The sequence below is a fragment of the Podarcis pityusensis genome, assembly GCF_964106645.2.
Source record: "Podarcis pityusensis genome assembly, chromosome: 1".
In the NCBI taxonomy this organism is placed as follows: domain Eukaryota; kingdom Metazoa; phylum Chordata; class Lepidosauria; order Squamata; family Lacertidae; genus Podarcis; species Podarcis pityusensis.
The window spans coordinates 74,727,371-74,798,956 of record NC_138028.1 but is presented as its reverse complement, the minus strand read 5'-3'; the positions used below and the strand labels follow the sequence as shown (position 1 = coordinate 74,798,956).

At 44.8% G+C, this 71,586-nt stretch overlaps 2 protein-coding genes across 4 annotated transcripts; one reads left to right on the top strand and one right to left on the bottom strand.

Moving 5' to 3' along the window:
* Window positions 1–21,092: 21,092 nt before the first annotated feature.
* Window positions 21,093–26,468, bottom strand: ASCL2 (achaete-scute family bHLH transcription factor 2). Its single transcript, XM_080999305.1, has 2 exons — window positions 23,598–26,468; window positions 21,093–22,014 (listed from the first exon to the last, which is right to left on the bottom strand). Exon 1 carries the CDS (start codon window positions 25,041–25,043, stop codon window positions 23,643–23,645), a length of 1,401 nt encoding a protein of 466 aa, XP_080855431.1. The 5' UTR covers window positions 25,044–26,468; the 3' UTR covers window positions 21,093–22,014; window positions 23,598–23,642.
* Window positions 26,469–27,457: 989 nt separating this feature from the next.
* Window positions 27,458–66,304, top strand: TSPAN32 (tetraspanin 32). Of its 3 annotated transcripts, none has more exons than XM_080999808.1 (9): window positions 27,458–27,714; window positions 34,675–34,774; window positions 36,927–37,047; window positions 38,383–38,480; window positions 42,460–42,534; window positions 55,264–55,365; window positions 58,979–59,068; window positions 59,928–60,011; window positions 65,102–66,304. In XM_080999808.1, exons 2-9 carry the CDS (start codon window positions 34,709–34,711, stop codon window positions 65,195–65,197), a joined length of 732 nt encoding a protein of 243 aa, XP_080855934.1. In that variant the 5' UTR covers window positions 27,458–27,714; window positions 34,675–34,708; the 3' UTR covers window positions 65,198–66,304. The 3 variants fall into 3 exon arrangements, with proteins under 3 accessions (XP_080855934.1, XP_080855933.1, XP_080855932.1); XM_080999807.1 differs by lacking the exon at window positions 27,458–27,714 and adding an exon at window positions 31,668–31,840 and having other exon boundaries at window positions 34,672–34,774; XM_080999806.1 differs by lacking the exon at window positions 27,458–27,714 and adding an exon at window positions 31,678–31,840.
* Window positions 66,305–71,586: the final 5,282 nt, after the last annotated feature.

The following is a 71,586-nucleotide window of genomic DNA, read 5'->3' as shown; positions in this document are numbered from 1 at the left end:
CATCACAGTAGCATGCTGCTTCAAATGGCAAACACTCAAAAGCATCAGTCCTAGCTGTCTAAAGGCCCATAATACAAAACAGAGCTCTGAATACCAGACACTGGGTAACAGCAGCAGGAGAAGGCTGATGCCCTCATTGTAGGTGGGGTTCCTAGAGACAGGAGGCTGGATTTGAAGAACCATTGGTTCACAGGTCTGGAGTTGCTCAAGACTGCCAGGAAAGGGTGTGCTTGAGTGCAAAAAATGCACATCGGTGTGCTTAGTAGCAGAGCAATACTTCTAACCTCTGAACTCGTATCCCATTTCACGAACGCTTTGTCACTTTCTGTATCCCTATGGGGGATTTACTCTCACGCTTTGGTTTCTGCTGGCCCCTGAAAAGGTTGGTGCGTATATTTCGCGAGCAAAGAAAGAATGATAACTGAGGTGCAAAAGTCCCATCTGATGATTAATTCTGTTCCTGTACAAAGAAGCTCTATGGTAGAAGCTGGAGCCAGGATTAATGGCATACCTTGAAGTGGAGTGGTTTATGTAAGGAAATAGAGCTGGCAGCCTGCCCAACCCAAGGCTCTATTTAGCACCTGATGGAGTCCCCCACCTGTTGCACTGCAGTAGCAGCTTATCCTTTAATATTATATAAAGGGTAATTTCAAAACTTGGATTCTCCACTTGCTTTCCACTCTAGCCAAGCACACGGGGTTTGGGTCACTCCCCCCACCCTAGTTTATATGGAGATTCCTGTACAAGTGTCTGTGTGATGAGTCAGCCTTATGGCCAAATTGCACATTTACCCATGGGCATGTTTATCTTTTCCCCAATAATTTAACCTGAAAGCAGACTCAGAGACTGCATGTTTCCAGTGCAAAGGGAGGAGGAGGTGCAGGTGCTTAACCCTTTCCCTCCTATTCATTTCCCCACTCTTCATTCCTCCTCCAAGCTCCTATTCACCCCCTTAGGAGACAGTGGGAAATATATAGATCCTCATATATTTTCTGCTAATATGTTTCTGTGTCAGGTGGGGGGGGGGGTTGGAAAGGAAAGGGTTAAGCAGCGATCCTTCTGCTGATTATCCATGAAACCTGTCACCTCAGAAGCTGCTTTTGAGGTGTGTGTTTTTAAATGATGCATCTGGAGTAGTGGGCTGTGTCCTACAATAAATCTGTAAATCTTTTAGGCTCTGAGCAACAGATACCCATATCAAGATTTGTAAATAGGACTAACTCATTTCCCTTGAACAATCCAAATTTACACCACGGGTGGGAGGGTGGGAAGGTCTGAAAAAGACTGCAGTGCCTGAAAGCACTACTTGCCCCCTTATATTTTTCCCCAGAGTGGACCTGGATGGGCAAAGTCTTCAACCAGGTCCTCCCTAAAGCCCCATTCCAGCGTGAGGTCTCATTTGGTTCCTGAATTCTCATGGGATTTCCTGACCCCAGGATGGCCACAGGAAGTGGGAAACTGTACTGCCCAGAGCATTGGAGCCAGAAACTGCTGGGAGCCACCCATCACCAATGGACCTGGCCTCAAACACTGCTCCTGGTAAGTGGGGGAACAGGGATTTCCATGCAGAAGCTCCCAGGTCCAACTCCCAGCATCTTCAGGTAAGGCTGGGAATGTTGGAGACCCACTGCCAGTCAGTGAAGACAATACTGAACTAGTTGGAGCAATGGCCTGCCTCAGCTTAAGGCAGCTTCTTCTGTTCTGAGGAGAAGCCATATAATGTGGGAATTCCTATACATCCGTGTTCTCCTCAGTAGTGTTTCGGTTGTGCCTCTGCCTGTTGTTCCCTGACAGGACTTCCATGCACAATGGATGAATGCAAAACCACACCTTTGAAAACCACAGGTAAAATTTCCTTGTTTAACTGCACGACTAAGTTCCTGGCCCTTTATCTTTATTGCGCCAGACAGTCCGGGGTGACTTGCGGCAGACTCATTGACCTGACTCCTGAAAGTATTGCGCTCGAAGGGGTGTTGTAGTTGAGAGTAAATATATAATTATAGTCCGCAGGCAGTCTGAGAAAGCAAAATAAGAACTGCTGAGTTTATTAAGAGCCAAAGATGAAAGCTTTCAGAGCTAAATTGAAGCTGCGTGAGCAATACAAAAGCTATCTCGGGTTCCGTGTGGTTCCCCAAGACATCAAACCTCTCAAAGGGGTGATGACAATACCTCACGATCAAACAATGGCAAAGGATAACCTGAGGCATCTGTCTTAGGACAGAAGCAGTTCTTATTTTCTACAAGGACTAGTTCCTCCCCCTCCTCCACCCCCACCCGGCTGCCGTGCAGAGCCCTACCACCTCTTCCCTTTGAAATTACGCACGGAAGGAAAATACATTTCTGTCACTTACACACAATAGAAAACTTGCAGCTATGACTTCCATATGACATCAGCCAGCCAAACCAATTGCAAGGCACCAGTTTGAGGAAGGCTGTTCTACTACGGGAATGGCATCACTGCCTGTTTAAGTGCCTAAAATGTATCCCTGATTGTGTGTGAATCTGTACTACTTGACAGTTCACACAGATTGACTTCTTGAGACATTTCTGCCTTACAGCAAGAAGGCATACCAGATTCTTTTTCTGGACACCAGGTGAATGCTCAGTTTGCTATTCCAGAGTCAGATTTTTCCTTGATAGATTTTTCCTCCCCCCACCCAGTGCACTCTTAAAAATTAGTTTCTTTTATTTGTGACTCATATTTAAAAGACTCTAATATTATTGTTCTTAGCACTAAAGCAGGGATGGGGAATCTGTAGCCCTCCAGATGTTGTTGGGCACCATGTCCCATCAGCCCCAGTAAACATGGCCAATGCTAAGGGATGGTGGGAATTGTAGTCTTGAGGACTACAAGGGCTCCATTCCTACATTAAAGGATAAAGGTAAAGGGACCCCTGACCATTAGGTCCAGTCATGTCTGACTCTGGGGTTGCGGCGCTCATCTCGCTTTATTGGCCGAGGGAGCCGGCTTACAGCTTCTGGGTCATGTGGCCAGCATGACTAAGCCGCTTCTGGCGAACCAGAGCAGCGCACAGAAGCGCCGTTTACCTTCCCCTGGAGCGGTACCTATTTATCTACTTGCACTTTGACATGCTTTCGAACTACTAGGTTGGCAGGAGCTGGGACCGAGCAACGGGAGCTCCCCCCATCGCAGGGATTCGAACCACCAACCTTCTGATCAGCAAGTCCTAGGCTCTGTGGTTTAAACCACAGCGCCACCCGCGTCCCTTATTCCTACATTAAGCTGTTTCTATCCCCCCCCCCCCCCAGAGTTTAGGTATGCAGAGTGCCATCACCTAATCTTGTCATATTGACAGTCAAATGATATTGGGCAAAGCAACTGGATTTGTTGGGCCAAAACACACCCTTCTCTTTCTAGGCTGGTGGGGGAACCATCTGAGCATATGGAGTCATGCATTGATTCTTCAGAGCACTTTTTTGCACATGGGTTAACAGTTTCAAGTCTACCCAACACCCTATGGCCCCTCCTTGGGCACTGGGTGCTATTCCTGGATCTACTGCTGGCCTGGTGTGTGACTGTTATATCATCCCCCTTGCACTTCTGTTTCCCCTTCCACCTATCCTGTCTGGTCTGATTAAAATAGAATTCTGTGCTTAGCGAGAATTATCCATCTAGTGAGATAAAATGCATCATCCAGTTAAGATCAACTTGCTTCAGAGTAATTCCTTGAGGTACAATAGCAAACACATATTTATCAAGCTTATTGGAACAGTGTCACCAAACTGTCTTCATGCATTTTCTGGGAACCTGTGATATGAGGAGCCGATATTAGGAAAGCAGGAAGCTGCCTTAAACTGAGTCAGACCAATAGTCCACGTTGCTCACTATTGTCTCTGCAGAGTTTTCACATAGGAAGTCTTTCCCAGCCTTGCCTGGGTTTGAACTTGTGACATTCTACTTGCAGAGCAAATTCTCTACCACTGAGCTATGGCCCTTGCCATAATATGTGCCCTTCACAATTCATATAGTAGTGGTGTACATCATATGGCCAAACGCATCTGTTCCCTATGTTATCCAAGTGTGACACAACTTCCCTCACCACACACATACAAATATACACACCTTTCAGTAGAACTTATCAACATTCATGTTAATTTTCTTCTTTTTCTTCCTTCTTAATTTAAATATTTTGTCCCATTGCTATGGACCATCCTGTGGGTGGGCCATCCATTGCTGGTGGAAGGACTTTCACTGGGCTCTCACAAGCCAACACCAGGTTTTTGTTGTTGTTTTTAGATTTGGGATATCTCATGGGAAATGTTATTCAGTGTTACCCAAAGCAGGGGTGAGGGGGATAAGGAAAAATAGCATTAAAAAGTAGGGGGGAAATAGACTGACAGTTCCAAAATGGAGAAGATGGGCCAAATCATTCCCTCACAGGTGTTATATCAATATTCTGGAGTAAAGAAGCAGTGGTTGCTCTCCATTTCTGACAGTGTGAGTTGTAACCAGGGATGGGCAATTGTATCCATTTTAGTTTATCTCATTTTTCCAGTCCTTTGTTCAGTTCTCCACATCCATTTGCTTTCTATTTATCTTTTAAAATAGTCCTCAGGAAACTTCGTCAACATTTTAGTGTGAATTTCTCCTAGTATGCACATTTTTTGCAAAGCAATTTCCACAAATATATTGCATTTACCTAGTGGTTGGAAGATCTGCGACACTCAGCATGCAAAGTCCATTTAAAAGCTTGATCATCTTGTCTGTTGAATAGTTCTATAGTGGGGATGCAGGTGGCACTGTGGTCTAAACCACTGAGCCTCTTGGGCTTGCCAATCGGAAGGTCACTGGTTCGGATCTTCACGATGGGGTGAGCTCCCATTGCTCTGTCCCAGCTTCTGCCAACCTAGCAGTTTGAAAGCACACCAGTGCAAATAGATAAATAGGTTCCACTGTGGTGAGAAAATGAATGGCATTTCCATGCTCTCTGGCTTCCATCACAGTGTTCTGTTGCACCAAAAGTGGTTTAGTCATGCTGGCCACATGACCCGGAAAGCTGTCTGTGGACAAATGCCGGCTCCCTCAGCCTGAAAGCCAGATAAGTGCCACACCCCATAGTCACCTTTGACTGAAGTTAACCGTCCAGAGGTCATTTACCTTTACCTTATAAAACTTTACCGCAGTGTTTTGACATTTTCAATGAAGGAATTGACCAACTGTGGATTTGGGAGTACAGTGGTACCTCAGGATAAGAACTTAATTCGTTCTGGAGGTCTGTTCTTAACCTGAGGTACTTTAGCTAATGGGGCCTCCCACTGCCGCCACGCCGCCACCACACGATTTCTGTTCTCATCCTGAAGCAAAGTTCTTAACCTGAGGTACTATTTCTGGGTTAGCAGAGTTTGTAACCTGAAGTGTCTGTAACCCGGTACCACTGTAGGTTTCTTTTCTCCTTATAGACCATGTTCGATATAACAAGTTATGCAATTATTATTATCAGATGCTATGGTACTGTAAAATTAACCTGAGAGGATGTGTCCCCACCAAAACAGACCTTTATACGATAAAGAGCACGCATGGTGCAGTTAACCCTCCTCTTAAAATCAACGGTGCACAAAAGACATTCAAATGAGATACAAATATTTGAGAGTGATAAAAAGACCACTCACAAAATGAAAGTCTGTTTGCAGGCATCGGGGTGGTGCATTGAGGTGATTTGAATATTAATTGGATTTTGTTTGATCATTTGCATGCTTATCAGTGGAGGTAAAAGACTCTGAAGCACTCAAGCAGCTCAGAGGCACGCAACTCAAACCCGTAAAACTTTGTTCTCACTGTGAAATAAAACATTCTAGGACTAGGTGATTACAGGCAAATGAAAGGCAGAGCAGAGGAGTAGGTCTAATGGTTGCTTGAGATACAGTATAAAATGGCCTTTTGCACTCTAAATTATTATATATAATACCCATCCCCACCATTACCTAGTATTGATTTTATTTCTGAAACAATCCTGACATCAGTGAATACTGGAAACTCTTGCAAACCTTCACAAGCTACTCTTCTATTCTGATTGGACAGAATGAGCATTCAAGTTATTCTGTCCTCACTGCATCATGTGTCATGTCAACGTCATTTTCCCCTTCAAATGGGGGGGGGGCACAAAATACGCATATAATCTTTTTTTAAAAAATGAAACCTATATTTGAAATCACAAAAGTATGTTACCACTTTTAAGTATAAAATGCGGAGACTTTTTAATTGGATTCACTTGCAATGCATACAGGGCTAGCCAGAAAAAATCCAGATGTTTCCTCTTGGTAGGTTCTAAGAAATACTGCTGGGGCCCACTGTGATCTGTGTGCATAGTGTGAACCACCACAATACCCCTTTCCTCCAAGACAACTGTCCGTACATTTGTACATAGTTGCTTTGTTGCTTATACTACATTCCATGACATTTAGAAGCTGGCACAGAGTGCCAAGAAGTCCCCAGAACTGAGAATTGGAGGGTACAAAGCAGTTATATGGGATGCAGGTGGCGCTATGGGTTAAACCACAGAGCCTAGGGCTTGCCGATCAGAAGGTCGGCGGTTCGAATTCCCACGACAGGGTGAGCTCCTGTTGCCCGGTCTCAGCTCCTGCCAACCTATTAGTTTGAAAGCACGTCAAAGTGCAAGTAGATAAATAGGTACCGCTCCGGCGGGAAGGTAAACGGCATTTCCATGCGCTGCTCTGGCTCGCCAGAAGCAGCTTAGTCATGCTGGCCACATGACCCGGAAGCTGTATGCTGGCTCCCTCAGCCAGTAAAGTGAGATGAGCGCCGCAACCCCAGAGTCATCCGTGACTGGACCCCATCCACAGTAGGCCAGCCCCACAATTTTTTGACCTGCCCTACTGTCACTTTTATGTGTGTGTGTGTTTGTGTGTTTTATAGTGCTTCATACTATTCTGGGCAGTACAGACACACTGCTAGGGAATAGTGTAGTTTTATGCATAGGCAGAAATGCTTTATACACACTCTGAGCACTAGAGCAGAGGCAAAATGGTATTACTCTTTAGCAGGGTGACTGCGTTGTAGTGAGTTGGCTGAGTCAATCTAATTAAACCCAAGTTGGCTCAGACAAAATGAGTCTGCAATGAGAGTACGGCAGGCAGACCCAAATATCACAAAGAGGATCTTGTTGTCTGGGGCCTTCAGCAATATTGCACAGATAATAATTATTGAAATAAAACTCTGAGCCCTTTAATAGTCGTCTGCAGTGATTCAAGAATAAGCAGCCTATTGCAGGCAGAGGGCCTTCCAACAGGTTAACAAGTTCTTCACCAACAGAACAATCCACTTTTGCCCCATTGGCTTAGTGGTTCTCTCTTCCAACAGTGTCTCAGGGAGAATATCTCTCTCCCGTGGAACACACTTCAAAGAAGCTTTTGATACAGCTCCATTTCAATATGAAAAGAACAGGAGACCTGTTCTCTGGAGACCCTGAATGGGCCCTGGTTTATTTCATGTGATAATCTCAGCATGGGGCTTAAAAGGGGAAAGAGGGAGGGTTTTTTAAAGGTTAATCGCAAACTGACTGTTGCATTCACTGCAGGAATGGCAGATTGATGGTCACCATTAATCACTGACCACAGGGGTAGAGGTAACGTGGAAACGCAGGAGGGGGGCCTGGGTGAGGTTGAAGAATGCAGGGCAAGGGTGCCTAGGCGCGAGCCAGGGTCCAATCAGCAAAGAACCTGAGCTGTAGCTGAGGGTGAGACACGTGGCCTCCACACCTGCTCTCTGCTGGAAGCTCTGGGACTTTGGAGCAACATATTTTTCATCGCTGGGGAGGGGGATCTGCGTACGTCAGCAAGATGAAGTCGTATCTACACAGCCATGAAAAGAAAGGCAGAAAGAAAGTTTACACAAAGTTCTTTCTGCGTGCACCCACATTTATTTGCATTATGACTATACGGGGACAAATCTTAGAGCCGTAGGCTTCAGTTTGGGAGGCAGGCTTTACTCGGCAAATGCAGGGCTTTGCTAGAAGAAAAGGCAGAGGGGTGATAAAAGAAAGAACTTCATTTATGGAAATCTTAATACATGGAGAATGAAAGCACTTGATTGGGAATGGCAGTTTTATTGTATTTGTCGGCCTTTGGGCCATTTCTCATCATTGAATTAAACCCTGCTGGAATTGTGTTTGTGTGAAAACAGTAAAAGCAATAAAAGCCCACCCAAGTTAGGTCTGTGTAGGCCGCTGATTCAACATTTTCCAATCAGCTAATAACAGGTTTTCTATGCTTCTGACCCAGATTATTTTGGTGTAATGGGGAGTGAAATATCCTGCCAGCATGACAGATAGAAACACACACAAACACACACACATATATATCCTACTACAACACTAGGTGGTCAGATCCAGACAGGCTTGCCACATTTAGTATGTATGAGGTTGCCAGACTCACTGAAGAACTAGCATATGGTCTATCATCAGTTGCAGACCAAATCATTTCATCTTTTATTTCGTCCCCATGTTAAAGCACATCACTTCATTTACAGCTTTTATTTCCTGAATTCTGACTATTAGATATCCAAGAACAGAATGATATATTTAGAGAAAAACTCTTGGTTGCTTTATGAGGCTTTATGTGCATTAAATGCACATACAGTGGTACCTCTGGATGCGAACGGGATCTGTTCAGGAGCCCCATTCACATCCTGAGTAGAGCGTAACCCGTGTCTGCGCATGCACAAGTCGCAATTCGCCGCTTCTGTGCATGCATGTGACGTCATTTTGAGCGTCTGCGCATGCGCGAGCGGCAAAACCCAGAAGTAATGCACTCCGTTACTTCTGGGTCACTGCGGAGCGCAACCCGAAAATACTTAACCTGAAGCTACTTCAACCCGAGGTATGACTATGTATATATATGCAAATGAGACATGTTACAGTTTTTCCCTTAGAAAGAAACCCAGCTTCCACCCTCTTTTCACAAAACGTTTGACAGATATACTTATCACGATTCAAATACTGATTGCAGTCATCTAGCTTGCTGTATTGTTAAAGAGCTACATATAGGTTTGTGATGTTCCAGCCAATCAACTTCAGCTTATTTCTTCTGATCTTGAGCAGGGAATTGTACATCTATAGAAAATATGGCTAATAGTATTCCTGCACAGCATCCTGACTGTTCGAGCTATTTACTCTTGTGTGCACCTTTACATTCCGAAGGTTGTCCTTTACATTATAAAATGAGATGAAAGCCCTGTTCAGGCAGTCACGAATATGGTACCCATGGAGGGGTCACAGGTCTGCAAGCACTGTCCCCCACCCCTTTCTTCCCCAATCCTTCCATACTGAGCAGGAAAGTCCCAAGAGGGTCTGTAGGCACATTTGGCTGGAAACAGTTAAATACCTCCCCATGATTACAAAGCCTGCATGATCAGAGCTCCTAATCATGGGGAGGACCATAACAAATTTAGGTGGATGTGCTACAACCACCTTCTCACCTTCCCACTCAATGCAGGTAGGTTGCAATGGAGGAGATGCTGAACATGGCCCCACAGATCCAGGCTTATGGTGTTTCCTTAGCAGCAACAATGATAGGTTCTGAGCCAAAGGTGAAACTCTGGAGGTGGGAGATTGCATCTATTTCCTCTTGCTGAAGTAAATGCAGTGCTTGTTAAAGCTGCGGATATTCCATAAAGCTGTCAGTTTATATGCAGACAAAGCACAATTCCCCCAAGTGATAACAGCACAAGACGGTTCCTTTTTCCTGTTCCTTAACTCATTTGTATGATTCGTTATAGGCTCAAATAATTGCAAGTTGCCTTCAAAATCCTTGTGACTTGCGAAGACCAGCTATAGAGCAGGAGTTTGGATCACTCTCTGTGCCTGACTATAACTCCCCTCTGAAGAACTGTATGTTCACTATAAAAATTCCAGCATGGTGGATACAGCAAAAGAAATAAATTAAAATTATAAACACAACCAACCACAATAGAAAACACATTAATGAACAGCATATTACTTAAAGCTAGGTATTAGAAATCAGTAAGTGCTTGATTGAGTAAATAACTCTTCAATAAGCACTGAAACATACCTAGGGTTGGCACCCAAGACACTTTAAGGAGTTCCAAAGACTGGGTGCTATAATGGAAAGGACCCTTCCCAGGAAAGCCTTCTCTGTAAATTTCAGTGGCTGAGGAGGTCTCTGTGGAGAAGGCGTTCGCGTTCTTTTTGGTAACTGGTCCCCAAGTCATTTAGGGCCTTATATGTCAGGATCCTCACCTTGAACCTGTTCTCAGATTGATTTAACCTGTCCCTTTTCCCAGAGAACTCTGGGCAATGTTGCTCTTTAAGAAGTTGTCTCCTAACAACTCTCAGCACCCTTATCAAAACTTCAGTTCACGGGATTCTTTGGGGGAAGCCATGCTCGTTTAAAGTTGTGGGATCCTGCTTTAAAAGTGTAGTGCAGATGGGCAAGCATGCAGTGAAACCAATGCAACAATATTCCTTCTATTGAGGGAACTGCTTCATATTTCTGGTTTCCTGCTAAAGGTCTGAACTGGGAGCTCTGGCACAGAGATGCCCCCATCCTTGTTTGCTTTGTTTTGCAGGGTGATAGCCCCATTGATATTTACACAGAGGTTCCAAAGGAGAACTAGTATTGTATCTATTTACAGCATAACATTAAATGTTATGATCGTGGGTATTGCTGGTATTGTTTAGAAAACTTTACTACTCTATATGCATACCTTGATTGTAACATTAATATTTTTTTTTTGGCATTGGTTGTATACAGAATACATAAAAATCCACATTCACATGCAAATGGGAGAAATTCAAAAGCCAGCTAAGAATAAAAGCCAGGGTTATTGTGTAACCAGAAGTGTCTGGAGACTGGGAATTTTGTGTGCCTAAATTCAACAGATTATAAAACTCCTAATTTGTAGGTTCTCATTGTGTATCCCTTCAGAACCCCAAACCTAAATTGCTTGACTCATGCTTTGTTTTTGTGCAATTCTCATCATGACTCATCCTGTATGATCAATGAAGAAATCAGGGTGCTTTGATATAATTCTTCGGGTGTGCCATACTTTCAAGTCCTTATGTCATTCATTATGACAATAAGGTTATCAGATAGGCAAGGGTCGGATCCATTTTAGTGAGATAAAACACAATCTAGGTAGAATGTGGAACGCTGCAGCTTTCCCCCAGTCCTACCTGTGGGTCTCTCACTTCTAGGCAGGGGTTGCTGCATCACCTGCTAACTGTTCCTTTTATCTGAAGGTACCAGGGATTGAATACAGGACCTTCTGTGTGCAATTGAGTAGTGGTCCTTCCCCTCCCTAATAGTTACATATGAGTCCATGGCTGACTCCAGGAAACAACAGCCACTTGATCTACAGTTGCTTATCATAATGCAGTCATGAGTGAAACTTGCAGTGTCTAATGCAAGGATAGGCAATGTGATGCTGTCCAGATGTTGTTAGACTACAGTGTTCAGGAATGATGGGAACTGAAGTCCAGTAACCTCTGGAGTAACCACCACTTTTGTTACCCCTGTTCAAATGGCTACATGAGTATAGAAAATGTAACTATACTCTTGCTACCAGTTGGAAATGCAAGAACATCAGAGATTCTAATTTTCTTCTTTTAATATGGCTTTTCAATAAACAGCTGGCAGACCCACCATAAATCTGATCAGATACTTGAACATTTAAGGGGCTCTTTACTTGCTTGCTCTGTGTCACTCAGGATGTCCCCTCCCAATGCTAGCTTCCTTTTCCCCTTCAAATCAAATAGCTGGGAGGTCAAATGATGACCCAGAGCAAACTGCATGAACTGCCATGCTCCCTGCTGATACTAGAGTTGCCAACAGCACCACACTTGTTTTCCCAATAATGATCTTGATAATGTGTCCCCCAATTATTTCTGCCTATATGCCCTTTCATCCTATGCCATGTGCAACTTTCTCTCGCTATTGCAGCTCAGATTTGCCAAATGACAGGTGAACCTCAACACCCTCTGCTCTTCATACACACACAATCTCTCCACCCATTGCCATTCTCCCAGTCTTCTCACTATGGAGTTTATTTACAAGGAGTGGGACAGGATAATGGGGGCACACAATGAAGATAATGAGGTGCAAAAGGCCTCCGCAGTGGCCTCCACAAAAGGCCACATTGTGCCATGCTCTGGAGAAGAGGGAGCCGAGAAAGGGGTGGAGGTGGGGGGAGAGTGAGGGTACCACTTTGATCCATTTGGAGAAGGAGAGACCGGGGGAGGGGGGAGGAGCAAACAGGGAGGAGGGGCCCGACAACAAAACAACAAAACAACACAAAAACTCTCCCAGCTGGGACACAAGTCAGAACCTTCCCTTTATTTAGATGGATAGAGTCAGCCACAATGCGCACACTGACCTGCTCTCATTGTCCCAGAAGCTGCTCTGAACTCTTTCAAACCTTCCTCCCCTCGGAGCGATCTCCCTCCCACTCGCTTCGCTTCTGCTCCTGTCTTCTTTCTGCGTTCCCAGTTTGTGAAAAGGGAAAGAAAGAAAGAAAGAAAGAAAGAAAGAAAGAAAGAAAGAAAGAAAGAAAGAAGTGATATATGATGTATTTCTGCGTATGAAGGGGAGATGGGAAGATCAGGTGATGTCAGGGGAAGTTGAGAACCAATCAAGACAAGGAAAGCCTTCATGAACTAGCCAGAAGCCTTTCTGGAAAAGGAGAGGATTTGACTGTAAGGGTGAAGGCATGACTTTTAAGGCATATACCTGATGCCAATTGTGCTAATTTGTTGGTGGGGTAGCTAAATCTATCAATCTAAGTTTCTTCCGATTTTTCATTTTGCAATTATTAATTTCAGTTCTCCACATTTCTGCATCAGTTTGCAATTATTATTTTTAAGGAAGGAATCATGAAAATTTGTCAGTATTTTAACTGATAGCATTTTAACCTTGGGGTCCCTTCCAACTCTACAATTCTATGATTCTGTAATGTACATTTGACTCTAACATATATTTGTTCAAGTAATTTCCCCTAATATAATGTATTTTTAACATTTTCACTAATATATGCATGTTTATGTACACTTCCCCCTAATATACACATATTTGGACCCGCTTCCTGATTTGTGAACTGCCTTGCAAAATTCAAAGAAATGCGAATCTTGAAGGCTAGCTATGTTTTGACCTCAGATACACGCATCCTATAACAACACGGCGAGATATGTAGCCGTCTTTTAAAAGTTTATTTGAAAGTATCAAAGGGATATTCATCACAGTACTTGGTTCAACTTTTCCCCCTGAAGGATGGGGCGGCTCAAGAAACTGGCACCATATAAAACATTGCCCAGCCTATAATCCTCTTGCTGTTGGCTAAAGGCAGAAGGGAGGCAACAGAGGCATTTTCTCAGCCGATCTCTCTCCTGGCAGTTATAATGAAGAAAGTAACAACAGTGTTTATGAGTTGTGTCTGTTTGCTCTCAGCGAAGGCTGTGATTGCAAGACAACTTCCGGCAAGAAGGCATTAGTAACTTTAAAGGCACCTCTTGGAGGTTCCTTCCTTATTGTCCATGCTTCTGCGTATCACTTGTTGCCTGTTCCCTTCCTTGTGTTGTGTAGAGCTGCAGCAAGGCAGTTAACAGTGGAAGGGAACAGTGGTAGCAAACTGGGGGCTGGCAGGTTCTCACTTCCACAGCCAACTAAAATTACCAACAAAAGCAATGTGTTGGTCCTTGCCCATACATCTTTTTCTAACCAAACAACTGTTTTTAGATAGATTGTGGCTGTGTACACACAATGCACTCAAAACACATTTTCCTCCAAAGAATCCTAATTCACCTCTCACAGAACCACAATTCCCAGCATTCTTAAACTACAATTCCCAGGATTGTATGGGGGGAGCGCTTTAAATTTATCGTGTGTATGTAGCCTGTGTCTACTGTGTTCCAACCCCTAAAAAAAAATAAAAAATCACAGATGCTGATGATAAAATCTGAGTTTTCACAGAAATCAGGACATTTTGATTACACAAGTGGAACCAAAAAGGAGAAGAAGCATGGAGTGAAGAAGGACAAGGGAGGACAAGGAAATGGGCTCTTAGGTCACCTCCAAATTCCGTATTTTGTGGGAGGGATTCAGTTGGATCCTGAAATTTAAGTTTGTGCAATTTAAGTTGATGAAAGCACTCTGGTACAACCATGCCACCTTTAAAAAAACAGACTTTTTGCAGTTAGGAAAGTGATGAGGAAATAAAAAGTGTGAGAAAAATGACTGATTAACTCGTTGTTGTTGTTTAGTCGTTTAGTCGTGTCCGACTCTTCGTGACCCCATGGACCAGAGCACGCCAGGCACTTCTGTCCTCCACTGCCTCACGCAGTTTGATCAAACTCATGTTGGTAGCTTCAAGAACACCATCCAACCATCTCATCCTCTGTCGTCCCCAACATTTTCCCAACATCAGGGTTTTTTCCAGGGAGTCTTCTCTTCTCATGAGGTGGCCAAAGTATTGCAGCCTCAGCTTCACGATCTGTCCTTCCAGTGAGCCCTCAGGGCTGATTTCCTTCAGAATGGATAGGTTTGATCTTCTTGCAGTCCATGGGACTCTCAAGAGTCTCCTCCAGCACCATAATTCAAAAGCATCAATTCTTCGGTGATCAGCCTTCTTTATGGTCCAGCTCTCACTTCCATACATGTCTTCCCATACACTACTGGGAAAACCATGGCTTCTACTATACAGACCTTTGTTGGCAAGGTGACGTCTCTGCTTTTTAAGATGCTGTCTAGGTTTGCCATCGCCTTTCTCCCAAGGAGCAGGCGTCTTTTAATTTTGTGACTGCTGTCACCATCTGCAGTGATCATGGAGCCCAAGAAGGTAAAATCTCTCACTGCCTCCATTTCTTCCCCTTCTATTTGCCAGGAGGTGATGGGCCCAGTGGCCATGATCTTCTTTTTTTGATGTTGAGCTTCAGACCGTATTTTGCGCTCTCCTCTTTCACCCTCATTAAAAGGTTCTTTAATTCCTCCTCACTTTCTGCCATCAAGGTTATGTCATCTGCATATCTGAGGTTGTTGATATTTCTTCCGGCAATCTTAATTCCGGCTTGGGATTCATCCAGCCCAGCCTTTCGCATGATGAATTCTGCATATAAGTTAAATAAGCAGGGAGACAATATACAGCCTTGCCGTACTCCTTTCCCAATTTTGAACCAATCAGTTGTTCCATATCCAGTTCTAACTGTAGCTTCTTGTCCCACATAGAGATTTCTCAGGAGACAGATGAGGTGATCAGGCACTCCCGTTTCTTTAAGAACTTGCCATAGTTTGCTGTGGTCGACACAGTCAAAAGCTTTTGCATAGTCAATGAAGCAGAAGTAGATGTCTTTCTGGAACTCTCTAGCTTTCTCCATAATCCAGCGCATGTTTGCAATTTGGTCTCTGGTTCCTCTGCCTCTTCTAAATCCAGCTTGCACTTCTGGGAGTTCTTGGTTCACATACTGCTTGAGCCTTCCTTGTAGAATTTTAAGCATAACCTTGCTAGCGTGTGAAATGAGTGCAATTGTGCGGTAGTTGGAGCATTCTTTAGCACTGCCCTTCTTTGGGATTGGGATGTAGATTGATCTTCTCCAATCCTCTGGCCACTGCTGAGTTTTCCAAATTTGCTGGCATATTGAGTGTAGCACCTTAACAGCATCATCTTTTAAATTTTTAAATAGTTCAGCTGGAATACCATCACTTCCACTGGCCTTGTTATTTGCAGTGCTTTCTAAGGCCCATTTGACTTCACTCTCCAGGATGTCTGGCTCAAGGTCAGCAACCCCACTACCTGGGGTGTACAAGACATCCATATCTTTCTGGTATAGTTCCTCTGTGTATTCTTGCCACCTCTTCTTGATGTCTTCTGCTTCTGTTAGGTCCTTACCACTTTTGTCCTTTATTATGGTAATCTTTGTGCGAAATGTTCCTTTCATATTTCCGATTTTCTTGAACAGATCTCTGGTTCTTCCCATTCTGTTGTTTTTCTCTATTTCTTTGCATTGCTCGTTTAAGAAGGCCTTCTTGTCTCTCCTTGCTATTCTTTGGAAATCTGCATTCAATTTCCTGTATCTTTCACTATCTCCCTCGCATTTTGCTTGCCTTCTCTCCCCCGCTATTTGTAAGGTCTCGTTGGACAGCCACTTTGCTTTCTTGCATTTCTTTTTCATTGGGATGGTTTTAGTTGCTGCCTCCTGTATAATGTTGCGAGCCTCCACCCATAGTTCTTCAGGCACTCTGTCCAGCAAATCTAAATCCTTAAACCTGTTCCTCACTTCCACTGTGTATTCATAAGAGATTTGGTTTAGATTGTATCTTAACGGCCCAGTGGTTTTTCCTACTTTCTTCAGTTTAAGCTTGAATTTTGCTATAAGAAGCTGATGATCTGAGCCACAGTCAGCTCCAGGTCTTGTTTTTGCTGACTGTATAGAGCTTCTCCATCTTTGGCTGCAGAGAATATAATCAATCTGATTTCGATGTTGCCCATCTGGTGATGTCCATGTGTAGAGTCGTCTCTTGTGTTGTTGGAAAAGCGTGTTTGTGATGACCAGCTTGTTCTCTTGACAGAACTCTATTAGCCTTTGCCCTGCTTCGTTTTGATCTCCAAGGCCAAACTTGCCAGTTGTTCCTTTTATCTCTTGATTCCCTACTTTAGCATTCCAATCCCCTATAATAAGAAGAACATCCTTCTTTGGTGTCACTTCTATAAGGTCTTGTAAGTCTTCATAGAATTGGTCAATTTCAGTTTCTTCAGCACCAGTAGTTGGTGCATAACTTGGATTACTGTGATGTTAAAAGGTCTGCCTTGGAGTCTTATCGAGATCATTCTATCATTTTTGAGATTGCATCCCAGTACAGCTTTCGCCACTCTTTTGTTGACTATGAGGGCCACTCCATTTCTTTTACGGGTTTCTTGCCCACAGTAGTAGATATGATAGTCATCCGAACTGAATTCGCCCATTCCCGTCCATTTTAGTTCACTGATGCCCAGGATGTCAATATTTATTCTTGCCATCTCATTTTTGACCACATCCAACTTACCCAGGTTCATGGTTCTTACATTCCAGGTTCCTATGCAATATTTTTCTTTACAGCATTGGACTTTCCTTTCACTTCCATGCATATCCGCAACTGAGCGTCCTTTTGGCTTTGGCCCAGCCGCTTCATCAGCTCTGGATCTACTTGTACTTGTCCTCTGCTCTTCCCCAGTAGCATGTTGGACACCTTCCGACCTGAGGGGCTCATCTTCCAGCTTCATAACTTTTATATGCCTGTTGTCTTTGTCCATGGAGTTTTCTTGGCAGGGATACTGGAGTGGCTTGCCGGTTCCTCCTCCAGGTGGATCACATTTGGTCAAAACTCTCCACTATGACCTGTTCATCTTGGGTGCCCTGCTCGGCATAGTTCATAGCTTCTCTGAGTTAGTCAAGCCCCTTCGCCATGGCAAGGCAGAACTCGTAGGAACAAGCAAATCCAGATGAAATCTGGATGGCTGTTCATTGTCATATAATCTCCTTGCAGACAAATGAGAATGAATGATTAATTCAGACTGGGCATTGCTTGATCCCCTCATGAGCTTTGTGCAATGTAGTCAGGATGAATGCTCAATAAATAGGTCATCTGAAAGAGTCTCAAACCTTGAAAACCCCAAACCTTGACCATTACACCCCTGTTCCAGGGCCTGATAAGCAACGTAGTTTCAAATTTTTTCTCTGCAAACCATGAGGGCTAGGAATTTGTCTTTAAAATTCCCAGTTTAAAATTGGGACTTTAAAAGTCCCAACAGCCACACGTAGATGATGGAGCAGGCCCCATGGCTTCTTTCCTATTGGAGCCAGCTTGCAGCACTGGGTCATCTGCGAGTGACTGCTCCAGTTCTGGCTTTGGGAATGAGACATGGCAGTAGGAGGTGGGATGGCGGTGCTCACCTGGCCTCTGGCCGGTTGCGTTGCTGCTGCTTATCAGGATGGGGAGGAGGAAAGGCAAGGCAGCAGAGAGGTTGGTACGCTGCAAACGCATCAGCAGATTGGCTCTGCCAGTGTGTTTGCCCTGCACCCACCTCACTGCTGCCCCTCCCCTCCACCTGCCAGGGAGCAGCAGAATGACTGATCAGAGGTCAGGTGAGAGCCACAGACCCACCATGTTTGCTACTGGGGCCTGGTTAGTAGCAAAACAGAGCAGATCCATAGCTTCCTTTTCACAATCTGCAGGCAAGGATACCAGATGAAGGATTTGAAGAAATGGTTTTCCAGGGGAAAGGACTAAGGAGCCTTGTCTAAGAGTCAAGATATAATGGCTGGGTTCTCTAACAAACCTTGGCTACAGCTGGTAGTTGGTGAGGAGAGAACTAAAGCACAGATCCTGGTTCAGACGTCACACTAAGCCAACTTTGTGGTTCATTCACCATGGCATAGGAGTAGAAAGAACCAGGGAGAACCCATGCAGTTGTGAGCTTTTCTGCAGAAGCATGTGTTCACACTGTCCCAGTCAGTAAACCATAGTTTGACTTACCATGCTATTGCCAACCAGGCCATAGCGTCCGTGAACCAGGCAAACAAAAAATGTGTATTTGTCCAATTATTTACAGTGGTAACTCAGGTTAAGTACTTAATTCGTTCCGGAGGTCCGTTCTTAACCTGAAACTGTTCTTAACCTGAAGCACCACTTTAGCTAATGGGGCCTCCCACTGCTGCCGCACCACCGGAGCACGATTTCTGTTCTCATCCTGAAGCAAAGTTCTTAACCTGAAGCACTATTTCTGGGTTAGCGGAGTCTGTAACCTGAAGCGTATGTAACCCGAGGTACCACTGTATTTTAGTTAATATCCTCATCCTTGTTAAAAGTATTAGATTATTAGTTTAACCCCTATTTTCCCCAAGATTGTCCCCAGTTGGGACCACTGTTCTTTCCACTGTCCTAGATCCACCGAGTTCAACTTTGCAACTAACTGGTTAGCTCCAGCAAACCAACAAACCTGCAGACTTCCAAGAGGGGACTGACCTGAAGCCTACAGGCCATTTCCAGGATCCCTTTGAAGTCTTCACTTTGCAGATTGCAGCCTGGATTATCAAAATACTGTTGACTTGGAGAGAAAAGGGGAAGCCTGGACTGCAGCTAGCCTCTTACTGAGCTTCTGACAAGTACTCACTTCCTCCTCTTACTTTAACTGGAACAGTATAGCTAAGGAAGAAGAAAGGAAAAAGCAGAATTTACCAATGGCCAGCCTGAGAATGGTGTTATAGTTTAATGTTGTGAAGTCTGTATTGGTGTCGGCTTGGCTTGCGGTTTTGAGTTTCTGCAGAACCATTAACTCAACAACATTTCAAGAATTGTTTTTTATTGCCAGTGTATGCCTCACACTTGCTCTCTCCCCTTTCCTCTCAGGATTTTTTGGTTACGGCAATTGTACACACCGAAACATGCCCTCTGATGAAGCCAGAGGCAAGACAAGTCTTACACAAGGTATCCTGACAAAGCTTTGATGCTTATTCACTTGAAAGGCTCCTAAATAACCTCTGGGTGTAAATGAAATTGTCTACTCATCAGCCCTATATGCTTATTTCCAGTTAACTAAGAGCCAGGTTCAGGAACTGAACAGGAGTAAAAGCACAACATAGGAAAATAAGATATCACGACACAAAGACCTTGTCCCAGGCTCCACTTCACTAACAACTATTATCTTGGTTTTATTTTATATTTCTCTGCCTTATAATCAAGTGCAATGAAATATCTCCAATCGTGATCTAGATTCTGAAGGCTGAAAGTTTGCGACAGAAATTAGACCCAAAGCTACTCTTCAATGGCCCAGTATCCCTATAAAATAGTTCTTGGACTTGCCATTTCTGGCTCAATAGTGTAATTAGTAATTAAGGTGACATACAGTGGCGATTTTTATCGTGTTGTCTCACAAAAATGTTTCCCTTTTCCATTGAATAAAGCAAATAGAGTACTGGTAAAAGCCATCCATAATAATTGAGGTCTTTGTTGTAAATTTTTCATCACAAGTGGTATGAGGTGTATATATCTAAGCACTTGAACACAAAAATGCTGTCTCGCTCAACAAAGCTTAAATATATGCTATAATGCTTTGCCATGCAAATATTAAAAGCACTAGTTAAGAAAGTAATTGTGCTATGTATTTGGTCTTTATCTCTGATGGGGACCCAAGTGAGAGACTGATGCCAGCAGCTGAAAGTAGGAGCAGCAGGTACGTTCTACACACATTTTCTCAGTGTAAAGGGTGCAGTTTTCTATCACACAAGTATTTTACCTATACTAATACTGTAAACTCCTTTTTTTTTTTTTTTACTCCAAGAAAAGTTGGGTAAAAATGAACATTGAATTACTTACTTTGGTAAACTTGGTGTCTCTGAATAGGATAGACGTTAGGAGCCTAAAATCCCTTCTAATGCTGTGTATGTGCAACAGGGAGAACTTACAAACCACTTACTAGCATTAAGGCAACATATAGCAATGTTAAGTAATCCATGACCACATTTGAGCAAACTAAGAGTGGAGAACCTGAGACCCTCTATATGCTAATGAACTTAAACTCCCATCCTCCCTGACCATTGGCCATGCTCACTAGGGCCGGTGGGAGTTGGAATCCAACAGTATCTGGTGGGCCACAGATTCTCCACCCTCGGTTTAGCATGACATGATTGAGCATAGCCTCTCCCAGGTCTCCAGGTTCAGAATCTTCCACTTCCACATTTAGTAAATCACAGCTTCCTGGGTTGCCTGAACCAGAAACTCTGGCTAACGCTAACTATGGGTGATTTCAAGAAGCCAGCACCTAAAACCACAATTTTAAGTTTCCCTCTGGCAATTAACTATATAGTTAAGTGTTGATGAGTTTTGACACACTGGACAACACAACAAACTGTGGTTAAGGGAAAGCTTTCCACACCCTGGCTGCATAGGAGAGGGAAGTATACAAGCAGAGGCTAGGCTCATTAAGTGACACTGAACCATGGTTCAATGTGACATCTGAACCCAGATTATGAATATGAATCTAAACAAAGGTAAAAACAGTATTAATCTGCCTCTGTAGCTTTCCCTTTCCCACATCCAAGAGATCAGAATAAGACAGCTATGATAACAAAGGCTATTTATAAATAGATTTTATTTATAAAGTTGATTTACATAAAATAGGATACTCTTTAAAAACTGCATATATACATCTCAACAAATCCTAACAAGTGCATACAAAAATACCTTCAATACATTAAAAATAAAACTTCAGGGTTGTTGTTTTTCTCCAGAGAATTGAACCTTCACACCAGACCAAAAACAAAATACAAACAAAGTCTTGGGACATCATATTCAACACAAACAGTTTTACACTCCTTTAGTATAAAATGTTAGGAAACTTTATCTAAGTTGTGTAAGGTCTCAAAACGTCCTAGCTGGCAGTGTTAAGAAGTCAAGGGTGCAACAGACTTCTACAAATATTTCCTCTCCAATTGCAATTTCTAGAGATTTTTGTACAAAAATAAGTCTTCATATCAACAGTGTTCACACAGGCAGTTCAAGTTACACATATAAAGTTAATTTCTGACATGGCAATAGTCCCCTTCCCATTCAGAAAAAAGGAAGCATCAAGTTTTAATTATTTCACCCCTTCCCATATAAAAAGTATGCACGTATTAAGTGTGGAAGCCCAGCAATCTCCATCTGCCACTGGAATCAGAAATAAGCTTTTTCATTGGTAATTCAAGAACTCAAGGAGGGGGCACCATATACTACTGTACAACAGCAGGTATAATCTTTGGCCCCTATTACCTATTTACATAATTGCACTTTTTTAAAAAGAAAGAAGGAAAGATCACAAGCCACTAGTCTTTTGTTTCATGAAAGAACAATGTCAGATGTCACAAGGATCTGAGCGTTCGATATCCTTTGCAATGAGGCTCACGGGAAGTAGGAAGCATGTTAAATTAAGGGTCCTTGTTGCTCTTCTGCTGCATCTTAACGGGTGCCTGGGACAATGAGGTACTGAAGTTCTACACAGCGCTCCTTTCAGTGTTGCTACAAAAGAAAACAGAAAGGCCATTAGGAGCACATAACTGACAGATCCAGCGGGGCTGAGGGGAGCCATCCAGGGCTTTCTCCCCTGGTCACATAGCTAGACTAATCCATGCAGTGTAGACCTCTTCTACAAGTTCCGTTAAAGCAATTCAGGGCGCAGTAAGTCCCACTGAGCTTAGTGTGGCTTGCTTTTGAATACACATATATAGGATTGCACTGTTGCTGTCTATTCTCCAAGCAAAATGTGGTACACATATATAGCATTTCTCAACACACTCACCTCTATTTTGTCAGGAAAACTGGTGTCTTCTAAATCTAGCCTTTTCCTGCTTTCCTTAAGAAAATATAACTGGGCTTGTAAACGGCAGGATTCTGACCAACAATTTCTTGCATGTCAGCACCAGTATGTGAACGTACCTGTACGCAAATTTCACTGAAATTGATAGGACCTACAAAACTATTTGGAACTGGAGGGATTTGACTGCAATCCTATATCCACACCCAAGAGATTGGAGTAAGCCACACTGAACTCTGTGGGCCTTACTTCAGAGTTGTACAGGGCTGCACTCTTAGATATCCTGCAAGGCAAACTCACCCAAAAACATTTTTAACCTATACCTTTCTTCTTTCCAAATGAGAAACACAGGTAAGCAGCAGATACAAAACCCTTGCCAACTCAAACAAAACTCAGGATGAGAAACAATTCGACTGCAAGCGGTATCCATCCTGAGATCTGAATGTTTATGTTAAGTAAAACTATTGGCACAAACCTTTGAAGTGAAGTTGATTTGGGTGGCCCTCCCCATGAAGAGAGCCATATTCAATAGTGCATTAAGACCACCGACACACCAACACTAAGCCCATTTTCATGGTAGCCCCATTCATTTCAGTGGAACTTTAGCACCACTGAATTGCTTCTGCATTGCCAGCTTCAGTCAATTTATTTCAGCTTTCACTGGAAAGTTTTGCATGCAAGCAATATTAAAACATCTGAGTCATTCACATGAATGTCTTGACTTGCAGCGGCCGGTTTCAGTGATTTGGTGCTAACTTCCAGCTACACCGGTCAGTGATGGGCCAGTTGTGTGCACGCTGCCCCTGCCACCCTGGCCAGATCAGCTTCAGATCACCTGTCTGATCATGTGCCAAAATCCCAATGCAGGTTGACAGGAGCGTGCTGCTGCAGCATGGGCATAACTGTCTAACCCTGGCTGACACAGCAATGGAGCAGGGGATTGTGAAGAGAGTTTTACCCTGAAATGACTAAATGAAAAGACTACCACGAAGCACCATAGAACTGTAGAGTTGGAAGGTACCCTGGGGATCATCTAGTCCAACCCCCAGCAAGCCAGGAATATGGGGACCAAACCTGCAACCTTGACATTAAGAACTTTCTGACAGTTAAGAGCTGTTCAAACTCAGAAGGTGGTGGGCTCCTTCCTTGGAGGTTTTAAAGCAGAAGTTGGATAGCCTTGGGGATACCTTCCAACCCTACAAGTCTACGAAGAAAGACTGGCGCGCTTACGACCTCCTCCCATGCAGCTATACTGCGAAGCATGTCCCGCTGTGTCTCTGCCGCTTACCGGAGAGCGAGCTCCCTCGACGGCGTCGGCGGTGGCGGCTGGGGGTCAGTAGCTGCCGAACCAGCTGGTGAAGTCGAGCAGCTCCTGCTCCTCGGGGCTGAGCGCCCCCTCGTAGCCGCTCTCGTCCGAGGAGTACGCCGAGCGCGGCGAGCCGGGCACCGAGCTGCCGTCGCGGCCGTCGAAGGAGGGCGAGGCGGAAGAATACGAGCTGCCGCTGCAGCCTCCTCCGCCCGCGCAGGCGGCGGTGGCGGCGAGGCGGCCGGGCTGCAGGAGCCTGTCCTGGAAGGCGGCGCTGACGGCGTTGTGCTCGTCGAGGAGCTGCTGCAGAGCCCGGATGTACTCGACGGCCGAGCGCAGCGTCTCCACCTTGCTCATCTTCTTGGCGGCGGCGCCGTTGGGCACGTGCTGGCGCAGCGTCTGGAAGCCCAGGTTGACCAGCTTGACGCGGTTCCTCTCGCGCTCGTTGCGCCGCGCCACCGCCGCGGCCCCGCCGACGCCCGCCTGGCCGGCCAGGCCCGGGAACGCCAAGCGCCGCTTGCAGCGCAGCAGCTCCGGCGAGCTGGAGCGCCGCTTGGCGCTCTTGCAGCGCGACGAGGACTGCGCGGCCGGGCCGGGGCCGCCTTTAGCAGCGCCCCACTGCGGAGGCTGCCCCGACGGAGAGGGTCCCGCCTGCAGCCGGAGCGCCAACGAGGAGCCCGGGTGGGCGCCGCTGCAGCCGCCCAAAGGGAAACTCTCGCCAGGCGCCTGGTGCGTGGCCGTCGCGATCGCCCCGCCGTTCATCTTGGGGCATCGATGTTCCCGGCTCTCGGCCTCGGCGCCTTCGCTAAGATCCGGAGTTTGGCGCGCAAAATCGAAGCTGGAGTCGGCGTTCCCTTGGGATGAAAAGGTGAAGGCTGGCTGCGCTGGGAAGGCGCTGGACCCGGGCGCGCCCCGTCCCCGCTTGCTTTCCTTCCTTCCTTCGTGCTTTCCTCCCTCCCTCTTGCTCCTCGCGCGCTGCCCAGGCACCTCTGCAGCCAGCGCCTCGCCGCTCTGCCCCTTATCAACACGCGCTGCTGCCGCCGCTCGCGGGCCCCCGGCAGCAGCAGCACGCGACGCGGCGCGCGCCGCACACCCCGCGCGCAACCCCCCGCCGCCCGCTTGGCTCCCGAGCCTCCTCCCACCCAATGGGAAGCTCGCTTGGCAACTTCGCGCGCCCGGCGCGTGGCTCCCGGCCCAGGTTCCATAAACAAGCCCTCCTCCTCGCCAGGCGCACGCGCTGCGCCTCATTTGCATCCCAAAGCGGCCCGGCCGGGGGCTGCGCGAGCGCTTCGCCCAGCACCTCAGCGAGCAGCGCCTGGTCAGCAAGCTCTGTCCCCACACACGACTTAAGGAACTTGGGAGTTCAGCTGCTAACATAAGTAGCGTCTGTATTGGGAGTCTTAATATTGAGCCAGACCCAAGGTGCATGCTCTGCACTGTGTCCACGTGGTCGGACAGCTAGGTCCTAGGATTTCAGGGCCTGCTGCGCAGGTGCTACAATGCACTTGGGGCGAGGTGTGCCCCAGTCTTCAGGGTTTCAGTTGCATAGCTGCATAAAAGCATAAGATGCTGCCTTATGCTGAATTAGAACTTTGATCCATGTTGGCTCAGTATTGTTTGCACTGACTGGCAGCAGCTCTGCAGGGTTTCAGACAGGTTGCTCTCCTGGCCCTACCTGGAGATGCTATCTGGAGATTGAGTTAGAGACCCTCTGCATGCAAAGTGGATTTTCTGCTACTGACCCCTTCTCCATAGACTGGGCACATACAACTTCAAATGTTTGAGGTTGTTTTCATTACTTTGGGCACCCCAGAAACCCAGATGGTGTGGGGAAATTTCATGGGTACAGTTGTTTGTCTCGAAAGGGTGTGATCCCATATTTCCACTCCATATGCTGATTACCATTTTGTCTTTTCGGGGGTGGGGAGATGCAGAGCGCCAAAGCATTTACATAACATGGATGTCACCCACACACCCCTAAGTGTCTTTTCCTCTCTTGTTCAGGTTCAAATGAATGGAAGAATTAACCTGTCCTTTCAGGATCACTTTGTTTAATGTAAATGGAAAAACTTTATCTGGCTGTATGTTCTCTGGCTAAAAGTGATACACAACGATAATAAAAACATTGCCTTCTTGGTCCCCTTTGCAAACTCAGTTCTGTACAGTTGTTTATACAACAACAAGCCCTCTATGCAACACTTATTTAATTGCCACATACAAGTCTTTCATCAGCTGTAGTTTTGAAAGAGGGATTTTTTTAAAAGACAATTTGTTGCCAAAATATACTGCATCGCTCTTTTAATCTGGATTGGAACAATCTGGTTCTTTCCCCCTTCTGGCACGAGATAGCAGCGTTAGCAAATCTTGCATTGGATTCAGCACTTGTACTGTGTGGATTGAGAACAATCTAGTGCTTACCCAGAAGTTGGAACCTGTCAGTGTGAAGACCATGAAACATAAGAGGGCGGCAGATTGCAACACTGGGAATGTTTCTCATTCTGGCCATGGTGGTCTTCAAATGCAGCAGCAGTAAGAAGGTTATTCACCCCCGGTCTCTTACCTGGAGAATTTAACAGAAGACTTTCTTCTGAGCATCATCTCTGCCCCAGAACTGATTTAGCATGGGTTGACGATATCCAGCCTCTTTCTCACAGATGGTTGAAAAGTTTCTTCATGAAAATTTTGTTTGGCTGTGTTTAAACACTAAACAAGGTGTAGAACAGGGGTAGGCAACCTGAGGCCCATGGGCCGGAAGCAGCCCACAGAGGCCGTTTAACCAGCCCATGAGTTGCCTCCGAACCGAGTTGTCCGCTGTGCGAGTCCCCACACACTGCACTAAACGGGCATGGCACGGCATGAGGACTATCTTCCGTGGCTCTGGAAATCACTTCTGTGCATGTGCAGACGCCGGAAATCGCGTCTGCCCATGTCCGTGGTGCTGGAAATCGCTTCTGTGCATGCCCAGACGCCAGAAATCGCTTCTGCGCAGGTGCAATTTTCAGCATCTGGGCATGTGCAGAAGCAATTTCCGGCGCCAAGGACATGCACAGACGCAATTTCTGGCATCACGCTGCGCCTGTCTGGCCCGCAGAGGATCTCCACGGGAGTGATCCGGCCCATGCCCGGTAAGCTTTGCCGACCCCTGGTGTAGAAAATTCACTTTAATTTGGGGGCTCCTTACAACAATTTAAGAGTGGAAAATCAACTTCAGCTTGATTGTTTCACCAAAAGCTCTCCAGGAGGCATCATGTTGAAGAATAAAGTAGCCTATTGGATTTCTGCAGGGAACTAAACTGAAGACTTTAGACAGAAAGACCACTGATGGCTAGTTCAAGATTGTAGGCTTTTAACAGAGGCAGATTTGACCACTGCTGCCTTAACATATTGGGGAGAGTGGTACCAATTGAATTCCTATAACATGCAGCTTTGATTGTTGTTGTTATTAATTGCATTTGTATCCCACCTTTTTCTCTAAGGACTTCATGTCTCCCCCTCCATTAATCCCCACAAAAACCCAGTAAGGTAGGTTAGGCTGAGAGGCAACGACTGGCCCAGTGTCACCCACTGAACCTCATGGCTCTGTGGGTTATTGCTGGAGCTTTCAGATGAATCTTTGGGGCTGGGCAGAAGCAGAGCTACCTTTTTGCAAGGAGTACCTATCCTAGAAATCCCAGCCCCACCCCTTGTGGGGGAATCCACACTTATATGTCAAAAAACACAAGTGAGCGTAATTTATTTTGCTTCTTTGAAGTCAAAATTGAGGTTTGCAGGTGTCTTGGCCTATCTGCGTACCAACTGTTGAAAAGTACAGAGTGTTACCATTTACACAACAAGTTAAGGTATTTTTGCCTTGCCTAGAAACATTTCACTTATACATGTGCTTATTCATTTATTTTCATGCATATTTATTTTTGCATTTATATCCCTCTTTTCTTCAAATGAGCTCAAGGAGGCCTCCCACCATCATTTTATCGTCACAGTGAAGCAGATTTGACGGGAATATCCAGACTGGCCCAAGTTCACCAAGTAAGCTTCAGGACTGAGGATATGGAGTTGGGTCTTCCCAGTCCCACTGCAACCCAGGAGTCTGGAATCTCAGGTGGGGAAGAGCACATGGCCCACATTGGAACCTGCCTTGTACCAGGTCAACCTAATTGGCCCAACTAACTCAGCATTGTCTACACTGACTGGCAGCAGCTCTCCAGGTTTTCAGCCAAGGTCCTCTCCCAGCCTTACCTGGAGATGCCACCAGGGATTGAACCAGGGACCCTCTGCTTTCAAGGCAGGAGCTCTACTGCTGGGCTGTGGCCCTTGTCCTCTAGTCCTCTGTCCAGGTGTCAAGACTATCCCGGGTCACACCCCTCCCTGGCCTTGCTCTGTGCCCTCAAGTGCTTTTGCCTGGCTGGAACATGAAATGTGAGCATGCCTGGATGGAGGTAGGTGTGTGTAAAAACTTGTGACTTACACATGGCTGGAATGTAGCCACCGCTGCTAAGGCAAGAGTTGTTATCTGTTGCCCCACTCACTTTTATCACTAGCATCTGCCCTCTGGAAGGTCATGAACGAGGGAATGTGGCCCTCAGGCTATCAAAGGTCTCCTATCCCTGGGCTACATCTACCAAATATCAGACTTCTAGGACTAGGTCATGGGGAGATAACAGTAACCATTTCAGCATGTGTGTGTGTGTGTTTTAATTGTACAAGCCTGCCCGTCCATCTGCCTGCTCGTCCATCTACCTTACAAAGTCACTGGGGCAGCTTTACATTTCCTGGCTTTTATGGTGTTTCGCATGACCTTAAATGTTCCTTCACATACTTCAGTTGTCCTCTCTCTGCATGTGTTGAAACTGCATGCGCATCCTTTAACGGGCGTGAGAGAAAGAGAATACTTTCTCCCTCTTTGTGCTCTGTTCACATGTACCGTTTTCTAAAGGTGGGCGAGTTTTTCCTCACCATTTCCCTCAGCATCCTATTCATTTAAATTCATTTGAAAATGCCTGGGCCTCTGTTTGGGTTTCTAAGGCACATTTTGAAAACTTTCTCTTTTTTTTTTTTTTTTTACAAAAACCTCCCCCACACCCACCCGCCCTGTTACTGAGGGGGTTGTGTTTTTGTGTGTGGGGGGGGTGTTTTGTGGGGGGTTTCTCTTGGTTTGGTTTCTTTTAAGCCAGCTACAGTCAAACTTTGTTTCCATTCACTGCCGCCATCGCGTCATGAATGTTAAGCCTGGCAGACCCAACCGCTCTCCCCGCCTTGCCTCGGCAACCCCTTCCGCTCCTTCCTTTCTTGAAAAGGAGACAGGCCTGGGTTTAAAAGTTTATTTTAGCTTTGATTGTGCATAGCTGCTAATGCATGTTAATCAGCTCTCACAATGCATCCTTGTGAGGCACCAGAGAATGCAGGCTTGGGCTGTGGGGGCTTTTTGTTCCCAGGTAATTGTGATGGTGAAGGGGAGCTTGCTCTAATTAATTTAGTTAGTGTATGTTTTGGTGAGGGTAAAGGGGCTCGGTGATTTATAGGGCACCGCTTTTCTTCTCTTGAACAGGCAAACTCCAAAGTGCACATAACCATATTATAGCCAGTAGGTGAAAGACTCTGAATGCACGGAGGCAGCGCCAACACCCCCTGTAATTTTCTGTTCTCTGTGGAGACCGGTTTCTACTTGGCCGTCTGCAATCTTACACGCAAAAGAAGATCTGAATGGCCTTGAGACTATTTTTCTCCTTGCTTGCTTTGAACCCGTTCTCAAAAGAATGCCCCAAAGATTCAAATCCTTGGTGGTGGTGTCACACCAGATCTAAAATACAGAAGGGTGAAATGGAAGGTTCTTATCAGGGAAATAGTGGTGGGATTTAGTCTTTGAGCTGCTAGTGAGCCAGAGGGTCAGATTGAATTCAACTGTACCCAGGACTCAAATGAACCACCTATGGCTTCTTAGCTTGATTGTGTACTAAAACTTCATTCCGCAAATAGTTGTTGATGCCCCAGCACAATAGAAGGCATACAATCTGTGTCAGAAGTTCCCATTTGATGGTCTGTGGTACTGTTCACATAACAAAATCTACCATAGAAAAATCAAAAAATCTCAAAAGTAGGGGGTCTATGGCTTGGTTTTTGAAAAACAGGGTCTGCTAATTTGCAGTCAAAATATATTAACTCCTCCTCTGTCTTTTCAGGCAATTTCTAATTCAACTGTGAGCCAAAGCATCTTCCAAAAACACTCCAAAGACAGTTTCGGCTGTTTCTAGATGCCCTGTGCATCCAGCAGCCATCTGATTTGCTTGCACAAATTGGAAAACGCCTTTCCAAGTTTGAGCTCCTCTAGTGTAAAGGTCCCTCTCATTCCTACCTTTCTGCTGCTGGCTTCACATATCACAAAGGGAGGGAAAGAGGGTAAGGTAACAACAGCACAGCCAGAAGGCAGGGTTACTTGCTGGTAAAGATGTTATCATCCCAAAAAACCTCCCACTTCATTCCCACAAGGCTTTTTCTCAGAGACCTGCTGATGTTGATGATGTACGTTTCCCATTCTCTCGAAGTCATGTACAAGATTTTGCACGAGATCAATTAATCCAAGCTAACTGATGCAGCAGCTTCCCACCAACTTGATATTCAGTATGGCTTTAAAGCTATACACTCAGAAGTGTGGTGGAGTAGAAGACAAGAAATAGCCACTTTTCAGCTGGTTACAAAAGAGGCGCTGAAGATGTTGCAGCGTTTTGTCAATGCTCACCTTAAACATGAGACAAGCAATATGACAGACACACACACCCCAGTTCTTCTCTTGCTTTGATTCTAAAGCAAGATAGAGTAGAATTCCTCCCACCATCTTACCTGGCTTGTTGACCTGCTTTCCAGGCTGCTATTAGGGCATCAAGTGCTATTATGGCTAAAGGACTGAGCATGTCTCTCTTTCTGGCCTTTTCTTTCTCTTCCCTCCTTTCCCCTTGCTATTACCTGGAGCCCTGAAGAAATGTAATTTCCTCAGTGTATCTGATAGTGGCAGGTGTTCATGGGGAAAATCACATTTCCCAGAGTTCCAACTGTTGGGGACAGACAGAGGAGAGAGCCTCCTAACATCTCTTCTGCCATCATAGCCACAGCATTTTCCACGGCAGGAGAAGATAAAGCACTTTCCCACTTAGGTCAACAGCTGATCAGGTACATTAAGAAATGACTGGAGTCTTACAAGGGAGTGAATTTGGAGGCTCATGAGAGTGACAGGTGTGACTAGATTTAGAACATTTCCCAGACATTGGCTACTTTTGTTTTCAGTTGCTAGTCCTAATCGAAAATGAGCCTTGGGGAGCTTCCCCATCTCTATTGAAAAGTGTTCAGGAATAACTTGGGTTGCAATCCTAACCCCACGTACCTGGGAGTAGGCTCCACAGAATGGAACAGGACTTTCTTCCGAGTAGACACAGACCTGCACTGTAAATGGTAAGATTTGCTCATGGTGAGCAATCATGCGACTGCTTTGATATGCATCCAATTGCATGTGCTGAGATGGGGGTCTGAGCAAATGTATACGAAAGCTGTATCTAGACACACAAATGTGTTCATGTGAATGAGCTTCAGCATACAGAAGAAAGTTTGGAGTGGGGTGCAGTGAGACAAAATTTCAAAAATGGAACAGGAAAGGAGGGAAAGAAGACATATATTGGCATCCTTCTGTCTCAGGAGACAATGGAAGAATGCACCTTCAGGGTAAAGTCAAACAGCTGGAGAGTTACAGTGCCTGCTGTGGCTGTAGAGACCAATATGGGAAAGACATGTTTTATTGCAGCTGGGGCAGATGAAGGAATCCAGTTTTGTACCTACAGGTGCATTTCTTCTCTCTGTGCTCCCAAAGGTCATTTCTCCTCTGTTCATTGATGTGGATACTCAATCTGACTGTCTCCAGACATATGAGATTATCAATATATATTAAATTTATATGCCCAACCATCAAAAACATATTTTGTTAAAATAAATATGATAAAAAACAGAAAAAGTTTAATAGTAAAGCATGTGACAGGTGCCACGTGATCCTGACTAAGGATGTATTCTCAGATATCTCAAGGGCTGTCACTTGGAAGAGGGAACGCGCTCGTTTTCTCCCACTCTGGAAAGGAGGACCTGAACCAACAGATTCAAGTGACAAGAAAGGAGATTCCGACTTAAACATCAGGAAGAACTTTCTGACAGAAAGAGCTGTCTGACAGCGGAACAGACTTCCAAGAGAGGTGATGGATTCTCCTTCCTTGGAAGTTTTTAAGCAATATGCCACCTGTCATGCCTGATTTAGTTGAGATCCCTGCATTGCAGGGGGTTGGACTAGACGACCCGTGGGGACCCCTTCCAACTCTACGGTTCTATGATTCTATGAGAATTCCTGAAAAAAATCAACAGAGGCCCTTTCCAATTCATCATGTGCTGCAAGTGTGGCAGCAAAACTGGAGAGGGGACATGTTTCTTCAGCCAGTTACAGTGCTCCACCCTTTCATATCTCTTTGCCCCCTGTACTTTCTTTGTAATGTCTGTGTAAATGCAACATGTGATAGGATGTCATCACACTGTACACTGCCCCACCCCAGGAGCAACACCAGATGTTGTGAGGTGAAGCAGGCAACAAACCATAATGATGTGACAGTACACATTTAGTTGCCTAGACATGGCATGAAAGGAGGAGAGAGGCATGGAGTCGTTGCGTGACAAGCTGCAGCTGCTGAAAATCCTGCCCTCTTCTGCATCCAGCCACCCTAAAACAGATTTATTCATCTCTGGTTTTTTAAAATCATAATAATACTTGTACATATTTTGGAAGGTGCCGTTGTTTAAATCCCTGAAGCACAATATGATGACAAGCTGCACCTGCAGAATTTCCCCCAGTTGTGAACACAGTACAGAAACCCAAATGTTGAAATGTGGCTGTCACCAGCATAAATTATACGAGGACCACAAACTCGCCATGCATCACATTCCCCTGTTCCATGTAGATAATGCAGCTTAAGGTCCTGTTCAGAGAGCCACTACTGCAGTTGAACAGAAGAAACAAAAATGCTTCTTTTAGTCTCTGAGGTCCTCTAGTGGACAAAGTGAATTGACTCCCAGATTTCCTTTATGGTCTAAAACAGGGGTGCCCAAACTTTTTTCAAAGAGGGCCAGATTTGATGAAGTGAACATGCATGAGGGCCAACCAAAGTAGTACCTTGGGTTAATAACTTTGCTTCAGCATGAGTACAGAAATCGTGTGGCGGCGGCGCATTGGCTCCATTAGCTAAAGTGGTACCTCAGGTTAAGAACAGTTTCAGGTTAAGAACGGACTTCCGGAACGAATTAAGTTCTTAACCAGAGCTACCACTACTACCATGGGGGCCGGATTAAATCGACCGGAGGTCCGGATTAGGCCGCCGAAATGGACTTTGGACATGCCTGGTCTAAAAGTTTAGGTTTCGTTGTTGTTTAGTCGTTTAGTCATGTCCGACTCTTCGTGACCCCATGGACCAGAGCACGCCAGACACTCCTGACTTCCACTTCCTCCCACAGTTTGGTCAAACTCATGTTTGTATCTTCAAGAACACTGTCCAACCATCTCGTCCTCTGTCGTCCCCTTCTCCTTGTGCCCCCCATCTTTCCCAACATCAGGGTCTTTTCCAGGGAGTCCCCTCTTCTCATGAGGTGGCCAAAGTATTGGAGCCTCAGCTTCAGGATCTGTCCTTCCAGTGAGCACTCAGGGCTGATTTCCTTAAGAATGGATAGGTTTGATCTTCTTGCAGTCCATGGGACTCTCAAGAGTCTCCTCCAGCACCATAATTCAAAAGCATCAATTCTTCAGCGATCAGCCTTCTTTACGGTCCAGCTCTCACTTCCCACTTTAGGTTACGGAGAGGAAATGGAGGGAAGACAAAGGTGATGTTACATATTTAAAGTGAAGGGGTTTGTGTGTAATCTTCTAAGCTTTTGTTGTAACCAAAATCTATTTTGCATATGAGTAATGAGACTCTCCAACAGCACTGTTCCTGTTCACGGTTCCTACCCAGGTCCACCAAGAAAAAGGGCCCCCAGCTTCCAAACTGCATTGCAGCCGCCAGTGTTTGTGCTGTGCATAGTGGGACTCCCTGAAATATCAAAACAACCCCCTCTTGGAAGGTGGTGTAAGATGACACTATAGAGAGAAGGAAGTAAATAAATTTTAAGTCAATGTAAAGAAAATATATTGTAATACAGAAACACAAACCACTCTCTGATCTGCCTTTGTGTAGCCCCTGTCTCACCCTTTAAGATCTTCTGCCTCTACTTCTTCCCATGTTCTCTGTGTTACTTCTGACATCATCTTGTTTCTGAGCCTAGCATGCAGAATACCCTTCCTGACCACCTGCCTGTTTCTTTTTTCTGTGGACGAACTTCCTAGATAAGATTTTGAGTCAGCCCTCAGACTCTGGCAAATGTCCTGCACTATTTCTATCATGGCTTCCTTCCTCCAGAATGGTATCATCCTGCCAATTCATATAGTGCCCCCAGACATTGCAGTGCTTTGTATCTGCATAAACAAGGTCCTGTGAGGTTCCATTTTTAAACTAGGTTTGATTCGTGTGTTTGTTTATTGCATTTCTGTCCCACCTTTTCCTCCAAGGAGCTCAAGGTGGTGTATACATGGTTCCCCTCTTCTTATTTAATCTGTGAGGTGGGTTAGGCTGAGAGGCAGTCAGTGGCCCAAGGTCACCTTGTGAGCTTCATGGCCAAGTGGGGATTGGAACCCTGGTCTCCCAACTCCTAGTCTAACACTCGAACCACTACACCACAGTGGGTGAAAATGCTTGTCATGTATGCACAGACATACATGTCTCTCTGTATGTATAAATAGCATTAGGGAAATAGTTCACAAGGAAACTTTTTACATTTTGTGAGTTATTAAAATGAAACTCTTGGAGAAGCACAAAGTCAGTGCAATCATGAGTAACTATTAGGGGATAGTTGGTAAGTACTAGCACTACATTTCCCAAGATGCAGTGGGGCAAGCACCTCCTGTAAGTCAAACCTTCTTTCTAAACAGACTCTTTTGCAACTTCTCCAGCAGAAAGATTGCCAGTAAGTGGTGAGAAGAGGAAGGCATGGGGCAGAGATACCGGGTCCGAGCTATGAAGTGTCAGCTGCTGGTGGCCAGCTTCTTTGTGATGGTAAGAGATTATGCAGGAAAAAAACACCAATTTGTTATTAGATGTGGGAATTAAACTTCATAAAGAAAACTATGAATGTAGTTTTTAAAACAGGTACTGGCAGCGTGTAGTTAAACTGCAGGACTTAACAATGTGTCTCAGGGGTCTTATCAATCCTTTACAGCACTGCCGGGGCTCTTATCCGTAGGTTTGTGGTTTCTCCATTTGTCTTTCTAAATGTGGTGAGAAAAGCCCATGAGAAATGTCACACCAGCAGATGTTGCAGCCTTAACACAGTTGCTAAGAAAGAAAAGTTAATTTAGTATGGTGAATAGGCAGTTAAATTATTTACCTTTTTTTAAAAAAAGTGTTGTGAAAGGATAGTATATCAACTGTTTCTGAAATAAGCCTCGTTTCTGATATCTTGGGAGATAAAGCTCTGGAAAGGTATTTATTTTGGACAGAGAGTACTTCTTGAAAACCTGGCCTCTGCCTTCTTCTTTTAGATATTATATTTTATCATTAGTGGAAGTATTTGAGAATTTGTCACTGGTGCAATAAAAATCACCCCGCAGGGCTGCAGCTTGGACTGGGAGTGAGCACACCTCTCCGCAAAGCCTTCTGCTGTGAGTTGTGTTGGGGACTAAGAGTTAAGAAGCTGCAAGGGCTTGAGGTCCTATTTCATCTCAAGGGCTCGCCTTCCTTCTGTCGACTGGGGTGGGTCCCATTAGTTGCCTCCGTTGTCCTAGCTCACTTTGGCGTCAGTGTGATGATTCACAGGCCTGCGGCTGCTACTAAAATTGTGCAAGGCAGCCGATCGGAGCTACTTCCCATTCTCTCTTTATTCAGCTGGCCAGTGTGCTCCCCTTGTTGCCCTCCACCTTAACTTGTTGTAGTACTGCGATGGCAAGCCAGAGAACAGCTCCAGCTTTGACTGCTGTGAAGTCAGACCCCATCTCTTTACCTGACGCCTCAGGCGACACAATTGAAGGTTCCTTTTCCTTTGTTCTGCAATTTTCTTTTTACCTCAAGTCAAGACATTGCTGGCTGTTGAAGTAAATCTGTTTTGATCTGGGACGCTGCTGTGTTTTTACACACTGTTTGATCAATTCTATTCTGATTGTATGAAGGAAACTATATTATGTGGATGAGAACGATTAAATATTTGTATCCACTCTTCTGCTCACAGGCCGCCCAAAGCAGCTTACAATGTAGACAAATTAGCAACAACATCAGGGCAACAACAACGCACATAAGTTTCAAACAGAAATCGAGCTTTAAAAGCTTATTGAAATTTTTTTTTTAAATCTTTTCAGGTGCTTTTAGATTTCATTATTGGATTCTTTCCCCTTGGAGTTTAGTAATTGGCAGTGGCTAAACTAGGGGACTCAAGCTTTTGGGGCCTGTGGACACATTTGGAAATCGAATAAACTGGCACAAGCACCACAAGAACACCCATTTGACAGAAGAAAAACTGGAGGTTCTCAGAGCACCACCACCACCACCCACAACCAGGCAGAACACCCACACAGACCCAAAAATGAATGAATGAATGAATGAATGACTAAATAAATGTCAACCCATGCCCTGCAAAGCAGGCACTCCTCCCTAAAAAAACCCTCATTTTAATTTTTTTCTTTTTGAAAGGAGGAACAAGGAACCGTAGCAGGCACCAAAAGTGTGTCTGAGAGCACAAAGCACCCCAGGGCTAAACTGTATACACTAGAGTGGTTTCAGAGCCTATTTTAAAACCTTGTACATACAGAATAATACAGTGGTGCCCCGCAAGACGAATGCCTCGCAAGACGAAAAACTCGCTAGACGAAAGAGTTTTCCGTTTTTTGAGTCGTTCCGCAAGACGAATTTCCCTATGGGCTTGCTTCGCAAGACGAAACATCTTGCAAGTTCTTGCGAGTTTGTTTCCTTTTTCTTAAAGCCGCTAAGCCGTTAATAGCCGCTAAGCCGCTAAGCCGTTAATAGCCGCTAAGCCGCTAATAGCCGTGCTTCGCAAGACGAAAAAACCACAAGACGAAGAGACTCGCGGAACGGATTAATTTCGTCTTGCGAGGCACCACTGTATAAAATGTGCCAAAAGGTCATAGCTGTTGCCCAATTTGTGTGCTTTCCTTTCCGTTCCATTGCCCCCCCCCCTTGACTTCTTCTCTCTTTTCAGGTTCTTGGGGTCTCCATCACCATACTGACTATTATCACCTACTATGGGAAGCACTTCACTGTTATCAGTGAGGTCTCTTTGGAGACGAACCTCTACAGAAGAACTTTTCTTCACCGTGGAGGCAAGTGCTGGGCACTGGATTCAAGATTTCTATATCTTGTTGTAAGAAACAGTTAAAACTGGCCAGTTTGGCTGCTTAAGTGGGGGTTTGTTTGGGATCACATTTCCTTGCCCTTCCTCTCCCCCCCCCAATGTTATTAAGGTTATTACATAACTTTAATGGAATCGTTAGCATGGAACTCAAGGTAGCTCCAAGGCAGTGGTTCTGTTAGCACAAGCAGTTCTGCTTGCCTCATGGGAAGACCCCCTTCTCCTCACCCTGCATGTTGTTCTGAGGGTTCCCCTGACCCTCCAGAGCAAATTTGGGGAAGGTTGGGGAGTGAGTAGAGGGGGAGAGCAAGGGAGAGCAGTAGGAATTCTTGTGCTGGCTTCCGCTAGCAGAATGGGTTAGTTGAATCTGTCCCCTAGGCTTTGTTTTCCCGATGTGGATGGAATTCTAGATCCTTTATTTTTAGCCTTGGCCATTTTTATAGTTGCAAGTTTGTTATTTGCGATATAGGCCACAACATCGAAATGGCTGCATGGGAGAAGGGTTAACCTAAAACAAGCAGTTAAAAATGATTATCAAGAGAAAGAAAAGAATAACTTAAAAGGGGAGTAATGTGGGAAATGTATAAAAAACTAAAATTAAAGAAGCAACCACAAAAGGGGGGGAGTCAAATGTATAACTGTATTGGATTATTTGTGAGTTCTGTGTTTGGTATGCTTATCAACTTTTGTAAAAACAAAAGACCCAACTTTAACAGTCCCGAGGACTCTAAAATGAAAGAAAGCCACGTATGGTGAGAATTAGACATGGGGTATGAGGTGTCTTGTACACAGAAAATTGGGGGTGGTAGCGCCTATAATCTCTCGAGTGTCCCCTTCCGTATATCATGTCTGAGCATCAGTGTTCCTCTGCTCAAGACCATAGGATGGTGACAACCACATTTCCATCTCTTCACTGGAAGGTTGATAATTGCACTGGCAACCTCTTGACTTACCTGCCTCACTTAAAGATTATTGTAAGCAGCCCTGGGAGTTTGTTTCTTACACACAAAGGCAGGGCAACATTGTTTTCAAGGGAAAAAATACCAAATAGTCCCTTCATACAACTGCTAGAATCCAGCTGCTTGGGAAAATAGGTTGCATTTTAGAATGTGGTGCATGGGAGCAAAACTCCTTGGCTGCAGAACAGCCTTGCTTACAACACGTTGGTTGAAGGAAAGTCTTGCTGTAATGTAGATTTCAACTTTGGGAAGGTTCCTGCCTGCAACTGGATAGTCAGAACTGAGCGGAGAATTTCTTACATTGACGATATTTTGGCTTCCTCACTTGTACATCTCCCTTTCCTCAGTTTTTTTTGCTGGGATATGCCTGAGCATCCTTCTGATTGTTGCTGCCCTACTGAGTGTTGTTGCCACGGTGAGAGAACTGGAGAGTGCCATGGCAGCGGTAAGTAGGGGCACAGCATGGGTCTGAACTGGGGACTGGGTCCCTGGATGCTGTTGGAAACGGGGGTGGACTAGGCAAGCCTTAGGTCTGTTTCGACAGGCCTCTTCTTGCGCTCTTATGGATGCTACAAGCTGCTTACCCTACAACTCATTGAAAGTGTTGCGTGCACCCCAGACTCTAAACACCAAGAGATTCCAGTGCTTACCCAGGGCTTAGTTTGCTTGGAATGAAAGGTCAGTGGAGACTGTGGTGTCCTTAGAATTTATGGTTTTATTTACACATATATACAATCTGGGCGTAGGTTGAAAAGGCACACAATATTAACATCCCAACAGCTCTTCCTTCTCCATTAGTCATGGCTTTGGATGCAAAGACCATAGCCTTGATCCAGTCTTTCCTTGGTTGTGGGGTCTATCATTGTTCTCTTAAGTTGGCTTAAAAGAGTAAGAGAGAGAGAGAGAGAGAGTAATAGACTAGATTTTTGAGACTTGGGTGTAAAGGAATTCTTCTAAATTGAATAGCTGGTCTTCCATTTTGTTTTCTAATGCCTAATTGTAAGGAGCTATGAAAAGTTCTTAAAACAAGCCCTTCAGTTTTCATTAACTGCCGGCAAAGATAAACAGTGATACCTCTACTTACGGACGCGATTTGTTCTGGGGTGCCGTTCGCATGTGATGCGTAATGCGGTAGAGTGATCTGCACATGCGTGAAGCACGCAAATCAATAAGCAGCGAACCCGGAAGTAAACACTTCCAGGTTTGCTGCGTTCATAACATGAAAAAAACGCAACATGAAGCAAATGCAACTCAAGGTATGACTGTCTAAGAATTTTAAATTGTTCACAGGAGACATAGCAAACGATGCAGCCTGTAATTTTGTAACATTGTCTTTATCAGCACAAATGTGTTGCACCAGATAGGAGTGTTATCAATGAAACTAGACAATTGGAGATAGGCATGCTATCCATTTTCACATACCCTAAGACAATCTGATATCAGGAACGGCCCGGCGCAGCCTCTGATGTACATAACAGAGCAAGATACAGAGGCCATCTCATGCAAAGAGATGCTTCTGGCCTGATACTCTGTTTCTCACATCTAGCGCCTCCAAAGCAGCACACGAGTGGAACTTCCATCTCACAACCCGATAGGCGTGTGTATGTAGCACTTTCAAGCATGTATAGCACAGCAAGGGGAGGGTACACAGAGATTGGGCTTGGGATAGAATTAACCTAAGCAGGGCCAACCTGCCCATGAGGCAAGGTGAGGGAACCGTATCACGCGAGAGAAGCCCAAGAAGCGGTGACCTGCCACTTCCGGCAAGATCTCGCAAGATCTTGCCAAACTCTCAAGTGATCTTGCAGAGTGGAACACGCTGTCACCACCACTGCATCCCTTGTGATTCCCGGCAACTGCTATTCAGAGGCATTCCGCCTCTGGCATTAGAGGAAGAACAAAGTCATTAGAGTAGAATTCCTGTCCCCCACCCCTGCATACTGTACCTGCCCATTCCTGTCCACTTCCTCTCTGAAGGAAAAAACATTATATATAGAAATCTGCCCTCAGATGATGGCAAGCAACCAGTAGTAAAGTAGGCCTAATATAATTTTATTTTCAGAAAGTGTTGGTGCCTGCTGTCTGAGTGGAGAAAGCATTTATCTTTTGCTTTTCTCAGAGCAGGAGGACAGGGAAAGCCCTGAATGTTACTGAGTCCATTGGGGTTTTTTTCCTGCAGTGGAATATCCAAATGCACCTAAAATGTTAGTTAATTGGAGCATGTTCACTTCTTTCATTCAGCATTGTCCAAAGGACCGCGTTAGTAAATATAAACTGAGTAACTCCGGCTTGCAGAGATGGGAGTGACTAAGACTGTTGATGTCTTGGCCCTAGGTTACTTGAGCCAGGGGGTGGAAATAGAAACCTTATTGCATTGCTTCCAGATTGCCTGTTTGCTGAGCATTCATTCTACTTTGTTTGAAGGAAGGTTGTACCATGCCACATCAATCAATTGCTACTGCACCCTCCCCAATGCATTTCCCAATCACTTTCCTTACTGCAAAAGATTTGAGGTTGCTTTTTTTAAGCAGGCTTGCTGCACAAGGGCACTAAAGCCACTTTGTGTAGCCTAAATGTTCCGGCATGTGTCTGAAGAATAAGCTAGCATCCTCTTTGCAGCCACAGGAGAGCTCAGTTAATACCACCTCCTAGATTCCCCTTCTCCTCTTTGCCCAGATGTTGTCATTGTCATATATGGGCAGAGTGAGGGGATCAGTGTCATAGAGGGCCCTTCTGTTTCCACAATCATAGTGAGTTGGATGCATCTAACCCGGTAGCTGCTTTTTTCCCCAAGGTATGCTTCAGACCCACTAACCCACCTTGGTTATCACTAGTGTAAATACACCACAGACTCTTAATAGCTAGAACATTCTCCCCAAACACCAACATGATGCCACCTTTCTCTGTTCCCAAATCAAAACCTACTTCAGGCATAGGCAAACTCTGCTCTCCAGATGTTTTGGGACTACAATTCCAATGATCCCTAGCTAACAGGACCAGTGGTCAGGGATGATGGGAATTGTAGTCCCAAAACATCTGGAGAGCTGAGTTTGCCTATGCCTGACCTACTTCTTCCAGTAAAACGTTCACTTAAACTGGGAATGGGGAACATGTGTCCCTCCAGATGCCATTGGACTACAACTCCCATCATCCTTGACTGTTTTCCTTGCTGTCTGGGACTGATGGGAGTTGGAGCCCAGCAACATCTAGAGAGCCATGGGTTCCCCATTCATTAACTTAAACCCTTAGTCCTCCTCTTCAACAGGCTGCTGTCTCTGTGTGTGCCTGCATATTCATCACCTGTTTTATATTCCTCTCTCCTTCCCTTCTTTCTGTTTATGTTCCTCTGCACAGCACGATTCTCACTGATGGTGCTGTATAAACAGATGATCCCAAATAATCTATGTGGAAAAAAGGAAATCAGGCCCATATTGCTAGACATGATATTCGCTGTTATACCACTAGAGGGCACATAGTTCCTTTCAATTAAAACACACTCCTCAGACTAACCACATTTTCCTGCACTGAATGGTGTTCACCGTTTCGGCTTGTAGAGTCAATTAGTTTAAATATGTTGCATTTTGCCGATCCGGTAAACAATGTTCTCTTGAGTCCTGTGCAGTGAAGCCTTCTCGGTGCAGCACATGCATGAGGGTGCTGGATGGGATTATATGTGAGAGGGAAAGAGGACAGGGGCTGGACAGGGTTGTGCTTGGCAATGATGAGAGAGAAAGGAGAGAGAGAGAGAGAGAGAGAAGGTGGAGGGACAGAAAGAGGTGGAGTGAGAAAGGTGGGAAAGAGGAGGTAGGGGTGTGATGGGGTAGCATAGAAAGTCAGGGAACAAAAACACGAAAAGGTGGAATGGGTGATATGCTTTGTGGAGCAGATTGCCAAGGTGGTACTCTCCCATTTGCCCCAGACAGCAAGACTAATAGGGAAGAGGAGGGATGTAGTCCAAAACATCTGGAGCACACCACATTGGCACCTCCTGTTGTAGAGCATGCAGCAGGCATGGGGAAGGCAACCGACTGAAGGGCAAGATAGGTGAGCAAGATTGTTGCTTCATATGTTTGCTGGGATTTACTAGCCAGCAGGCCTCATACATTTTGATCTTGCTTCATTTGTGCAGCTGTCAGTAGGCATCGCAGCTGCTCTTTATAGCAGCGGTTTGTATTCTGTCGAGCCAGCAGAGATGCTATGAGCACTGAACTTCCTGCTTCACAGATGTAGGGATAGCTGTGTGAAACTGCAGTAGTGGAAACGTCAATCACAGCACTACAGCTCAATTGGTTAGAGCTCTGTTGGTAACACCAAGGTCCCAGGTTCATTCTCCACAACTACATATTGGTGCGTTGCAGGGGTTTGGCCTAGGTGATCCTCAGAGTCCCTTCCAACTATTCTAATTGCCTTCTGTTTCTCTTTAGGTTTTTTTCTGTTTCGGAGTGGTTTTCTGTGCATCGGTAAAGGCCACGTATTGGTCAATTACTAACAGTATTGTGGTAAGTACAGCTTCGTGATGAAAAGGCAGGGAAAGTGCTACATGGTTGAAACACAGCAATATTGGTTGTCTCAAAATGGCGGTGAAAGATGATGGGGTTTGTAATCCTGCAGCAGCTGGAGAGCCACCCCAGGATTAGCAGGTGCCTGGAGGAGAGAAGGCATGTCAGCTGCAATACCACTTGAGCAGCCTAAAATAGGGGCCCATATCCAGCGGTCCTGATTGTCCACCAACCCCTGAGTATCAGAATCAGTGACCAATGTGAGAGGGTGGAGGGGAACTAAAAAAAGTTTATCTTCCATTGGTGAATTTTAGCCTGTACACTTCTAGATCAGAGCTATGTTTTTCTTTTCTCAAAGGATGCTTGATGCGTGTAAAGCACTGAATCGAAAAAGGTTAAATATGCTTGCTTCAACTGCTTCAAATCACATATCTACCCATGCTTCCGCTGTAGTGAAATTGCTGGGAGCTCTCTGTTGTGTGTTAGCAGTCTGATCCCATAGCCAGATAAATGGCAAGTTCTTTCCTTTCAGCAGAGTGAAATCCTAAAGTATATTTGCTTGATAGTGAATCTCATTGAAAACTCCTGGGACTCACTTCCAAGCAAACATGTAGAATGAGAGTGTTACCAGATGCGCCTGAAACTGACAATTCAAATGCATCTTTTGAAACTGACAATTCAAATGCATCTTTTGAAACACGCCACTGAAATACCTTATGCTAATAAATAGTTCAGAAAGAAATGGTTCACATATCAGTGGTTCACAATCACCTTTCTGGTTCAGTTCTAAAATAGGATTGGTGGTGATACTAAAATAGATCTCCATCTCTAGATCCATGTTCCTTGCTACAATTGGTAGCCGAAAGCATGACAGATCTAGTATTACTCATGCATTTTATGTGTTGCTAAGTAGCAAGCTGCACTTTAGAGATAAGGCTGTGGCCAGCTGTGTGGTTGACAAGAGTTATCAGGATAAATACAAGGTGTAAAGAAGCTATGTCCATGTGTTCATAGCAGAAGACAGGATCCCACAAAGCTTGTATGCTGTCATTGCCTGTAAATGCTTACAAATAAATGAAAACTGGCCTAGAATTATAATGCTGTTGCAGGAATATATAAACACAGGCTCTGCATGCAGGAAAAATATGTGCCATGGTATGTTGACACAATGCCAAGCCACTGGGCGAGACCATCCACAGCTTCAGAAGCATGGCTCTATTGAGATGCTGATGGCATGTACCCATCTCCACTTCTGCATGGTAACAAGAAGTTGGCTGAGGGGTATTAAAAACAAACAAGCATTGAAACTGAATTTTTAAAAAGGCAATTGTTCGATACTACATGGTATGTGTGCCATTTTTGGAATGTGGGCTGGGGAACTGGAAGTTGCATTCGGTCAATCAGCAGTACATGAGACAAAAATCTGGGCAAATGCAGGGACCCCAAACATATGAAAAGCATCTTCCACTAAAAGAGAGAGTCACTCAAAATGCTTGGATTCTTCACTCAGAACTAGGGCAAGAGGACTTGTAGGGGAAAGCAGCCAGTGGAAGGAGCAAGGTGCTTCAAGCTCCACTCTCCTAGAAATAGGCTAATCAGGTGAACAAATCATCTAAATATCAGGAATCACCTGCATCTTCCATCAGACAACAATGAGCCCCTCCTCCCTTTCAAATGCTTGAGCAAAAGTATGATCCTTTGACCACCCCAAAATAGGTGTGTCCACTTCTTACTACACTGGGATCCCCGATGGACTGTCTGACATTGTGCTGTGATTAATCCCTGGCGAGTCTACAGACGCTTCTGAAATACTGTAATGAATGAGATATTGCCTTCAGAGCTGTTGTGCTCAATTCTAGTGGCAGTCCAGATGGAAAGCACATGGGATTGCTGAATATTAAAACAACAAGCAAACAGATGATCTGGCATCCCAGCTAATAATCCATCTCTCGCTGACAGCTGCTAATATGGAGAGCTTTTTGTAAGCCATTGCTTGAGTATCTAATAGCGGCTGTTTTGGCCTATACAAGCAGTGTTCTGCCACAAGGGAATTAATTATCAGAAAGCACTCTAACGTAATAGATTATGAAGCGCTCCATTTATCTAGGGATAAGAAAGTTACACCTTAAATCCAACTGCATTCAATAATGCTGTTCCTCAGTCAGTGATAGCTACGGTCAGTGGATTCACTTTATATATTCCACTCCTATATTTACCTGTCCATACAGGTACAGGTGGGTCGAATGGAACAATTACATTTGCGGGAAATCAGTTCAGCATTGCTGGTGGTTTATGCTTGGCTTTATCTTTAGATTTTTTGGGGGTAACTTTTGTGTTTCTTTGTGTTTTAAGCCAGTGGTTCTCAAACTTGGAGGTAGATTATAGTTTGCAGAGTGAGAGAAATGTTTTCCAGGAGGCAGCAGGCAGAGCTAGATACACTTTCCTCCCAACTAAGGTTGAGCATTGCAGTCATTAAAACTGTTATGTTTACTACTGAAGCTTCAGAGAAGGATGGGACATATGGGAGCTTTTGTTCACAGCACCTCCTCCCTCTTCTGCATACTTCCCTGAGAGGCTGGTTTTAGGAGGGTCTCAGATACCCTCTTCTGATGCCCATGTCAAACTACTGCCCCTGCCCATAAATTGCATACATAAAAACAGACTGCATGTACACAGTTTCAGCGCAGTCACCTGCTGAAGGGATGGTTTTTGAGGTCAGGTAGGGCAGGTAGTAGGGCAGGTCTAGCAGCAGCAGTCAGCCACTGGGAGTGAGGAGGGTGCTCACCGGCCTGACTTGGCCATGCCACCATTCACCACTCTCCCTGCCAGGCCCCCAGATGCATTTTAATGGTGGACAACAGTGACAACAGAAGGCAAATCCACTGTGGCTGCTTGCCATTTCAAGTTGCCCAAAAATGTAAAGCCCTGATTGATAGATCTATGAAATTTATCTGTTTCCTAGCTCTGTACACTGGGTGGTGGGGGCGGGGTTCTCCACAGGCCATAACACACTGGCCCTGGAATGTGGTCTTCTCTCTCTCTCCTCTCCGTCTTTCTGTCTGTCTATCTGACACTCCATCTCTGTAGGCTGCTTGATATTAGGGATGCATTAAATTAGGCCAAGGGGATGCAGAGGACATGCAGAAGACACACCACAGCTTCCCACATGCTGCAGGTTGGCATGGGCAAGTACATCTATTTTGGTTTCAATCTCTCATTCTTCCAGTCTTAAATTTAGTTCTTCACATTTCCACATCCATTTGCATTTTTAAAATAATAATAAAAAAAACCTCGTGAAAATTTACTAGCATTTTAGTGTGAATTTCCCTTAATTCCCCAATATAATGCATTTTTTATGTTATTTCCACTAACATATGCATTTTATTGCACATTTTTAATGCACACTTTACCCTAGTATATGTAATTTTGTACACTTCATTTGGCCGAAGAGCTGCATTGCAAATTCAGGGAAGTACAGATTTCAAAGGATGGCTAACCACTAAGTTTTACCACATTCCCTGTTTTTTCCCCTAAATTCTTTCTGCCTTTCAAATATGTTTGGCACTTCATTTATTGTGCCTTCCAATCCAAGCTACTTCAAATGGCATTGGAAAGCATCCTCCTAACTCTTTACAGTTGCATTAGAAAGGAGGTATCCCTGAATGTGTCTCTTAAGATTATTTAATGCTTTTCAGACACATTCCTGAGAGGGAAGACAATAGATCCCTTTCTCTTCTAGACGTTCCACTCTGATAACTGCTGAGCAGCCTGAACTGGGAACATCTTGCTAGCTTTTACAGCCTTTACCCCCATGGGATCAGAAAGACCCATTTTGGTTTGAAATGATAGCCAAATATCTCAAGCCAGTATTGAAGAGAACTAAAAGGGTAGGTGGAATTGACCGCCTATTAATGGAAAATAAAACTCTGCCGAGGCTTTCATAAATTTTAAAGAAAGCAATAGGGCCAGCCTGTTACTGTGGAAAAAGAAAGGCAGCTCCTTTAAGAGGAGCACAGAGCCTTTTTTCCAGGAGAGGCATAAACTACCACATCATGTCTCTCTTAAATTCAAAAGAATTTGGACAAGGTCCTTAAAGCTTTTTTGCACAGCCTAATCCTTCACCTCATTTTAGGGAACTCAAAGATCTCCAAGTATACACTATCCATAGAATCACCCCATCAACATGCTTATCAAAGAACTCAAAACTGTTGGTAAGCAGGACTTTGCAGAAGCCATACTGATTCTTCCAGACAAGACTCAGGAATAAGTCCAGGTCTGCATCCTTCCAAGATGGTTCATTATCTAGAAATGTTGTCTCTCTGCAATGGTGGCTGGTGCCCATTGGGACTGGTAGAGAGGAAGGCAGAGAAGCCAATACAGTGGTACCTCGGGTTAAGTACTTAATTCGTTCTAGAGGTCCGTTCTTAACCTGAAACTGTTCTTAACCTGAAGCACCACTTTAGCTAATGGGGCCTCCCGCTGCTGTTGCGCCACCGCTGCACGATTTCTGTTCTCATCCTGAAGCAAAGTTCTTAACCCGAGGTAATATTTCTGGGTTAGCGGAGTCTGTAACCTGAAGCTTCTGTAACCCGAGGTACCACTGTAGTTGGTGGAGCCAGAGACAATGACAAGGCAGAGCCAACTAATTCTGATTTTATCTCCATCCTTCTCCCTACTAATGGTGGCAATGAAACTAAGTCAGGAGGAAGCTGGCAGCAGGGTGTGAGTGTGTGTGTGCTAGTTGATTTCAGACCAAGTTTGATGGGGCGGCACCCCATTTGCTTTAATAGACCATCCTCCACTGTCTCTTTGTAATAAGCCAAGCATGCATACACTCAGTTAATGTGTGGGTAGTTGGTTGCCCATTATTGTAACATTTACTCCATTGTCTGCCTCCCTAATCTCTTTTTCTGTTTCAAGATCACCCTTGCCATTTTGGCCAGGTGAGTAATATGTCTAAAGTACTAAATTAGTTTTTAGCTCTGGTTATTCTACACAAAAGGTTTTGCAAAGGAGTTTACTCCTCTCAGGATTTCTATTTGATAGGTCTCTATTCGATTGGACTTTTTTTTAAAAAAAATTTACATACAGAGCTATTCAACCCCCCAATATGCCCTTTCCTGTCGTTTCTATAGGTATCTTGGGAAAGTTGTGTCCCAGCGATTTTCTTCATTAGACTAGTTTATACCTTTCTTAATTTGTGATGCACATTTTATCTGCATCATGTCTCAGAGTGATATTTAATATCATCCTCTTATATTAAGAACGATGTTGTGGTCAGAGGATCCACTCAGTCTGGGTCTTTTCTTCTGAATAAGGTCAATACAATGGCTTTTGTTATGATATTATTACCATGGAGCAGCAAAACGCTTCTGCTGCCTCTCCTTATACCTTTCCCAACAATAGCGGAAAAGAAAACCTTGTGATTAAGTGATTAAGAAAACCTTGTGTCTTTTTTTTTAATGGTTTGCCTTCTCCTAAAGCCAGATGTCATAAACAACATTTTGTCCAATATATGCAATTTATAAACAAGCAATTTTTTATGACAGTTGAACCTTTATAAATCAATCAGCTGGTAATACCAGCTTTGGCTGGGCTGAACATTATATTTAATAAATATGTGGAGAAGCGTACGGAGAACAAAATTGGTTTTAGTCCTATTTTTATATATATATAAAAAATACACTGATTTTTCTTCATTGAATTAGACCAGCTATCAATGTGGAAATAACCATATAAATCAATACAAAAATACAAGACAGACCACAAACCAAGCAACACCACATCCCTATAGCTCTGGTGAATACGATTCATTATTCCAATTCTCATTATGGTCTGTCACATATGACAATAGTCGGTTGTGACCTTATTTAACAATTGGGGTTTAACAGGGTAAAAGAGGATGAGTTCAGTGCACTTCCACTGAACACTCTTATTTTCTCTCTTGGCCTTCCTTCCATGGCTTCTCTTCTGTATATCATCCCAGCAGCCTAATTAGATTGTGAGCTCTGTAGACAAGGGAATTAGTGTGCACGCATATATCATATGCTCTGTAATATGTCATGAACCCATACACTGTCACTTTTGAAAATAAAAACAAGAGGGGAAAGGGAACAGTCAAATGTAAACTATAACATGAATGTCCTTGCACAATAGATTATTTTATTAGGACGTAGAATAGAAAGTTGGCAATTTATTGCAATGCAATCAAAATTTTCACGTAATTTATGTTTTGTTTAAAATACTTAAATCATATGCAAGAAGTGGAAAAGCAGTGGTCCAGTGCACTAAGAAAAATCCTCCACAAGCAGGAAGCTGAAGTTTCTGCTTTAGGAATTGTTTTAAAAGAAGGAGAAATGTGAGTAGTGCACATTTCATAATAAATGACGTAGCCCAAATGGTGTGGTGTAGTGGTTAGCATGTCAGACTAGGACTTGGGAGAACATGATTCGAATCCCCACTCAGCCATGAAGCTCACTGGGTGACCTTGGGCCAGTCGCTCTCTGCCTAACCTACCTCACGGGCTTGTGAGGATCAAATCAGTGGTGGACTTTGGGATCTCAAACTTCAGTAGCACTCTGTGTGATGCTAAAATTCGGTGCCCGCCACACCTTTCGCACTCCATTCTGCATCATTGTTGCAGCACCCCCTGTGGTTCCAGCACCCAGTGTGGCCAAACGGCACCTCTGATCAAAGGAGAAGCAAGAGAACCATGTAATAATTATTATTATTTATTATTTATACCCTGCCCATCTGGCTGGGCTTCCCCAGCCACTTTGTGCTCCATGGAGGAAAGATGGGATATAAATGTAATGATGAATGCATGGATGAACAAACCACATGTAGTTGAAAGCAACTGAGGTGAAGGGAGGTTTTTTCCATTTTCCCCATATAGTTCTAGCCAGTGTTTGCTTTAATTTATACACAGCTCATTTGGTTAGCTTGGATATTAATCACTTGTGGTATAGAACAGCAGGTTCCATTGGCAAAGCAGGAGCAGAGAATTGTTTATAAAGTACCGTAGCTTCCCCTTCAACTCAAACATACATTTACTTCAAGGTAATTTCTCTTCTTGATTTCAGGGCCACATTAAACATTCCTGCTAAAGACAAGTCAACCCTTTTCTTCTGTAACTTTTGAGGGACATTTACATTATCAATCAGAAAACAGGCGCCTAGTGCAAGCGTACAATCCCCAACTAGTCACAATTCCTGGATGTCTGCTTATTGTGTGTTTTCCAGCCTGAAAATTCCCTTCAAAGGATGCAGGAAAAATATGGCACATCCCTAAGGAAACACAAGGAGAATCCATAGGCTTTTGAGTGATACAGCGATTTCTGCAATGCATAGGCTTCCCCCTTCTTCCTCATTTTTATAAAAATGTGATGAACAGGGCCTATTAAAATGCATCAGGGCTTTGACTCTTTCATATAACATCTGAGGTGGCCCTCAGATGCTGCCACTTTCAAAAGAAAACACTCTAGTTGCATAGAACTCAGAAAATGTACAGCTCTGATCTATGCACAGCTTTGGAGGAAGGAAGAAATACAAGAGCTACGAATCAATAAATTAGTGATACCCCCAGGCAGCAGCAGGCAATCTCCAGCCCATGAACCTAATGAGGCCATTTGTCCCAAGCCACAGGCACCTTCCCTACACCTGTCAGGTGTCAGACAGGTAAATAAGCTGCTCCCTACCTAGAGTGTGATTTGCAGGCACTGACGATCAGCTGGTTGTCAGTGCTTTAAAAGCCCTGTGACTTTCTCTGACTGGCTTGACTTCTAACTGCTTAGCAGGCAAAGGAAAATGTGGTGGTGATGTCAGGTGATAGGTTGATGGGTGGCAGCCACATGTCAAAATGGCCTGTGGAGGTTGAGCAACCTTAAGATCTCCCTGGAAAATACACTCTACCCCTGCCTTAAGGGGGAAAGCTGCATTCCTAGATTCTGGTTTCTTCAGTCTATGCTATGAAAGGGACTCTTGGTTTATTTTGAAGGGAGGAACCTGAGGCTGCTTATGACCCACAGCCTAATCTCATGCAGGTGTGGGACCTCAGAGGGACAGAAGGAAGGTGTGAAAAAATAGAGAGGCAACTTATGGAGTGATGGGGGCAGTAGTAGGGGAAAACACTCAGCAAACAATAAGTTTAGACCTTTGGCAAAAGTGATCTGTTCCTCCTCCAGCAGCCCACCAAGTGGGGAGGGAGAAGGGGATGGCAGAAAGAGAGAGGGAGATGGGAGTGGTTGCTCTCACTTTTGGCTCTGGGCTTCATTCAGGCCTGAACATTTACTCCTGAGTGAATGGACTCTTGACAGAAAAAGAGCTCTCCACACCTAGTTTATTACCCTTGGCCGCCACAGTCAAACAATTAGCATTACATGCATTCTTTAATTTTTCTGAGAGTGGTGCCACACACAGTCGCACAAAATAATTCTGTTTTCAAACAAGTCAGGAGAATTACTTGCACATATTGTAATGGCCTCTGGACCAGGCTCTTTTGGGGCCTCTCTTCACATGTGATGCACTGTTGTTGGAGAGCTTCCCGCCAAGTAGCCAGGCCAATCAAGATGGAAGTCATAATGCATTCCAAACAACCCTTGTTCCAACATGTCTCCCGGCTTTGTCTTAGCAGAATTTCCATGCCGTACAGTTTATGCTGTTATTGTTTTCATTGCGATTCTATTAAATATTCAGGGTAATAGTCAAAATCAATTGAAAAGCAGAAACATATTAAAAACATAAAACAAGACAATGTGTATAAAAATAGGCAATGAAAATCAGCAACTCTGCAATCCTCCATTCAACAAAACCTTGCTGTTGTTTAATTGTCTTAGTCGTGTTCAACTCTCTCTAACCCCATGACTCACTGAATGTAATAAACATGGCTAGGTTAGACCCATTGGTTTTGATGGGTCTGCTTTGAGTAAAACTTAGTTGAATACCATCCAAGATATTTGGTTCATAATTGAACCAAAATTGAGCAACAAGGTGCCTTGGGTGGTCTACCTGCAGAGGGAGAGATGTTTGGCTCCTGCCAGGGATATTGTAGGCCCTCTCTTCAGTTTACTGGCTACCCTACAACTGAAAATGACTAAATGTGGAGTAAAATAATAATCTGTTTTAGGTTCATTTGGTTTTTGGTTTCGTGGAATGGTTTTTAATGAGTAGTTGCTCATGTATCAGGAGAAGAATCAATGTTGCTGGAGAAGTACCAGCTTCTTCAAAGAGAAGCTCTACTTCACTCATATACCTTTTCTAGGATTCTTTGAGCATGTCAATAAACATGTGGCTGGGGGTCATCTGGATATACATGAACCTCTAGAAAGCTGTCAACAGTCCTTCACCAAAGGCTTCTGAGGAACTACCTGTTTTCAAGAGTATCCTGAATATGTCTCCATCGCGTCACTGCAACCTGGATAACAGTCATGGAAGGAGAGGGGAAATCTGGTTAATATTATGGCTGAGGGAGAGGGGAGAGAACCTCCCTCCCAAATGCATACTGTTTTCTTAACTCTGAACGCCCTGAGAAGCAGCTATTATCTGTGAAGGGTAAAATACATGAGCATAATTTTTGTACCCTCCACATTTTCCTATCTCACAACTAACAGTGGCTTCAGGCAGAAGATTTAGGGTGAGGAATCAGTGAAGGTGCAAAGGGTTCGCTCCCAACTCCCTATCTCAAGGCCCCAACTGATCTGCAGACATAGCATTAGATCACATACTAGGAACAGTTCTAGAGGCAGCCATTTTTATTGCAGCTGGTTTTTGTTTTTTGCCTCATTCTCCATCTGACTTTTATGAACACATGGCTAATTTCTCTGTGTTTCTAACAATGCCTGCTGTGATACTTGATTATATTGCCTATAACCTCATGTTTCGCCCTGGGAAGATTATAGGTACACCACATGTCAGGACCGACATCAGTCGGTGGGAATGCAGTTGTCAGCTGTTTGCCCACGCAGTTGTGGGAAGCAACACACATGCTGAGGAAATTCTACTTTACTCCACCATCGCCATTATGAAGCCACTTCTACAAAAAGACAGGCTGGCAGCAAAATGGCTCCCCACATCCTATTTTTATTCCCTTTTGCCTCATTTTGAAACTCTTTAATGTGAATAAGCATGGGGGATAAATTCAAGTTCACTTTACATTTAAAGGTGAACTTGCTTAAGCCGTACTTTCTGTGAGAATATGAGAACCAAAAGACAGCTACGCTTCAAAATTTGCATTTCTCTGAATTTTGCAGTGCAGTTCTCAAGCCATGTTATGTGTACAAAAATGCATGTACTGAGGTAAAGTGTAAAAGAACATACAAAATGCACTATGTCTGGAGAAATTGCTTTGCAAAAAATGGCGGAATTGCATAGGCATATGGATATATGAGGAAGAATTTGCACCAGATTGCTGGTGAATGTTCATAAAGACTTCTTTTTTAAAATGCAAACTGATGGAGAAATGTGAAGAGCTGAACTTATGAATGGAAAAAATAGAAACTGAGAGAAACAAAAATTTACACATTTGCCCATCCCTAAACATGGCACATGAAAACTAATACTAGAATGAATTTTTAGTACATGCCTAACCTTATAATGCTATGTGTTGAATCTATGGAGTGCAATAAATATGTGTTATGCTTTTTCAGTCTGATTTTCTAAATCAGAGATCCTTAATGCCTGGATAAGAAATCTAGGGTCAGGGTTGAGGTAAGAAAGCAGCTGAAATTAGGAGAAACTTTTCATATGGTTTCAGTGGATGTCTCACCTAACACTCTGGTTGCTTCCCTCAATTCTGTTCCCTGCATTATTGAGTTTTCTGTTCTGAAAAGCTACAATTTGCCTTGAGGCCTGCACAAATCAATAGGAAAGAAAAGGGAAGGGTAAAGGAATAAAATAAATGGAACCCACCCAACTCCCTGATAAAGCCAAGATCAATTGTCTTTCTCTGATTGCTACACAATGATTCAAATTCCCCAGAAACTCCAGTGCTTTACATTCTTCTGAAAACATTTAGGATTTGATTTGCTACTTAATGGGGGTGAAAACAGAGGATCATTGGCCATCATTGACCTGGTTGTATATTACATCCCAACAAGTGGTGAGAATATTAGGTAAAAAGGTAAAGGGACCCCTGACCATTAGGTCCAGTCGTGGCCGACTCTGGGGTTGTGGCGCTCATCTCGCTTTAGTGGCCGTGGGAACCGGCATACAGCTTCTGGGTCATGTGCCCAGCATGACCAAGCCGCTTCTGGCGAACCAGAGCAGCACACGGAAACGCCGTTTACCTTCCTGCCAGAGCAGTACCTATTTATCTACTTGCACTTTGACGTGCTTTCGAACTGCTAGGTTGGCAGGAGCAGGGACCGAGCAACAGGAGCTCACCCCGTCACAGGGATTCAAACCGCCGACCTTCTGATTGGCAAGCCCTAGGCTCTGTGGTTTAACCCACAGCGCCACCCACGTCCCTGGTGAGAATATTACCACTCCCCTAAATAGTATATCTAGTTGAATGTGTGGTGAATTTATTTTTGCCACTTGGCATGACAATACAGAAGATGGGCTTAGCAAAGAGGAGCATGGGAAGTGTCTTCTCTGGCAAAGGCATAATCCCCATAATCAAACAGTAATCTCCAGACACTTGGCTTACTTCTTGGAGACATTTAGACTCTAAATTTCAGAAGAACAAGCAATGTCTGTTCTGCATAATGGTGAGAATCCATTTATGCTTCCCACTGAGTTTGTGGTGATAACCGAAGCTTTAATCATTACTGAAATATGTTTGGAGGTTCCTGTGAGTTCCCTGTTGCAGCAAAGCCAAATTAATTCCTGCTCTTTTCATTTCTGAATCAATCTTGTAAATTTATGTACTTGGGCGCATATTTGTTTTGCACTGGTAGATTGTCATTCATGCGTTGAATTCTAAATCAGCAGTGTACCACTGGCAAATTTGCTCAGGGTGGTATCATTAGGCTGTGAAACATTTTAAACAAATAAATAAATCTGTAAATATTCATTGCAGTGTTTTCATCCAGTTTCAAGAGCAGGGCTGCTTGCACTTTGAACTAAATGCATTGCAGTTCTATACCTAGTTAACCCAAACACTATCCAAAGAAAGCTGAATTCTGCATTATTATTATTATTATTATTATTATTATTCTGAAAATTGAGCAAGTTTGCATAATTGAACAGTTTTCTCTGACTTGGTTGCATAATGTGCTCAGGACTGCTAGTCATGGTGTTGGGCCCACTCCCAGCAACTTGGATCCTTATTCAATGACCTCTCAGGCTGAAGGCAGCCCTGTTTAGGGAAGTTTTTAGTGACTGGTGTTTTAAATGTATTTTTACTCTTTTGTTGGAAGCTGCCCAGAGTGGCTGGGGAAACCCAGCCAGATGGGCGGGGTATAAATAAATAATAATTATTATTATTATTATTATTATTATTATTATCATCATCATCATCATCATCATCATCATCAGATTTCTGAGATTTTAGCTGGCATTGTCCACACATTTTCTTTCATAGCCCACAAGGACTTGAAAGTAGACTTTTTTTTCAAAGGAAAAACAACTCTGATTCTCAGGAAACTGAATTCTGTACCCTGTGTTATATTGTGCATTTTTTTCTGCACTCGAAAACAATTACAGCAAACCCAGCACAACTGTCTGTTTATAAGATCGTTCCTTAAAGGATGGCTGACATGTAGAAATTCTTATGGGCATGTCTTCCCTGTAGGCTGAAGATGCCATGATGGATGTGTATGACATTGTGTATGAAGATGTGAGAAGCAACTCTTCCAACACCAGGAGACAGGAGCTACATACCATCCACAAAACGGTGATCTGCTTGCACATTTTGGTCTATACTCTAGGGGCCGTTCCACAGAAACCAGTTTCTAGGATTTAGAACCTGGTGTTCTTCACCCTCCACACCCTGCCCCCACCAGGCAGCGATGAGGGCTGGGGTGGCATGCTTCGTCCCCGCAGGGGGGCAGCAGTGCGTGCACTCCCCACTCCGGGCCTTTGCGGACAACACTACACCCCTGACTGGAGCACAGGCTATTTAGTTCTTCCCGATGACTTGCCTGGAGAAATGGATTAGCACTTGGCAAGACCAATGAGGGAGAAACACCCTCCCCCATTGTGGTAAGCATCAAAGGTCCTGGTGAACTGCTGAAATTTTTCCTTGGCTGCCTACGCTGATATTGTGTAAGCAATCATGACATAGCACGTTTTAACTTCGTTCTATTATGCCCCATATCTGTTTCCAAGTTTGGGATGGGGTTTCGTGTTATCTGTTAAATTCTGACCCCTCTGAAACAGTAGGTTACATAACAAACTCAAAGGCAATTTGCTTTTGCTGGTCCATCCACTAGCAAGAATGAGGCAATAGCTTCAGGTAGCAGGTGCTGGGGGAGCAGTGGCAGTCCCCTGGCTGCTGCTCCTGGAAGCGTCCGTCATTTCCCTCTTTGTTTGCTAGATGGCCTGTCCTGAAGCCACTAAGCTTGCCTGTTCTCTGGCACAGTGGAAGATATTATCCTATCACTAGTCTTGAAGCAAAACTCAACTGCCAATCCTTTTGACTTCTCTATATGGAATAGCGGAAGGGACACCATCTTGTTCTTTGCTTCAAGCAGTAAAATCTCCTCACTTGGGCCTTCTCAGGACCAAACTAGATGCGACATTCATCCCACTGTCTGGTTTTGCACAGCTGTTTTTCATTTAACAGATAGCCAGCATGGGAGGGAGATGCTGGACTGGGATTGTAGCTTGGGGAGAAGGAGGGCTTGAATTCTCTGGCCCAGCTGTAGTCCTGTTTGGAATCACACACATAGCCCTTGCAGCTGATATTCACAGTGGGAGGAAATCTCCCATTGGTGGAGCCAAAGGGTTAAAGCCTACTTCTCACCAGTTTTGTGCTTCCTCCACACCATCCCATGCTAGCTATTGGTTAAAACCAAAGCCCAGCTATCTTATGCCAAACTACCCCCATCTAGTTTGGCGCTCAGCCACATTTAAAGCACATACCACCAACACCCCATGCAAATAAGAAGAATGAAGGAAGGAATAAATATAAAGGTGGTAACTAGTTGGTTGAGAGTGCTGGGAACTGCATCTCTGTGAGGGGTAATGGGGATGTGCTACAATTGTATGGTGCTATAGCACTTGAATTCCTGCTCTGCCTTATACTGCTGCTTATGGAGGAGATAATGCTGCACCAATGAAACTGCCCTGAGAAGAGTAGCAGAGTAAGAGAGAAGGGCATTCCATGAGCAGGTGGAACTTTGCAGCAGGGAGCAACTCGGAAAGCCCCACTGTTCCTGGAGCAAGGAGCAAGGAACATCAAAAACAGCTTTGTGGATGAGTGCAGGAGAGAGAGCAGCAGTGTTGAGGGAATGTTTGTTGGAGAGGGAGAGACAGAGAGGTATGCTTCTCCTCTCCAGATAGCTGACTAAAGGAAATTCCAGATTCTTTGCACTGTGGGAGCTGTTTTTGATAAAGATCTAATTGGAGCCATAGGGGAAAATCAACACGTGCTCTTTTACTATATGGACTCCTCCTTTCTTTTTCCTACACTAACCTTACGTTTTCCAGCATGCAGAATTCAAACCCACATCTTGTGTTTCTAATGACCGGGTGGGGGGTGGGGGAGTTTAAAAAATATATGTTCCCAACAATGTCTACAAATCTACTCTGTGTCTCTGCTACCAATTATTGGGTGAAGACTTGGGGAAGGGAGGAGTCAAGGAAGCACCGTCCTTCCTTATGCATGCCTAACTCCCGGGGGGTGGGGGTGTACAGGACTGCAGCCCTGACCTATTCTGTAAAAAAAGAAAGGCAGCAGAAGTCAGGCTTTGCTTTCTTCCTGAGCCAAAACTGATCAGTCAGACACAATGGCCATGCCATAAAGAAACTATAAAGAACATGTTTGTGTGCCCAAGAGAGAATCATCGGGCACCTAGCCAGGGCCTTTATGTTTTTGTTTTTCTTTGTTTGTTTTGTTTTTGACCACCACAGTTTTTGCTGTGGCCAAATGCCATGCAAGTCAAGGTTCAGGTACCCTTAGGAGTCTTGTAGAAGAGGGAATTTCAGCACTCTTCCAGTACTATGATATCATAAGATGTGCCTTTGGAATTCCCAGAGGAACCTGAACTGGCTGCACCCTAGCAGCTGCCTAGCTGATGAAACAAGCTGTTTTTAAAACGATGGTCCTTCATGCCCGAAATAGTATATGCCATCAATGCAAAACCACTGCCAGATTAATAAAACATTACCTTAGGTGATTTAAGGAAAGTGTTGATATTCTCAGACACGTCATCTTTTGTACAGAAAATTAGGTATAAATGGGGCACCATTTCTGAGGAACCTGGACTGGGTTAATAAAAAAGGCCACCTAGATGACCATCTTTTCACTATCCCAGAAGGTTTTGATGGGACTTCTATAGAAATCATGTGTCCACTACCACTTTATGGCTAGACCTTAAGGGGATGTTTACCTTTATTTGCTATAAAATTCATACTTGTATAATATGGATATACACAGTGCGACCCAGCCAGGGATGCATGGGGTACCTGTACTTCCTAATTTGTGCCACAAAGTGGCAGGCAAGGAGGGTCCGTGAGGCTTACATCATGTATTGCTGTCCAGTCCAGTAACATCATCACCCTGTTGCATAAGATTTATACTTCCACAAAATGCTTTAAGTATTTGCCAGGTGCAACGTCACAGAACCTGCATCAGGATTCATCTGTTTGCACAGTGCTGAATTGTGCATCATATGAACCAGGGCCTCTCCCATATTCCCACACCGCTTGCAGCTATGTCTCTAAATAAACACACAATATTTTTGTTCCATTGTATCATTGGTTGTATTGCATGGAAAATGCAGGACGTGCCAAGAAATAAAGGAAAATACTGGTGAGGAGCGAAGGACTGAGTGGTTTGTCACTGGGAACGAAACCAGTGGCAACTTTTGAAAAGCAGTATCAAACTTATAAAAGATGCAAGTGAGAAGCAAAGCAGAAGCATTTGACCACATAATATCATGAATGGAGAGCATGGGTGGCAAACAGCCAAGTCCCTCCATCAACTTAAAGATTCCACTTGTGCAAGAGAACTTACTCCCCCCCCCCCCCGGTGGGTCCACTAAATCTCTGGCATAGATTAAGAATTGGTGTGGCACTTGCTAAGGGAGAAAAGCAGGGGAGGGAAGTTCTGCTGTACCAATGGAACAAGTTAGTTGGATACTCCCCCCTATCTTTAATCATCAGTCTGATGGCCAGCTGTTATATCAACCACTGCAGTTATAATAATGTAGGGTTTAAGGCTGAGGAGGCAAACCTCTGCAGTTTACCAGTAACAAACCAACAGACGACAATCAAAACTCTTCTTTAAGGGTTTTGTTTGGAAAAGAAAAGCAATGATACGAGTGTGTTCCCTTTTCTTTCAGTTTCTCTGTTGTGGGAAAAAGCCACCCTTTGGAGAAGCAAGCAGGATTGAAAAAGAGATGTGCCAATCAGAAGCTGTGGGAACAGAAAAGGTAAATTATATGTGAGGCTGGGAAGCTCTGCAGTACAGTCAGTTCAGGTTCTTGCGAAGCAATTCTCACTCAGCTGGGGTATTAGCAAAACTGGCCTTGTCACTCTGGCACCAAGATGTTTCCTGACATCATCTGGGCTAGAAGTTAAACAAAATGATAGTTCAGGACACTTTCAGTTCTATGAAACAGTTAATAACGACAACAACAGCAACTGCTGCTGCTGCTGCTGCTGCTGCTACTGCATCTACATTTATATCACACCTTCGCTCCAAGGAACAAAACATGCTGTATATGGCTCTCCTCCTTCACATTTTATCCTCACAACAACCCTGTGAGGTAAGGTAGGCTGAGGGTCAGCGACTGGTCCAAGGTCAGTCAAGGAGCTTCATAGCTGAGTAGAAACTTGGAGCCCTGGCTTCCCAGATTCCAATCTAACCATGAAACACACTGGCTGGTATGAGTATTTTGAGAGGAATTATTGGAAGGCAGAGCCCTAATTTTGTGAGAATGTCAGAGCCCTGCTGGATGATACCACTCTCCATCTGAACAGACCAAACAGTCCATCTAGTTCAGCAGCCTAACTTCCACAGTTGCCAAGACAATGCCTCTGGGAAGACCACAAGCAAGACATGAAGTCCTTATCCCACTGTTGGTCTCAAGCAGCTTCTGTTTGGTGGCATGCTTCCTCCAAATCTGTGAGGAGTTGGGGAGGGAAACATGGAACCTGATCCTCTTTGAATTTTTATTCAGAAGTAAATCCCACTGTGTTTCAATGGTGCTTACTCCCAAGTAAGTGTGCATAGGCGTACAGCCTTCATTTATTATCTTGTCCTCTAATCTATTTTCTCTCGTATTTCAGGATTGCCTAGAAGAGATCCAAAATTTCCTGAAAAAACACATGACTTTTGTCTCTGTGCTGATGACCATTACAATTTTCTTCATGGTAAATATTTGTGTTCTCTGGTATCCTCCTGCTTTTCCCCTTAATCAACAGAAGCAGAAGTGCAAATCTAGCTTTATGGATGGCAACATAATTCTGCAGAAGTGGCAGCATTCTGCCTCGCAAAAAACCCCAACCCCTTTGAAATATACTCAGAGTCGCAAAGTGATTTCATGCTCTTTATTCAGCTCATAGTGGTGAGGAGGAATGAATAAATGTCCCCTCACAGTATCTGCTTTATATACATTATTTACACAATGGGCTGCACATGATTGGCTAATTCTGGAATTTTACTGTAAGCCAATCAGGTTGTGGATTCACTTCTATCTGGAGCAGGATTGGGTGGTTCCTGCCAACCAATCGTACTGCTGCATTGTTCTAGGACCAATCAGACTGCTGCATTCTGAATCCTATTGTTCTAGGACCAATCAGACTGCTGCCTTTTGGATCCTATTGTTCTAGGACCAATCAGACTGCTACAGTTTGGATCCTATTCAACTCAGTACATAACACCCCTCCCCTCTAAGTTCCAGTCCTGCCCGGGAGGTCGCATTCATAGTCCTCAAGGTATGCCGGCGGCCTACGTGTGCGTTGTGGCCTGGGGTGTTCCCTGGTCCGGGCTCCGGGTTCTGGCTCGTGTTCCAAGGATGCTGGCTGTGATGCGGCTGTTTGGTCTGGTGCAACCGGCTCGCTCAGTCGTGGTTCTGGTTCCGGTGTCCTTTCGGCCTCACGGGTCCTCTCTGTATTTACTGATTCTGCCTCTCCTGCTGGCCCCTCCTGCTCTATGGGCCTCACTGCCCCGCTGTTCCCTTGGGACTCCTCTGACCTGTCCTCCTCCTGGTTTTCTGCCGGGAATCGTCGCCGTATCTGGTCGCAGTGGCGGCGCCAGCATTGCCCCCCATCCGTTAGCACCTCGTACGACACGGGGCCAGTGACCCTGGTGATTGTGGCGGGTACCCATGCTGGGCCTGCCCCAAAATTCTTTGCGTACACTGGGTCCTGGGCCTCGAAGGTCCGGGGGTTCCTGCCTTCCCCCACCACTACCTCATCCTGAGCTCTATCGGGGTGAAGGCGGTCCAATCTGATTGCAAGGCGCCGACCCATTAGTAGTTCAGCGGGGCTCCGGCCAGTCGTTGAGCTGGGGGTGCTGTGCTGTGCTAGAAGGAATGTGGCAAGGCGGTACTCCCAGTCCCCTTGCGTCATGCGGCGAAGGGTGTCCTTGGTGGTCCGCACCATGCGTTCTGCTTGGCCATTGGTGGCAGGGTGGAACGGCGCCGAACGGATGTGGCGGATGGCGTTCTGCGCTGTGAAGGTTTGGAATTCTCCTGACGTAAATGCAGTCCCGTTGTCTGAGACGAGAGTGTCAGGGAGCCCGTGGGTTGCAAACAGCCTGCGTAGTACCCGGATGGCTGCGGACGTGGAAGTGGACGGTACCAGTGCGACTTCCAGCCATTTGGTGTAGGAGTCCACCACTATGAAGAATGTTTTCCCCTGAAAGGGGCCAGCGAAATCCACATGCAGGCGTGACCATGGTGCTCGGGCGGACTCCCAGGACTGGACTGGGGCCCTTGGGGGATCTGGGCGGGATTCTTGGCAGGCCTGGCAGTGTTTGACCCAGGCCTCTATCTCTCCATCGATCCCCGGCCACCACACATAACTCCTGGCAAGGGCCTTCATTCTTACTACCCCTGGATGTGTCTCGTGTAGGGCTGTGAGGACCCTTTTGCAGAGGGGCTGGGGAACAACGACTCTGCTTCCCCATAACAGGCACCCCTTGTGGGCCGACAGTTCATGTTTGCGGGTTGTGTAGCCGGCGAATTCTGGAATATGCCTGGTGCCACGCTGACACCGAATTGCAGCCGCTTTACCCTGAACGCTCCTCTGTGCGTCACAATCGTCTGTGCCTCTGCTGTGGCCTCATCTACTGGCAGCTGTTGATATGCTTGGGCCAAGTCCAGCTTGCCAAAAATTTTCGACCCAGCCAGGGTGGCAAGGACATGGCTGACCACTGGCACTGGGTATGCGTGGGCCGTGAGGGCCTTGTTTATGGTACATTTGTAGTCTGCGCAGATGCGGACCGAACCATTAGGCTTGACGGGTGTGACGATTGGGGTTTCCCAGGGAGCATTAGGCACCGGCTCCAGCACTCCTTGCTCTACGAGTCGGTCCAATTCCTCGTCTATACGGGGTTTCAAGGCGAACGGGACCCGGCGGGCCTTGAGCCTGACCGGTCGTACTGCGGGGTCAAGCTGTAGCGCAATGGGGGGGCCCGTATACTGTCCCAATTTCCCATCGAAAACCCCTGGAAATTCCTTGCATATGGCGTCCACGTCCACTTGTAAGCTAGTGTGGTTCACCCCGGTGACAGCTAGCCCCAGTGGTCCAAACCATGCCAATCCCAGTAAGCTAATGTAGGGGCCCTTGACCACAAGCAAGTCCAGTTGCCGCGTCCGCCCTCGGTATTGCACCCTGAAGGTCCCCACCCCCATTGTGGGGACCTTACGTTTCTGGAAGTCCCGGAGGGTGAATGGGGCCGGCCTGAGTTTGGGACCCCCAGTGGGACACAGTTTCCTTAAGGTCCTTGCCGAGATTATGGATAGAGTTGAACCCGTGTCAAGCTCCATGCGGCATGGGGCCCCCTCTATCTGTACCTCTACATAAATTTTCTCTACGTTGGGGTGGGGCAACTGGTATACCTGGAAGTCCGTGAGCTCCATCGAGTTGCCTTGGTGCGTTGGGCCCCGGGACCTGGGGCTCTTGGATTGGTCATCTGATGCCTGGTGTCGGGTGGGCCGAGCCCGACACACCCGGGCGATGTGTCCCGATTTTCTGCACTGCCTGCACTCTGCGTTGCGGAAACGGCAGGTCCTCCTCTCGTGACTCTCCCCGCAGCTTGCGCAGTTCCCTCCTTCTCGTCGAGGCAGCTGTGGTCTGTGCGCTGCTTGAGTGCGCTGCTGTACTCGGTGCACCTCCTCCCTGTCGGATCCTGAGTCGTCGGTGAGGTCTTCATGGTGGACCCTCGGTTGGGATGGCAGGCTCGGCCGTGCCTCTTGGGTCGACCTCTCGGCAGCTTCTGTTGCCAGGGCCTCCTCCAGAGCGACCTGGAACGTTAGGTCCTTCTTAGCGTAGAGGCGTCGTTGCAGCTTCTCATCCTTCAGGCCACCGACGAGGCGGTCACGAAGCATGTTCTCCAGCTCTGAGAAGTTGCAGAACCGGGCGGCTTGGCGGAGAGAGGTCACAAACCCAGTTATGGTTTCCCCAGGGGCTTGCCGCTTTGCGTAGAAGGCATTTCGACGAGCCACCACTGAGGGCTGCGGCGAAAAGTGCCCCTTCAGCTGTTCCATTATTGTTTTGTATGGAACAGTAGCGACGTCTTCAGGCGCAAGGAGAGCCCGGGCGATTTCAAACGTCTCCTCTCCGCAGACGCTGAAGAATATCGCCCTCTTCTTGGCGTCTTCTTCGTCGGTGACCCCTTTGGCTTCTAGGAGGAAGGTGAAACGGGAGGCGTACGCTTCCCAGTCTCCAGATGCTGGGTTGAATGGCGAGAAGCTGCTGTTGGCTGCCATTCTGAGTTCCTTGTGCCCCGGAGCTGAAGCCTGGATACACGGTGCGAGGCAGCGGTGCGGCAGTTGGCGGTGCTGCGGTGCTGTGTGTGGCAGTCAGCTCAGCGGGATCCCACCTTCGTCGCCAGTGAAATATACTCAGAGTCGCAAAGTGATTTCATGCTCTTTATTCAGCTCATAGTGGTGAGGAGGAATGAATAAATGTCCCCTCACAGTATCTGCTTTATATACATTATTTACACAATGGGCTGCACATGATTGGCTAATTCTGGAATTTTACTGTAAGCCAATCAGGTTGTGGATTCACTTCTATCTGGAGCAGGATTGGGTGGTTCCTGCCAACCAATCGTACTGCTGCATTGTTCTAGGACCAATCAGACTGCTGCATTCTGAATCCTATTGTTCTAGGACCAATCAGACTGCTGCCTTTTGGATCCTATTGTTCTAGGACCAATCAGACTGCTACAGTTTGGATCCTATTCAACTCAGTACATAACACCCTTTCTAATACATTTCTCCCTCCTATCCTCTCTCAGAAACAGATTTCTAGTGAGTGGCAGTGATTTGCAGGTGACTGGTTTTTGCCAGGAGGATGTGGTTTCAACCCCAAGGATCAGAGTTTCTGTGCTTATAAGGACTGAGTCTTCCCATACAAGTTCACTTGCCAGTTGAGTTGTAGCAAGCAGCTGTTATTGTCTGTGCCAAGTTGGCAGTAAATTTGAACAATAACAAAAGCTACTTTGATGATTACTCTGAAACTGTGGAACCACTCCCTGGAAGAAATGAAGGAAACTACCTCTCAGCTGACTTTTCTAAAGGGTTTTTTTCTTTTCCTTGTACACCTTTTTACTAAAGACCATCTTGTTTCTTTGACTGTTACATGGTGGCTCTTATATGGTGACTTATATGGTGGTCCCATATTATTTATAGATTTGATTGTATTGCATTGTATTTTTATTGCTTTGATAGAAATCGCTTTGAACCTGTAGAAAGGCAGTAGAGAAATACAGTGGTACCTCGGGTTAATAACTTAATTCATTCCGGAGGTCCGTTCTTAACCTGAAACTGTTCTTAATCTGAGGTACCACTTTAGCTAACAGGGCCTCCTGCTGCCACCACGCCGCTGCCATGTGATTTCTGTTCTCATCCTGAAGCAAGGTTCTTAACATGAGGTATTATTTTGGGTTAGCGGAGTCTGTAACCTGAAGCGTCTGTAACCTGAAGTGTCTGTAACCCGAGGTACCACTGTACAAGGTGTCTAGTGAAGTTGTTCCCCTCAACGTCTGCATGGGAACTCTTCTCCTCCTCCTCCATCCATGCACCCCAACCCCCAAATTTGTCCTGAATTTCCCCCCAAACCTACAGAGGTTTGGTTAGGGTGCAGAGAGAAGAGAGGGAGGGGAAGTTCTACTAGCCAAGTGGAAGTCCTTGGACAAATGTAACTATTGGACAGAACCCATTATAATTAATTAATTTCTTTTAAACAACAAAAATGTTTTTAATTGTCTTTCATTTAATTACCTACCCTAGGTGTATGGGATGAGCTTAACTTTGTTCCTCTGGTACGCCATCCACTTTAAGAAGAGTTTGGATCGGAAGGGCAAATACACGCTGCCAAAGCAATAGGAATTTGGCTTTAGACTTCTGCACCACCAGGGGAAAAGAGCAAGACTGTTGGAGACTCTGAGAAACTGGAATTTGTGCCACGACTGTGGGTGGATGCTGGGTGGTCCTAATCAGTCCCCTCCCCCCCCCCAACACACACAAATGTGCCATCTCAGATGTGACTGTGAACTCCCATGATGCAACCAAGACAGCTGCAGCATCTGTCAACAAAGACTGGCTAAAGTGATGATCAGGCAGCAGAAACATGAAATGCTGAGTGGAAACATGGAGGCAGGGTTTAAACCGGCAACGAAGGACTTGCCCAGCCGCAAGTGTGTTTGCCAACTGAAAGCCATCATTTAGAGCCCCCAAAATAGCTAGTCAAAACAGAACAACATACCCCAGTGAAAAGTAAACTCAAGGAAATGGAAATTACTTGGTTCAATAACCAGTAAGAATATTTTAAGGCTCAGGAGAGAGAGAAAACAGCAGCTTGCTTTACATTATTATTTTAAGCAGTTTTATAGCCATTTCTGAACATGAATCAGACCCTATTTGCATATTTTGTAAGCTTCCTTGGTTTGAATACGTGAAGATGCTCTAAATAGGGAAGAACCCATTTGTTTAATTCAAACACACACACGCACAGTTGTGACAGAAATGGGTGCTGTTAAGTTCTGTTAGGCCTATGCTGCACCCCACCTAAATTTAGTCATGATGAGTAAAGCCGGAATCCTAAACACGCTCACTGAAGAGCAAGCTCCACTAAATACAGCATGATTTATTTCCATGATTTACTTTACTTAGTCATGATGAGTAACTTAAGTTCAGTTGTAGCCAATGGAATTTACAGCTCAGCCCAATTCCCATTAATTTCAGTACAACTTGCTCCTGGTTAACTCTGTATAGGATTGCAATGTTAATCATAACTTACTTTAGCTGGCTACGCAGTTTGGAAATGTAGATCTTAAATGGTAACCATGCAAGTTGTAATACACTGTGCCTCCAGTTAAGATCTAGAATGAAAACAGCACAAACTAGGAATATGCTTTTATTCTTTTGATTTAACACCAAGGACATTCCTTTCATATTACTCTGAATTCCTGTAAATAAAATGTATTCGGTTAAGTAGATGTGTTCTGTTCTCATATATCCTACCTAGCCATAAAATTCTGTTGTTTTGTTCTAGATACTACAATAAGTTACAGTATTTCTAAATTGCCTGAAGTGAACTGAAAATCCAAGGTTGAATGTACTAGCAGGAGATCATACAGAATCATGGTTCTGCCCATTGTCAGATTTTGAAGTAGCTACTGGTATGGATAAAACCAATACTTTGTAGTGCTGTGCGATAAATTGCCATCTCGTTGAAATAACATTGTGGTAAGTGTTTCAACAAGGCAATATACCTGTGAACAAAAGGTGGAGACTTGACAGCTTCCCAGGAGGTAGCTCAGCTGAACAGATGATTTGCAGACACCTTGTCTCCTTTGTTTGCTGGCTTCCTCTTCCCTCCTAACTAATAAGAAATGAAGATAGGCCCTCCCACAAACCAGCAAACTCTTTCAGCATCACAGGTATCTTTCCACTTGGAACTCAGCTAATTACGCAGAGCCTGCTAACAATCCAGCAGCAAGCCCCCAGGGCTAGACAATCAAAGATCCAGCTGCAAAGTAAACAAAGAAGGTAAACAAAGAACTGGAAAGCATCTATTTCTTCCCTCATACTCACCCCCACCAGTGAAAAAAAGAGGGGGAAGTGTTTTTATTTTTTATTTTTATTTTCTGGTGATGTTTATATTGCTGATTCCCCCTAAATAGCTTTCCTCCATATCAAAAAGGAAGGGTTTTTTTATTTAAAGAGGACTATCTTTTTGCTTGCTTCCCCTCCCTTTGATAAAAAGGGAGAGATTGGTAGGATGAGGGCTTTTGGGGGGGCTCTTTTGTGGGGAGAGGGAATGGAGGGGAGAAGATTTAGCTGGCTCCCTTATGCTGAAATGGGAGGTTGGGTACCATGTGAGAATGACGGGGTGTTTTTTGGTAAGCAGTGTAAGCAAATGCATGCAAGCCCTACTGAATTCAATAAGGCTCACTCCCAGGAAAGTAGAAGTAAGTTTAGCTGAACTCAGTGGGGTTTATGCATGCACAGATTCCACTTAGACTTCTGAGTGGGAAAGCAGATGCAACTTGACTAGTAAATCATTTAACTACTCTTAAAATTAGTTGAAAATATATTAAATATATTATATGGAAGTTTGTTCAATATTTTTTATTAAATCTACTTCCTTACATTCTAAGGCCCTCCACCACCACAGGGAGCCTCATCAAGGCCCTCAGCTGCTGCGGGAAGCGCGGCACACCCTCCCACACCACAGGGAGGTGTGGTGGGATGTTTTGCTGCCACAGGCAGGCCCAGCAGGGCCCTCCGCCGCCACATATATCATGAGATACCATGATATTTAGCTGGTGATATATCATGATATTGAAAACCAGATATCGCCCATCCCTAGTACTTGGTAGGAGCATGTTACCATTTCATTTTGCATTGACGCAAATGTCATTTGTGCTTTTCTGTTCTGATTTAAAGCGTCACATCCAGTATATGCCAGACAGAAAAGCAATGTTATTTCCCTAAAACACCATGATTCTGATATTGTGGGTCTCAAATATGGTCTGAAGGCACACGCAATGCAGGGGAGGGTAGTGTCAAGAGTACTATTCCCTGCTGACCATAGTCCTGACCCTGCACAGGCCTTCACCAACAACTTTTTACACTTTAACGAATGCATAACTTCATTAAGTCAGGAGCCATCATCTTAAGAACATATAAAGCTGCCTCATACCAATTCAGACCATTGACTCATTAGTATTGTGTATCCTAGAGGTGGGAAACTGTGACCCCCAAAAGTTGTAGGACGACAACTTCCATCATCCTTGGCCATTGCCCATGCTATCTGAAGCTGATGGGAGCTGGTGTCTTACAACATCTGATGGCCACAGGTTTACCCTAACTGGCCTTCCCAAATCTCTCTGGGATCAAAGCTGGGGTGCACTGGGTACAGGTACTCAACCCATGAGCTCATTCCCTACTTTGCTATGTATCAGAACAAGTGGATCTCGTTGTTGTTTTTTAACACTCATGCTAAATATAATGGAAAAAATGTGAGATGCTATATTCAAGGACTGCAGCTCATTTACACAAAAAGGACAGTGTATTGTGAGGAAGGAAGAAACTGTTCTACCTCCTCTGTGCCTCTTTTCAACACTTGGTAGGACGCAGTCAGGTGCTGTTCCTATAATTGCTCCCAGTAGCTGCAGTCCCTTACAAACAGTACAGAGTTAACCAGCATGGAAAAAAGTTTTAAACATAGACAAGGCTTCTGAAAGGGCCCGTGCTAAGAAAACTAGCTCTTGGCTATCGTTGCTAATGTTGTTATCCCAAAGGCCAGATGGGAGGCCACGTGATTGCCGGCTGCTTCAAGGAAAATGAAATTAAAGTGCCCTTCTTTCTCTCCCTTATGTATGCAGGCAGTGCTGTTAGAGTTGCTGAGGTATTAGCATAATGTGCGCTAGGCAGTAAATCTTCCTGCACCGAGAAGACATTTGCACAGCTGGCAATGGCTCTGGCAGAGACACAAAGGGCAAATGATATCCCAGCTGAGCCCTATGCAGAACTCACAGGTAACCTAGTTTGGCTCAAATGCAAGTGGTGTTCACCGTTTTCCTAGCCTCTGGCCTTGTCCTTCCCCTTTCCCCACTGGTTTATGGAAGAGCACAAGCACTGAGATTAAATGGGCAAAAGAGGGGAGAGATGAGAAAGGAGCACCATGATCCCAGTTGGTGCCAGTTTCAGAAGAGACTCGTGGTATGGAACATGGTTTCACTGGCAGAGCCTGCGAACTTGGCCGGGACTGTCTTGTAACTAATAAGCACAAATTGTTCGGAGAAAGTATTAGCCATTTCAGTCCACATGTTGATGGTGAGTCAGTAAACCAGACCAGAATCCATAATGTCATTATGCCACTTCTTCTGACAGCCAATCATTTACAGTAGGGAGAGGGAAACTTTGGTCCTCCTGCTGCTACTTGACTAAGGTTACCAGGCATCCCTGAGTCCCGGGGACAGTCCCCGGATTTACAAATCAGTGCCCATACAAAATCCATTGAAGTTGAAAAGTGTCCCCGGATTCATTGAAAAAAAATCTGGTAACCTTATACTTGACTCCATCTCCCATCATCCCTGACCACTGGCCATACTTTTGGGGGCTGATGAGCAATGGAGACCCTCAACATCTGGAGGACCACAGGCTCCTTATTCCCTGTTGTTTTAATGGGGGGGGGTTTAAACTTGGGTGGTGTTTGTTTTATTTGTGGGTGGGGTTGTTTTAAATTGTTTTTAAGTGCTATATGTAAATGTGGATTTTTGTATTTGGATTTGTTATATATTAATTTGTATTTTGTATTTGCTGGGGGATTGTTTAGGGGCTTTTGTTGGGGAGTGCATTTTTTATCAGTTTGTATACATTCTTATTATGAATTGTTCTTATTATTTTTATTATGCATTTTGTGCTTTTATATTGTAACTTTGTGTTGTGAACTGCCCTGAGACCTACGGCTATGGAGCAGTATACAAATTTAGTAAGTAAATAAATAGATGTTCCTTATTTACAGTTACATTTCTAATGATATACAAATAAGCATCTGATTCACTGCTACTGAATTTGTTGCTTCCTGTCCTTCTTTCAATAAGTCCTGGTATATAGTTTCCCTCTATTTTCATGGTGGCACTTTGTATATTTTGAAAGTCCCCCCCAAAACATTTTAAACAGATGTTGATGGACTATAGCTCCCAATATCTCTGACAACTGGCCATGCTGACTTGGGATGGTGGGAGTTGCAGTCCAACAACACCTGGACGTCTACAGCAGGCATAGGCAAACTCGGCCCTCCAGATGTTTTGGGACTACAACTCCCATCCTTCCCTAGCTAACAGGACCAGTGGTCAGGGATGTTGGGAGTTGTAGTCCCAAAACATCTGGAGGGCTGAGTTTGTCTATGCCTGGTCTACAGTTGCTCCATCACTGAAGAAAAACCATTCCATGTTTCTACTATGGAGGTGGGACAAGATTCACAGCAAAGTTCAAAAACCTGATCTTCAATATATGCAAGATTAAGTTGCAAAGGGCAATGTATTTTAAGAGCTCTGGGGGAGAGGCGATCGCATGTGGTCTGGTCTGAAGTACAAGAGTTGGTCCCACTGCCCTTTCTAAATGGTTTCTCTGCTGTTCTTTATCCTAGGTAAAGGTAAAGGTAAAGGTAAAGGACCCCTGACAGTTAAGTCCAGTCACGAACAAACCCAATGCTGATTTTCCATTAGTTTAGAAGCAAAGTCAAACATGTTCTGTTGTACTTTGTTTCTTTTCTCCAAACAATTAAGACCTTTTGGAGATTTGGTCCTAACCTGCCTTGAACCCAGTGTAACATTTCATTATTATAGTTTTTCTTTAAACAGCAAAAAGGGGCTGATATCTGACAGCTTGACTACTCCACAACGGGTGTTTTCTTCATTTTCTTCTTTCTTCTATCCTGGTTTACTATTCTTATTTTACATCATATGAAGCAAAACACCATAAGGGAGTTGCAGCTTGACCAAGCATTCATGTTCTGATGTATATTTAGATTTTGTATTGCATTCGCACTCAGCATCTATTAAGAACTGTGTGCTGGGGGCAGAAGCATTTGCATTTTCTTCAGGTCTCATCTTGTTAATTTGGTTTGTCCTCAAGGGCAGCTATCTCAGTCTCTGTCCCTCACATTCATCTCTCAGAATAGACTATTCCCAATTAAAGTTATTGCTATAGTCTGTATGGATAGTTTCTCAGGTGCCTGGGAACATCTTTCATCTTTCAGTGTTATAAGGCAACTTAGAGCCCCAGGAACTTTAGCCCCAGGAAAGATGAGGACTAAAGCCAGTGCTTAATTTCCCAGCTCGTGTTTTGAAAAGACTTGTGGGGAAATGGCAGGAAATGGCCAGTGACTGGATAGTGTGGGGTTTTTTTTACTCAGAGGGTGGTATTTGGGGAGTATTGTGCAGTGTGGAGTTCCACAGAGTTCAGTTTCATCTCCCATTCTGTTTAACATCTACATGAAATAGCTGAAATGGGGTCATTTGGAGTGTAGGAGCGCATTGTCAGCAATACGCTGATGATACATAGTTCTACTTCCCCTTTATATCTGCAGATGTTGCAGTAGATGTTGTAGTGAAGTTGGGAAATCTTGGTATGCGAAACGCTGGTTCATGCAGGAGTGAGGCATTGTGGGAGAGATAAAATTGTGGCCTTCTGGGGAATGGGTGTTTGGTCACTTTAAACGTAAAACTCCCTGTCTCTAGAAGTGTGAGTCAGTTACATCT

What these genes read in the sequence shown, in the direction of transcription:
- ASCL2 (XM_080999305.1), bottom strand. Translation starts at nt 25,043, where the DNA reads ATGCACCTTGGGTCTGGCTCAATATTAAGACTCCCAATACAGACGCTA.
- TSPAN32 (XM_080999808.1), top strand. Translation starts at nt 34,709, where the DNA reads ATGGGGCAGAGATACCGGGTCCGAGCTATGAAGTGTCAGCTGCTGGTG. An exon ending in CAATTACTAACAGTATTGTG is followed by an intron (nt 42,535 to 55,263) that starts GTAAGTACAGCT and finishes TCTTCCCTGTAG; the next exon opens with GCTGAAGATGCCATGATGGA. An exon ending in AAGCTGTGGGAACAGAAAAG is followed by an intron (nt 59,069 to 59,927) that starts GTAAATTATATG and finishes CTCGTATTTCAG; the next exon opens with GATTGCCTAGAAGAGATCCA.